Raw genomic sequence first — 70,319 nt, 5'->3', positions numbered from 1 at the left:
ACATAATAATGTTAACGCAAAAGAAGTAGGGATAATGCATTAAAAAAGACGTAAACATAAATATTTAACAAACAAAAAAAAAAACTGATGTAACAGTGACAGAGAATATGAACATTTGAGGTGTACTTATATGTGAACAAATAAAAAATGTAATTTTAACGATTCCGTTAAATATTAAGTAAGTAGTTAAAAATGAATGTGGGGTTTATAATATTTTTGGTTTGAGATGAGAATAAGGAAAAGCAAAATAAATATGAGTAAAAATGTTATATCGAGATGGTTGATTGAAGTTGGTGCGAGAGGTGATGGTGTTGTGGAAAGGGTGGGGTGAGGGGCTAAAAAGTCAAAGGGATTGAATTTGAATCACGTGAGATTCTTACAGGCTGGAGTGGGGCCTTCCTACGTGGAGGAAGTTGAAGTGTTTTATTTAATATTATTTTGGTTAAAAATATGAGAAGAAAGATTTTGGTTTTGCAGCAGCAGCTAACATCACTCATTGCTGCACACCACTTTCACTCATTTCTTCCTCTCTCAACATAATTGGTTGGTTATAGATAGAGTTGAGATTCATAGTATGGATCAATTTCCCTTTTACATTACAGCTGTATCTCATCTCTATGTCCCTCAGCCAAACAAAAACTAGTCAAAAAGCCTTTCAACCCCACTTGCTCTCTCTTTTTTAGTAATCTTTGTATTCTACTATACTACCATTTTTCTTACATTCAAATAAATCAAAACGTTTCTTGTGTGCTAAACAGCTCAACTTTTCCTGTCATCTCATGTTTTAAACGCACCCAACAAACTCCAATTAACAACCACTTCCACCCTTAAACCTAATATTCTATCATCCGTTTCCACACACACCCCTTCATTTTTCACTACGATAATCACTTTTCAATTCAACCCCAACCCCTCTTTTTTTCCTTTTATTTTCTACCTCACTCTGTGCCTAAAACCCTACTCCTCCCTGCACAAACCCACCACCCGTATCCCCTTTTTAAGGCACTCAAGTGAACAAAGACAGAAATACAAAATGTAACAGAAATATAATTTTTACTCGGTCTTGTAATAAGGTTGGAGTAGAAAGTGATTAATGATATAGAAAAGGAAGTAAAAGAAAATAAAATGAATGAAAAGTAAGTAGAAAAAAATATGCATGAATAATAGGAAATAAGTGGTTGTAATTAAAAGAATACAAAAAGTAAAAACATTTGAGTTGGTTAACACAGAAGAAGACACTTGTTTAGTTTTTCCTTTCTGGTTTTAGAAAGAAGGGTAAAGATGTGATCCCATTTATTTTTAATGATTTCCCTCCTCGTGTAAGAAAGGACGATGATTTTGTTATCTTTCTTTTCAGTTCGTATGATACTAAGGTGCTTAGGAGAATGAATGGAAGGAATTTAAAAATGAAGAAGAGTGTGTACAGCTGTTTGATAGGGTGGGGTTTTGCAATGGTATATATATATAGTGAGTATGTTTGGAGTGTTAATAGTAGCATAGACGTGTGAAATGGAATATAGAATATGTTTCTTATTCTAACCTGAGGATGCCTAAATAGAGGCAAACTGTTATGAATTAGAAAGTGGGAAGTTGACAGAATAGAATAATGAAAAGAGTGGGAAGCATAATATTATATGAGTGATTAGAGAAAGCAATAGGTGGGAATGTAATAAAGAAATGTAAAATGAAGGTGGTGAGGAAATTTCAAAGAGGAGAAAAGGGTAAAAAGGTGCCAGCGAGAAAGGTGGTTTTGAGGAGAAGATGGTATTAGTATTAGTATATGAGTATTAGTATAGATAGTGATATCAAAACAAATCGCATCTCAACTCAACTCAAGAGTCACAGTAGTTAGACCCCCACACCCACCAACTATACAAAACCCCACTTTCCTGGAAGTACCCTTGGCTCTCCCCGTTACCCGTTATAATTCACGCTGCATGCACCTTTTCACTTCTATCTCCGTATATAAACCCAACCAACTCAACAACAACACTCCCTCTCCTCCTTTCTCTCCTTTCTCCCATTACGCCATAATAACATATTTTCACTCAACTCAATGGAAGCTTTCAACAGAACCTCCTCCACCGCCTCTTCTTCCTCTGACTCTTCCTCTTCCGACTCCAACCACAACAACCCCCACAGAATCAAAGGCCCATGGAGCGCCGAGGAGGATCGGATCCTCACCCGCCTCGTCGACCGATACGGACCCCGGAACTGGTCCCTCATCAGCCGCTACATTAAGGGGAGGTCTGGCAAGTCCTGCCGCCTGCGCTGGTGCAACCAGCTCAGCCCCACCGTCCAGCACCGCCCCTTCTCTCCCCAAGAGGACGACACCATCATCGCCGCCCACGCCCAGTATGGTAACAGGTGGGCCACCATTGCCCGTTTGCTACCGGGCCGAACCGATAACGCCGTCAAGAACCACTGGAACTCCACGCTCAAGCGCAGGGCCAAGGCTCTTCTTGACATTAATGTTAATAATAATGCCAGCAGCGAAGGAGCCACTTCTTCTGCTCCTTCTCGCTCCTTCGAGGATGACCCGTTGACCGCGTTGACTCTCGCTCCCCCCGGTATCTCTAACGCTTCCGTGGCCGAGGACGCCGTGCTGGACCACCGGGCTTCGCCGGAGAATGCGCCGGCGGGGTTTTGGGATATGATGAGAGATGTGATCGCGAGAGAAGTGAGGGAATATGTGTCTTCCAGTTTTTCTGATAACTCGAACTTTCATTAAATGAATCATAATTGTTTTTTGTCTCTTTCTCTTTCCAGTATACTGCTGTTCAATTTGATTTTACGGATCAGGGAATTAAACTCTTCTGGCTTCACCACTTTTCTCTTCCGTTTCAAACTATTTTATTTTAGAAACCTCGCTGTTTATTATATTTGCGGGGAAATCTAACGTATATGTTTGTGAATTTGGCTTACTGGGTGGAATGTCTAAAGATTGTAGTGAGATGGTAGAAGGTGGCAACTGGGTCAGTTGCATTTGTTATGGGTAAGAATTAAGTACAAAGTCCCACACCTTGGACAAATAAAAAGAAGCAAAAGTACATACGATAATAGTTGAGGATTAAAAAAGTTTTTAACAAGATAGGTTTTGTGTTTGGTAATGGATATACATTTAGTCTTATTCAGAGTTTCCTATTGAGTCCACACTGCAACGCAATTGTTTTAAGGAATTCCAGGTCACGGGGAGGTAAGTCATAAATGAGGAATGAATGGGAAATGCATGTATTATCCCGAAATAAAATATGAAAGGAGCAGAATCTGATTTTGTCGTTATCAATACACGCTTTCTATTTTCATAACTTGTAATTCTCCTTGTTCCTATTCAAATTAATGAAAAGGCTTGTCTTTTATTAACATTCTGAACCCAAGCTACTCATGGCATTCTGCTGCTGTCATTTACGAGTTTCTTACACAGAATTATTAATACAAAATCCAGAGAATCAGATGACACAGTTTCTACAATTTCCCCAAACGAAATATCCTATTTCCTATTTCCTATTTATAGATACACACCTATAACTCAAAATCGCATATATAATTCATTGCATACAAAGTAAAATAAAAGTAGTTAAAATATACGCAGTACTAAGCTTGTTAAGAAATCAGTAAGCTTGTTAAATTCATCACACTAAGCTTGTTAAGAAATTAATTCAAGATTTAATAACCTAATCTCCATTGAACCATGGTAAAAAATCAATGTTATTTTTTAACCAATGACATGAAAAGTAGATAATATAAACTAACATTTAAACATAATATCGTTACTTAATAACACTGAATATTACAAATAAATTACTTTTTAACGTTCTAACCAACTTAATTTTAAAAAAATATATCTTGTGTTTAGATTTAATCAATACCCAACAATATTTATTAACAAGTATACAAGTAGAATACAAATTAAAACGGCATATTTGAAGATAATTTTTCTTAAGAAAAAAAATTCAAAATGACATTGCATTCAACTTTTTTTCACCCACGTGTTGTGAACTGAGCTTTTGCCCGTTTTGACGTTATTTTACTGATTTCCCAAATTTGACTTCTTTTCTAGTTGATGGACTATTTTTTATACAGACTTGTTTAGTTAAGTATGTGATACGTGATCTATTTTTAGGTATCATCACTTTGGTCAAAATTTTAAAATACTATTCAAAACAATTTCATATTTTTTTTTCTAGTTTTTGTCCAAGTTTTTCTATTCTAATTTTGATTTCGGTGAATAAGAGTGTCTATTGGTTCAATCTTTATTCCATATACATAAAAAAACAAGGGAACACACTTGATGCACTTAAATAACAATTTTTTATACGACTTACTTTATATTTAGTGAGCTGTTTTCATAATTTTGTAGTTTTTAATAGATTTTAGCTTATAATGAATAGTGAGTTGTTAGCATTTTTAAAAAAATTAAAGAAAAATTACTCAGATGAGTAAGCCTATGAATATTTTATTACCCGGTTTCACTTTATATTTGGACATGATTTAACATATTAAATTTGAAGTAAAAATAATTTAAACTTTTGGTCTTATTCAATTGTTGGTTATAACATCTCTTTGTTTTCGTTTACAGTAAAATATATTTTTTAAGTGAAATGCCGCAGATTTTGAAAAACGTTTCTTCTATATATATATATATATATATATATATATATATATATATATATATATATATACAGTATCCATGCACTGTACGAGATGTAAAAAATAAAATAAAATAACAATATTAACAAATTAAATAGATAAAACAACTCAATACCATTCTTACAAGAATATTTGCAACTAATAAAAAATAAAAGTAAAAATTAAACGTAATAATAATAAAACTAACTTTTTTAAAAGTATTAAACGGAGAAAAGAAATTCAACTTAATAAAAACACAGTAATTATGTTGTCTTGTTAATTCTTATATAAGCTTTTATCATTTTTTAACTTTTAAAATTGATGTCTACTTACAAAACACAATACACGAATATATTATAAAAAGTAATTGAATGAACATATAAAAAAATTTATTAATGTAACTATTAACACCAATAAATAAATAAAATAAATTTCTTTAACCTTTCTTTAAGGAAAATGCTAACTGGGTATTATGTAACTCCATACCATTTAAAGAGTGTTCATTATGATTTTAAGCTAGAAGTGAAGAGGTGGTCACCAAAGCGACAAAGAACTTGAGAATATGTTGTTTTCTCTTTTTTTATCTATGTAACACAGATATTGATACGAACATTGACACGACACGGACACATCAGGTATACGGAGATACGTATAATATCTAAAATGTAGAACATGAGGATACAAATCTACATATTATATAATTATATAAATTGACAATAAATATTTATGTGCACAAGTTAATGGGAAATTCAACACAATAAAAATAATAACTCAACAAGAACAATAAGCAGCGGATAATAATTTTTCTAACTTGCAAGAATCTGTGAGGAGCAATAACAAATTATTGTATTTATCCTTTTCAAAATTGTGTTAGAGCCATGCTAAAATTATCAGAAATCCAACAAATATTTTTTGAATTAAACATTTCCCCAATAAGTGTCTTACGAATGTCGACTTCCAGAAGACTCGGGTATTGAAATTAGCATCGTGAGATCTGCACCCTGTCATGCTACTCGTTGTGAATCCACACATCCATGCGCATAAACAAATCATCATCTCATATGACATGGTAGATTCATATGACCTGAAAGACCATATTATATTTGAAATCGTAACCCAAGTCATATGAACCTCCTTTGACTTTCATCAACTGAATAACTTCATCTATGTGATTTCATTATATCAATAGAGTTAGGATCGTCTCATTAACGGGACTTAACAAATCAATACACCCAAATAACAATCTTAACACAATATTTTGTTTCCTGAAAATACTATATTTTGATCACACTTTCACATCATTGCATACTTCATTTAACACATCAATACACCATTCAATCTTACTATATTTTAAACTTTCTAAACAATCTAAATATATCTCAAAATTCACTTAAACACATAACTAAGTTCCTTTATCCATAATTTTAAATAAAATTTATAATTTTCATTGAAAAAAATTAAACAATAATAAACCAGAGTTTCAAAAGCAAAAATATAAATTTTAAGTTTTTTGTTTTTATTTTTTACAGAGTCTAGCTTTAGTGAAAATCATATTGCTTGGCGCGAGAATAGGTCTTGCTCAAGCGAGATTGAATATGAGAGCACTTAAAATTTCATCTCAAGTCTCACCTGAGCGATATTCCTTCTCGCTTAGGTGAAAACGGATCCAATAACACCCCATCTTTTCATTTTATTCTCACTTGGATGAGAGTTATCTCATTTGAGTGAGATATGCAGAAAAATCTGCATAATTCTGCCTAGTTTCCTCATTCATAATCAAACAAAAACAATTTTAACAGCTCATTCACTTCTAAAGTAACTTACACAGTATCAACTATATAAATACACCAAATTTTTCGATTCAAACAAAAACATCTACCATAAATCATCCATATCAAAATCAACATATTCACATTATATTTCAAACAATACCATGCATTGTTCATAAACAATCAATCCTTCAAACAGAATTTGGAACTGGTAACCACGTCACCCCCACATCTAGATTTTCTAGCCTAGGGTTTTATTGGAAATTTAAAGCTACCTTCCCTTACCTGATTTTGAGCAAATGCTCATTAAGAGCTCCAAATCCTATAATTGTTCAAGTTTAACTTAACCTACATCATAGAGTCCTGATAAAAAATCTAACAAAATCACTAGGACCCTGAGTTAACATAAACTAATTCTAAAGATAAAAATATCACATGCAAGCTTAAACTAAAGACAAATATAATCATATCAAAACTAACTCAAAGGAAAAAGAGTCAAAATGAACTTACTTTATTTGAGATTTTGATCGAGCAATCTTATAGAGTTTACTACTAGGAGTTCAACGACAAATTTCGATCGTTGATCTGTTGAGCGAGGAAGTTAAAATCTTAGAGAAAAGACAAAGAAAAGGAAAATGGAGTTTTTAGAGAGATCATAGTTCTTTTGAAATGAAACTTGAATAAATGATTTTTTTTTATATATACTTTTCACTTTAATAATAGAATATTCAAATTTCATTTTAATTGTATTAGTTATACTCTAAAATTATTTTTTTCGGTCTTTATTATAGATCAAAAAATAGAAAAAAATTATATCTTAATATAAGTAATAATAAATTTTTTGAAACAGTTTTTGAAGGTAAAATATGTTTGACGTCTTAAAATTGCAGCCAAAATGTAATCTTAGTTTTCATATTTTAAAACGGCGTGTTTATCCATTTTAGGTATTGGATTTTCTTACAACCGCTATACCTTTCTTTCCCACCTTAACATTCTAAATTCTATAAAAACAAACAAATTTCACTAGTTATATATTAAAAACAATTTGAAAGCAAAAACCATGTCATTTTTAAAACATAATAAAAAATAAAGAAGTAATATTTAGTAAGAATGAAGAAACCTAAAACACACCTGACCTTGTTTTTTCTTGACTTGATTGTTTTAATTACACCCTTTAAAAATAGTATCGTTTTGATTAAAATAAGATGAATAATAAGAAAGATATTTGTATATTAGAAGATGATGAGAATGTGGGTACGCAACATCTGTGCAGCCAAAAGCTGAGGTATAATGTGGTATATTATTGATTTCTGAAGTAGTTGATTATGGATGATGAAGCCTATGATTCTACAAAAATAGACAAACTTGGTAAAGCATTTAAAAGGCAGCAGCAGAAGCAGAAGGAATAGAATATGTAGTGGAGGGGCCACTGGTTTAACTTGCATCCAAGATTTACTTATAGCTTCTTTTAGTGTCCAACTATAACTTTCTTTTTCTTTAAGCTTATATATAAGTTATAACCTTAATTCTACGAATTTATTTCAGTTAAAATAGGTTTGGAGTAAATAAAAGAAATAAATTCTGGAATCTAAAATGTGTGAATAAATCTTTAATACTTATCGCTTCTTTCAGTTAATCCATTTTTAATAAATTTTAGTCAATAATAATAAGTATGGTTAACATTTTTCTATTAAATGTTATTAATATTAATTCATTTTAAATATGAACGTGAAAACGTTAAACATCAGAAAAAGTGGAATAGGAAGAATATTGTTATTTGGGCCTATGACAGGCCGAGCCGAGAACAATGGGCCACAGTAAAGTGTGACGGGCTTTGAACGCATAACACATAATGCAGTTTAATTTTATTAAAAGAAGAGAAAGTGATGAAATTTGATTTGGTGGTGAAAAGTGGAATTGAGCTAAGAGGATGGAACAGCGGTGAACTTGGTGAGACCAGCAAGGCAGTCATAAGAGTTGCCTTCTGCAGAGGCAAAGTAATATGATTTCAACTCAGTCAGCGCAACCTTAAACCCCTCGTCACGTCCTTCGCTTGCGTTCCCCAACACCTTTGCTCCTCGGAATTCGCACGTTATGTAGCTCCACAAGTCGGGGAGCAAGTACACGCTCTGCGTAACCGTCGAATTTCCTGGTGGGGGATACTTGAACACTTCACCTCCCAAAAAAACCAACCCATCAATCAATACATAACATAACTATATTTACACAAATTGGATTTTCATTTATTGACTTACCCAATGTGTCGTTTATGTGGAAGGGGCTATTTTGAATGGCCCATTGCGTGTAGTTGGTGCCCGCACGCCAACCTTCGGAGTCTCCAACCAAAATGGTTCTGGGCTCTGTCCCCTCAGCCACGCTCGAAAGCACAAGGAGGACAAATACACCTTGTGCCAAAATTCTACTGCTACTGAAATCCATGTTCTTCGCTGTGTCTGATATGATTCGGTGGTACTAATACTATGGGTTTATATAACATCATTCGACAATAATCAACCAGTGTTGGCTTCCAAATTCTATTCAATTCTGGTAGTTACGCACTCGGCAAGTATGACTTCAAATAAAGACTTTGTTCCAGAGCATGTTCACCCAACTGAAAATGTTGGAATCTCGAGCATTTTCATACTTAGAATTCGAAGTCCATGTACCATAATTGACTCTGCTCACTTATTATTATTATTATTTTTATTGATTGTTAAAGTTTAAAAGATCTCAACTCTCGGAGGAGATACCTGAGAGTGTTTTATATTACTGGTGTTAGGTAAAAAATTGGAAAAAAAATGCAGTTAGAAGAAGAAAGTGATGTAGAAATAGAATTTGGTAGCGTGGATGGTTATGAGGTGAAAGGGTATCCAGAAGCAGTTTGGTAATATTGCAGAAACTACCAAAGCAGTCTTTTCAGTCTCTTTCTTGGACCTTTTGTTTTCTTTTGACACTTATATTCTAAGGGTTGGTAACCGTTGATCAGTTACAACCTCAAAGGTCAAGCAACATCTCTCAGCCTTGTGATTTTGTCTTACCAGGACATTTTCTCACTTTTTATTACTATTATTATTAACAACACATACGCTTAAATATGTGTTAACTTTTTTCTTTTGAAAATAATATTATTATTATTATAATTATTGAAATAAAAAAGTATTATTAAATTATAATTTTTTATTAAAATAATTATTATTTTTAATTGTATAGGTTTCTTTATTGAGAATAGTTATTTGAATTTAAAAAATAGTTATTTAAAGGGTAAAATTATAAAAAATTGTATGCATAAAAAATATATAATCTCTTTAAATATTGTTATATATTATTATTTTATAAATTGTGTTGTTTTATTTTTGTTCACACCTTTTATTATCATAGTTTTTCAAATCTTAGCATATTTTATCTACTTGTTAAATATGCAACAAAGTGTTAATGTGTATAAATCTACGTTGTTTTATCATTAGTTTTTTATAAATATGAATTTGTTATCAGTATAATAGTAAAATTTGTAACTTTTTAGAAAGTGATGGTAAATATGCATAAAAGAAGATTTGGATACTAAACTATAACCAAGAATAATTTGTTTGTAAAACTTGGATGGTTAACCTTTCGTCTTTTATATTGATAATCGTTAAACAAAAATATTTTTTCCAATTTTTTTTATCATCGTAATATAAGTAGAAACATGATTTTTTTCTAAATCACATTTTTTATGGAAAAGAATGTAACAAAAATTTCTCAAAAATATTTAATAGTTATATTCCAAGGACTTGAAGCAGAACAATTTATTAAATAGGAGTATGTAGCACTAATTGATCCACACATTGGGAGTATGATGATGAATTTAACTAGTTACTTATTCACCACACTCCACGTGAAATCAAATAGATCCGCTTAAGCCAGGATAATTTTTTCATTTTTAAAACTTTATGATATTTTTTTTCTAATAGAGATATGGTATCTATTAGAGATAAATTTATATATATATATATTATGTAAATATCACTTTATAAATTACTTTTGTGAGTGAAGTTAAACTCAAATTCACTCTCTAATAGAACATATAAAAAATAAAAAATAAGTTTGTTTTGAGAAGTTGAGTTGAACTTAAACCTTAATCTCTCAATCTAATACTTATAGTCTAATATGATATAGAGGATATGAATGTCCATTCTAGTAAGATTTTGAAACACCCATTAATATATATTTTTTCCACTTGTAATTACTATGTTGGCATAAGTTAGGATATGAAAACCTTCAAGACAATAGATGAACCTACTTATAACATAATACACCAATTAAATTTAATATAAAAAAATATTGTATATTAAGTTGAAAACTTGTGTCAATATATAATACATAATTATTTTTAAAAAAATATACTTTTAAAATAATATATAAATTAGATTGAGTTGGACCAACTTTATGAACAACTCGTATAATTCGAACCTATATGCAAAATGTAATAGCTATACTTTTTTAAATTCAAACTCATCAAATATTTCATAGACTTTTAATTTCTATTAATATTTACATGTTATTTTGAATACATGTGACTAAGAAGTAGAAAAACAAATAACGTAAGGCAAAAATAATGATATATTAGACTTTAAATCGTGTTACGCTAACTCGGCTGAACATTGGCCCGACCCACTCGACTCGACATAGGTTCGAGTCCGCTTGGTTTGTCATCGACCTAGGCCTGCTCGACTCAACATCGATCAGGATCCGTTGGGCTCGATATCAGCTAGGGCAACTCGGCTCAACGTCGGCCGAGGCCTGCTCAATTCATCATCGGCTCGAGCCCGCTTGGCACACCATCGGCCAGGACCCACTCGGCTCGACATAGGCCCGTTCTCGCTCGGTTTACCGTCAACCTGGACCCGCCAGGCTCGACATCGACCAAGGCCCCTCTCAACTTGATATTGGCTCGGGTTCGCTCAGTTGGCCATTGAGCTCGCTTGGCTCGACATTGGCTCGGTCCTGATCGGTTCGACATCGACTCGAGCCTGCTTGGCTCAACATTGACCTGGGCCCGCTCGGCTCGACATCAGCCCTTGCCCGATCGTCGCGATATCAAACTGGGTCTGCTTGACTCGATATCTGACCCAGAAGACTCAGCTCGACATGGGCCTAGACTGGCTCAACTCTACATTGACTCGAGCCAACTCGGATCGATATCGGCCCTGAGCCCTCTCGGTTCGATATTGTCCTGGGCCCACTTGGCTCTTCATCGGCTCAACATGGGCCTGGACTGACTCAACTCCACATCGGCTCGAGCTGATGTCGACCCACACCAACTCAGCCCATCCCACTCGATTTGACATCGTCCTGAGGCAACTCATATCGACATAGGCCTAGTCTATCGACTTGCATCGGCTCAGACCGACTTGGGCTCTAGCCCACTCAGCTCGAATTGGCCCAGGGTTGATTTGGCTCAACTTTGGGCCGAAACGACTTGGCTTGACTTTGGCCCATACTCACTCGATTCAACTTGGGCCGACTTCGCTCAACCTGGATCGGGTCAAGTCAAAATCCTACCCAAAATGCAATTTGGATAATCCAAAAATGTATCAAATCTATATCTAATCCATATCCAATTAAATGGATTGGATTTAAAATCCAAAAATATGGATTTAGATTTGAAATAAATCCATGTAAATGGATTAAAACTAATATGGATTTAAATAATTATGAATTGGATTTTGTAATTTGGATTATTTTTCCACCCTTACTTTCTATTATTAATTCCTTGCTAGGATCCTAGAGACATTGATTACTAAGATTAAAAGATTATTTTCAAAAGCTTGTTAAAATCTGATAAGCTAAAATAAATTAAACCAAGCATGACATATAGAGAGAGAGAACCCACCGAACTCGGGCTTACACAATGAGACAAAAAAGTAGGAGTTGATCCTACGTAGCTGACAATAACAAGGACACAAATTATATCTTGCTATGCACACTCATGCAGGCTGCCAGACAAGTGGCTCTGCAGTTACAGCAACACGGGTTACAACAGCTTCCAATTGTCCTCCTTAACTAAGCTCAAAGATCAAGCAAATGGAGGATATTCTAAAATACTTACAACACGAAAGCAGGCGCAGAATTATTTGCATATTCAGATGAAAGTTTTGACAAATCACCTTAATATCAAAAAGCTCTACCCAGGGGGCTTCGCCAACCTTGAAGTAACACTTCCAGAACTGGAGGCAGTCATCAAATTTCCATTAGCAGACATGTAGAAATAGTTGTAGTTGATTCTGGTCACCAAATCAGCCAGATGAGGGAAGTGCCCGACATTTAATTTGAATGACAAAACCTGAAAAATCCAGGGTACGAGTTATATTATAAGTACTAAACAACATCATTCACCTTTTCTTTTCCGGAAGAAGGGGGAGAAGAAAGGAAAGGTAAAGGTACGACCAGATTCTTCTGGTAGTGATCAAATCTCAACATTCCAAGCGGCCTTAATTGCAAATAAAATTTACTTGCACAATGCGATAGGTAAATGAGTAAAATCCTACCAAACAAATATTGAGATAATCATTCCTCAGCATTATATGATACCATCGTGTTCCATTTTGATTCTTAATGATGTACCTTTTATTTTTTTATATTTAAAAATCTATGGAATAATCACTTTCCATAACAAAGCATATCATTATTTTGTAATAAAATATGACTAATAGCATAAACATTAATCATTCCTCACCTCATAACTAATAATCACTTTCCAGAATGTATTTTTTGCATTTAGGATTTTTTTAATTCCAGATTTTCAAATCCATAATAGAAGGTAATTTTGGAAAATTTGAAAGATGATTGGGTGCAGGAAGAACTTGCTATCGACTTATCTAACTTGGGCTTCTATAGGCCCAAATTATTTTCCCTTGACTTGAAGACATCGTTATCGTCAATATAAGATAAATCTGCCTAACTGCCTGTTACAGAGCATATCATAGATTATAATATTATTGCCACTCTGTGACACTCAATAACAATTCATGTGATTGAGCATTTTGTTATGAAGCACCGATACAATTTACTTCTTGTATTTCTTGTATCTGATATCAATACTCTAAAATATTTCAATAATACGTATCCATAAAGTATTCAAACCTACAAAGTACAGATAATCTTATTTGTTTCACGTATCTGATACCATAGTTTTGAATACTTCACCAATTTGATGAAGTGTAAAATCTTTTAAAGCATTTCCGATAAGCATATCATAGATCTGTAAATTTCGTCAGTGCCTAAGTTCTCTTTATTATTTACATAAACACCAGATGAGTAAAATAATGCTGCGCATATATTTTAGTGATAGTATAAAGAACGAATTATTTTCAAGACCAAATAGAACAGACAGTCACACAATAGCGGCAGAGTTAAAATAAATTCTTTAGAAGAATACCCGAAGTAAGAAAGCAATGCAATCATCAAATTGTTTCTCTATCCGGTCCACTTCCATCTCACACCTTGCTTTGATGGCAGAAACAGCTCCACCACTACTTAATGTCTGCTGTATGTTATAAAAGTCTAAAGCTATGCCAAGGATGCTGTTGATGCGGCTGGCAATAAGAGCCCCCTGAATGCAATAAAGAATGCTAAGACTATTGAAGCTTGCTCCATAAAAATTCCTAAATACACTAGTCAAAACATAATGAAAGGAGAACACAAACGCCCAAATTAAGAGATATGATAAATCACCAGCTTATCAGGAACCACAAAGCATTGCCGTTGAATTGATAACATGTAAGCCTCATGGACTTCAATGACTTCATCCAGAGATTTTGCTACAGTCATACCTTCACATAGTTCACGCCATGCACTGTGATATACCTGCATAGAAATTGTGGTGACAGATAAAAATGCTCAGGTTCCCTTCACAAGATGCAGAACCATGCAAGCAAGAGTGTATACTGGATGAGAACATTACATTGGGTTATTATCACAAAAGGAATTAGAAACACTAAAAGCAATTACAACTAGTCATTTCAAGATCTGTTTGCTTTAATGGATGTACTGTTCACAGACAAAGAAGTGAGGGAATATCAACTATTTGGATCCATGATATTGTGGGGAAGAGAATGAAAGGATATACAAATATACTCCCCCTCAAAATGAAGAGAGGTAAAGGAAAAGTCACGTCAACATGTATCATTTCCGAATTTACCCTTATTTATTTTACTGTTATAATATTTTTAATTTTCCATTACTACAAGGTTTTTTAATATTAAAAATTAATATTTTTTATTTATTTATATAAGATGTGATTTATTTTCTAATTTTATAATATATGTTTAACATTTTAAGAAATTATTTGAATTTTTGTTTTTATTTAATTTGTTGTTGTGTTTATATTATAAATTTTTGTGTATAATTATTATGTTTATTAGTTATAATTTATTTAATTATAATTTTTTACGAAATTCTTTTCTATTGTTAATTACCTTTTTTTGTAGTATTTTTTATTTTTCATTATTACAGAGTTTTTAATATTAAAAAATAATATTTTTATTTATTTATATAGTACCTAATTCATTTTCTGATTTATTTTCGAATTTTATAATACATGTTTAATATTTTAAGAAATGACGTGAAATCCCTGTTTTAATTTAATTTGTTGAATACATATTTTTTTAATTATAATTTGTAAATTATACCTATTTACATTTACATTTAATACATATTTATTTTTTCTAATTATAATTTTTAAATTTATGAATATGTTTTAAACAAAAAAAAACTCATTTCATTATTAAATTTTTTAATAGGCAAGGGTAAAAGGGTAAATTTGTAATGTAACATTTTATACCTTCAAAAAATTCAAAATTGTCTCAACCATCACATCACTCAAACTCCCATAAACTTTCCTCACATCAACTCGGGCCCGCTCAACTCAACATCGACCCGGGACCGCACGGCTCGACATCAACCCGAGACCGCTCGACTCGACATCGACCCAAGATCGCTCGGCTCGACATCAATTCGAAACCGCTTGGCTCCACATCGACCCGAGACCGCTCGACTCGACATCGGCTCGAGCCTGCTTGGCTCAACATCAACCCGCCCCGGACGACTCGATATCGGCCTGGGCCCACTCGGCTCGAAATCGGCCCGGACCCGTTTAGCTCGTCATTGGCCTGGGCCCGAGCGACTATACATCAACTCGGGCCTGCTCAACTCGACATCGGCACGGGATCGCTCGGCTCGACATCGACTCGGGACCACACGACTCGACATCGACTCGAGACCGCTCGACTCAACATTGACCAGAGATCACTAGGCTCGACATCAACTCGGGACTGCTCGTCTCCACATGGGCTTGCTTGGCTCAACATCAACCCGCCCCGGACGGCTCGATATCGGCACGAGCCCGTTTAGCACGACATTGGACTTGGCCCAGGCGACTACACATTAGGCCGGGCCTAGACGACTCGACATCGCCCTGGGCACGCTTGGCTTGACATTGGCTTGGGCCTGCTCGACTTGACATCGACCCAGTCCCAATCAACTCGACATGGGCCCGAGACTGCTCGGCTTGACATCAACCTGGGCCCGCTTGACTCGACATCGGCCCAGGCTTGCTCAGCTCAAAATTGGCCCGGGCATGCTCGACTCAATATCGACCTTGGCCCATTCGGTTGGACATCAGCCTGGTGTGGTCGTCTGGATATCGGCCTAGGCTTGCTCAACTCGATATCGAACCCGAAAGACTCAGCTCGACATGGGGCTGGACCGACTCGACTAGACATTGGCCTGGGCCAACTCAGCTCGATATCGGCCCTGACCGACTCAGATCGACTCAATATCGGCCACTCAGCTCGACTTGGCCTAGGGTTGACTTGGCTCGACTTTGGCCCGGAACGACTTGGCTCGACTTTGGCCCATAGCGACTCGATTCGACTTGGGTTGGACGACTCGGCTCGACGTGGACTTGAGCCGACTTTGCTCAACCTTAGCCCGGATTGTCTTGGCTCAACCTCGATCGTGGCAAGTCAAAATCCAACCCAAAATGCAATTTGGATAATCCAAAAATGTATCCAATCTATATCTAATCCATATCCAATTAAATGGATTGGATTTAAAATCCAAAAATATGGATTTGAGATAAATTCATTTAAATGGATTAAAACTAATATGGATTTGGATAATTATGGATTGGATTTTGTAATTTGGATTTTTGCCTACCCTTAATCACGCCCCATGTATATACTACGTTTTGCCGGAAAATATTATCAGAGCAACTTTTTTAATAATTATCTTAATACAATGTGCTAACCCGATCCATCACATATTGGTGAAAAGCATCCACAAAATGAAGGAGTTTCTGCTCCACTAACAAATGATGCTTTCTGAAATTTGTAGCAGATCCCCTACCCTGCAGATGACGATTGAGGTTTCAAAAACCTTGCCGTAGATGTCTAGAATTTAACAAAATACATAACTAGATAGCTAAGTTTATTCCAAGAAAGATTTAGACGAGGGAGGACATGCTCCACTGAAGAGAAATGGGGAATAATTATAGAAGTACCTTCCACATACATCTCCGCACTTTATCCAATACAAATTTTGCCCGCTTGACCTTCAACAAGAAGGTCATCACCTACCATAAATATTTATTTAAATTAAAAGTAGTAAACATCAGTGCAAAAGACTAACAGATAATCTAAATGATGAAAATAATAAAAAGGCCAAAAGGAAAAATATAAAAAAATCTCAAAAGCAAACCAGAAACCTTGTTGTACTTCTTAATTGCCTCTGTATTTGCAATAAGTTCAAGAGGCCAAGGGACCTGCAAATTCCAAATTTACAATATACCTTTTATTTTTTGTAAGGAAGCTCATATTCTTAAATAGTTATGAATTCAGTTAGAAAGGAAAAAAAAAACTAAGAAGGACCTTATACGTGAACTTGAGCATATCAAGGCCATTAATTCCAAAGCTATTGGCCTGACTTTGTCGAAGAGTGCTCAAAACAGCACTAGCTGTGCTAGCTTCCTCATCACTGTGAGCACGATTTTTGGTTATCGTCACTACCAATGAATCTGGAGCACTTAACAGCATACAATCAGAAGAATTTCTGATCGATTCCTGTAGTTGATATGAATAGATAGATTATGAACAAAAAATATTATAAAAAGACATAAAAAGATTCCTAAATTTATCAAATAAGTCACTTATCAAGCATTTAAATGAAAACCCATTCCATAAGTTCAAAGCATAAATTAATGTAATAAATTAGAATTTAACCAATATCTAGTCTAACTTTAAGAATAAATTGCAGCGACGGACTCTATAGTGTAGAACCAAAAAAAAGTATACCAGAGGAAACAGCAGAGTAACAATTTAACAAAATAAAGTAAATTTACCTGCAATATTGTGTTTAATTCAAAATCATCATCCCATGCTTCACCCTTATCTAACTTATTGAAAATTACAGTCAAAAAGTGTTGCAGCAAATCACCTGCACAAGAAACAAATCAATACAGGAAACAGAGAAACCTAGGGTGACTCCATTCCTATCCTGCTTAAAGTGATAAAATACAAATTCGAGCACAATATGATAGCAATTTAAATACTAATCAAATACCTGAACCTAGCAAGTAAATAGCTCTCAATACTGCAAGCTCCTCCATCAATCTCCATTCATTCATTAACTTTAACAGTATATTCACTCCTATATAATCCACCTGTCCAATTAAAAATATAGCAATTATATATTGTTATACTCTTAAATCTTGAATGATAGATAGATTTAATTTAATCCACCTGTTTCTGAATGTAGAAGGTTAGACAGTACTGCATAATAACTAGAGGAAGTGGAGTAGTTCTTAAGTCAACATTTTGCATCCATCGAAGAACTCTTGAAATAAGACTACTGTTTCTCTGGAAAGGTAAGAGTTCCGACACAGGAACATCATCCTGTTTTCAAATCAAATATCTGTTCAATATACCAAAGTACTGCATCCTAGATCTAAAGTTGTTCAGACTACCAAGTAGAAATACCTGAAATGAAGGTAAAATAGTGGGAAAAGGAAATAACATTTCTAAAAGCTTTCTGTCATCCTGTGAGCGAAGGTATTCAGATTCGTCAAAGTGAAAGCCAAATGTATAGTTTGTTCCTTCACTATCAGAACATCCAGGACTTTCTGCACCAAATATAGCTCTTCTTAAACTCTCATCATTTAATGAAGGCAGGCTGAACTTTTGAGATAAATTCAATGCTTTCAAGGCATTCCCATTCTTTCCAAGGTTTGCTTGACATACTGTAATAACTGGATTTTCCACGTATGACCTCCAGAGAAGCACTTCATCTTCAATAACATTAGCCCCTCTCAGCTCTAACGTGTCATTATTTATGTGTTCATATGTTAGCTTTAAGTCAGCTGATCTTTTTTGAAATAATGTATCAATCAAAAACTTATACCAAGTCTTCTCTGAATAAGGTGGAGCAATTAATTTTTCATTATTGTCATTATCTATTTTTTCCTCATTTACACAAGATGCATAGGAAGAAACAGTTACAATATCATACCAGTTCTCTTGCCAAAAGTACTTACAGACATGGTCACCGTGACCAATAAGTCCAACTAGTGATACAGAAAAAACTTCTGGCAAGGTTAGCCCAGCCATTCTCTGAGTAGGATATAAACCATAGTTAAAACATTTGGTACTTCCAACCTCATAATTACTTTCTTTGCTACAATTCACTGAGGAGTTAGGTACATAGCGCATAAGTTGCAAAGATTTTCCAGCAGAAACTATTGATTTAGCTAAATCGTTAATAAAAAGGGGACAAGCTGGACGGTCTCCAATGCTTGGTTCTTTTCCTTTAGTTGTACCAGACAAAGAAATGGAATCCCTCCTGTCCATTTCCTTGTCATTTGATGCTGGGACAGAATCATTGCCATAATCTGTGGAAGAAAAGTCTGAACCTAACTTGCTATGCTGTAGTATTCTTAATAAATAACTCTTCTCCCAGAACTCAGCCTCGTCAACTGAAACTTCTTTATTAGTGAAAAAGAACATCTGCAAAGGGAGATGGCATAATCAATGCAACATTTTAATCCATGTTTAGATTAACTTATTTTATATTTGGAAAAGCTTGCAATCAAAGTGAAAGGAGGACAGGAAGACATTCATTTGCAATTCTTGCACCAACGGAAAACTCATCGTATTAATTCTAAGTTAAAGTTAAACAACATAACATGAGTTATTTCCATAACACTCTTTAGCACAACATAGGAAAGAACTTCTTTCTCCTAGAGGAATTGAGAATTTCAATAACCATTACCTCACCAAAAGGATCATCAAGAATTCCTTCAAAAAGCCAGGAATCAAGGCCCTCAATATACGGCAACAAGCTTCCAACGTACATATAAAGAACCATCTGGTTAGCTTCCTCCTGTGATTAGGATAGATTCTAAAGTTTATCATCCTGAACCAAAAGCAATGTTCAGAAAATACATATTGTACAGCACAAAAAATTAGTCACGACCTCACCACCTTGTACCAGACATATTTCATCAAGCTTCTTATGAAGGTAGTCAAGCACGTGAACAGTGAGTTCTGCTGCTGGTACAGACACACCAAACTCAAAGTATACAGCAGGAATGGCCTCATGCACTACTTGAAATAGAAATTCAGCCCCTGAGCAAAGACTGAATCCAGCAAAGGACCATCAGATACTATCACAAACTCACAATGACCAAAACAAACTACATTTCAAGAAGAACAATGTGAGACAATTACAAATGTAAAAACTGACTTTCCTAAAATCAAATTCTAGCAAGTCAAAACATAAAAAACATAATCTTCTGTAAGTTTAAAATTTAAAGAAAGCAAAAACCTTGATAAAGAATTGGTCAATCCTAACAAGGTTGGAGTGGTTATTCCATCTGCATTACTCAATGACGTTTCCTCCTTCAAGGCAAGATTCCGTAACCGCTAAGGGAAACAAGCAAATCTGATTTAAAAATCAGAGCAGAGAAAATTCTAGAGAGAATAGCGTGTGCAAAGTTGGATCATAAGGAAACCTTAAGGCACGCTGAAGCAGAGGACGCAAACGCGTTCAAAGTAGGGGGAGACTTTGGCACTGCAGATTCAACTTTATCGAGTGTAATCGCCACGAATTGGAGACACGTAGCTGCGTGGATAAACTGATTGAGAAGAGAGTGGAGACTTTTCTGTGAGAGATGACTAACGTAAACTCCGCTCTTTGCACGGAAACTTTTTGCACTTTTATCCCAAGAGAACAGGGGACCAGAAAACCCTTGCAGCATTCGTAGAACACCTCGAACCTTTCATCAATTTGACAATTAGATGCAGAAACACACAGTTGAATTGCCGCATTCATTAAATGACAATGCAAATTGAATTCAAGAATCGAGGATGAATAAAAGAGAGGGAGAGAGAGAAGCATACAAGTTCGAGTTCATTTGTTCTGGAGGAAGAGAGTGGTGGTGCAAAATGAAATTCGTTAGCCAAGGGAGCGTAGATTCTGTGGATTAAGCTTCGTGGAATTTGTGACTCTGCTCCCATTTTTATCTGCTGAATCAGTAGCAACACTCACGGGCACTCACTATGCTCCGATTGGTGGGCAGAGAGAAAAAGAAGAATTAAACAAGAAAATGAAAGAAAGACAGAAAGGAAAGTGAAGAGTGTTTCAAATGATAATGACGGACATGACTAATGCGTGGGAGAACACGGGGTATTAGTTGGGTTACGAATGGGCCAATCTACACCAAATCTTCAGTCCATATGAATCTTTCCTATTCATAAAAACCGTAAATAAATAGTGTATTAACTATTCTTGGAAATATCTTTAATTAAATATTTTTTAAAGAAAATCGAATTTGAGAATTTAAAATTAAAGAGTTTTTCAAGAACTTTAGCACTTTAGCTTTAAATAGGTAAGAATAATTTTAAAATAAATTTATTGTTTTTAACTAATTTTTTTAAAGGATTTTAAATTGGTTAAAAAGATATTATCTTCGTCTTATTAGTAAATTACAGTTATATTTGTGATATTTTTTGAAATCATGCTTATACTTTTTATCATCATAACTCTAATATGTTATTTATATAAATTTTATTGTTTTTCTTTGTTGATGAGACTTTTCATAATTTAATAATGTATTAACTACTCTTGGAGATATCTTTGGTTTTAATTTCTCAAATTCGATTTATCTAAATTAATTATAATAATTAAATAAGATTTATTTTCATAAAAAAATACATAAAAAACTTTTAAAAGCAAAAAAGTAATGGTATGAGAAGTTATTCCTAAAATATTATATAATAAATTAAATTTACATGTGAATTACATCCGTGTGAATTAGTTCAACTAACCTAACCTTGTCCTTATATATATAATAGAAATTTTATTGTTTTTTTCTTTCGATGAGACTTTTCATAATTGAATAATGTATAACTTTGATTTTAAATTCTCAAATTCAATTTATCCAAATTAATTATAGTAATTAAATAAAGTTTTATTTTCATAAAAAAAAAATACATTAAAAAAAACTTTTAAAAGCAAAACAGTAATGGTCTGAGAAATTATTCCTAAAATATTATATAATAAATTAAATTTACATGTGAATTACATTAGTGCGAATTAGTTCAACTAAACTAACCTTGTTCTTATGTATATAATAGAAATTTTATTGTTTTTCTTTCTTGATGAGACTTTTCATAATTGAATAATGTATTAACTATATGCGTACGTTCAACTAAATTAACTATATGCCTACGTTCAACTAAACTAACCTTGTCCTTATGTATATAATAGAAATTTGATTGTTTTTCTTTCTTGATGAGACTTTTCATAATTGAATAATGTATTAACTATTCTTGGAAATATCTTTGGTTTTAAATTCTCAAATTCAATTTATCCAAATTAATTATAGTAATTAAATAAAGTTTTATTTTCATAAAAGAAAAAACTTTTAAAAGCAAAACAGTAATGGTCTGAGAAGTTATTCCTAAAATATTATATAATAAATTAAATTTACATGTGAATTACATGAGTGCAAATTAGTTCAACTAAACTAACCTTGTCCTTATGTACATAATAGCAATTTCAAAGGAATATGAACTTCCCATTGGTTTTACCACACCAGCTTCATATTTTTTCAACATCATTGAGGACTCCTAGCTGCCAAATCCCTGCTATATATATATATATGATAGTTATCATTCTAACTTTTAATCAAATCTTAGCTGTGACAGGCTTCAAATGTGCCTGATGATTCTCATAACGGTGGTGAGGGGTATGTTGCTGGAATTGGCCATGTAATTGAGGGCACCAGATTTCAAAGGAGATTGAGGACTGTTTATTTCTGTCATCGAGCATGCAGACTTACGAGAAGAAGTAACATGATTAGATTCCTCGCTGTCATATTTTTTCGAAGTGTCACTGTCAAATACAAAAACAACAAAGAGAATTATGCAATGAGGTAGCAGGAGCATATTGCCAAATTTAACATTTACAATATTGTCAAATACCAAGAGCAAATAATGACGAAAACATACCCTATTAAATTATGAATTTTGTGCAAAAACCTTGCGCCAATGGAGGCTGGCACTACACTACGGTTATTATTTCTTGAACTGTGACCGGGACTATGTCTACTTGAATCATCCTACAGAGAAAAAACAGTTGGGCAAGTTATAAGCAAATCATGTTTTAGATTGGAAAAGTTATTATATGATACGAGATATAATGATCCCAGTTTGGTCAATCTCTCTGACAGTTTTGTTTTATCATTCTTTTAAATAATTGAAAAATCCAACAGCATCTTATGTAAAGATTGGCTAGAACCACTGTGATTCTAGATCGTAAAAAAATTCTTCTTCCATATAGACAGCTCAACCCCTATAAACTCAAACAAGAGGTTGTTTATAATTGATAATGATCAATCTCCTTGGACCTTGACATTGGTCCATTATTAAGGAGTTCAGATATAATTAGCACTTACTCCTGATCCAGGGTCTCCTCTGGGACAGCTTTGCCCTTGTGAATGAAGTAGAGCATCTTGATCGTGCAAATTTTGTACAAAGGCATGAGTAAGAAGCAGTGCTGCCGATGGTCGATCTGCAGGATTCCTTCTGAAGCACTGCTGAAGGAAATCATGTCCCTCTGACGACAAATTTTCTGGTATTTTTGGGGATTTGTGCAGTACCTTGAACATGGCTTGCGGCTAGTGGACAGAAAATAACCAGGTCATTAAATTTTCCAATTAACCAAACACAAGAATACCAATGTCATGAATAGGAATATCAGGGATGTAAGGATATTCAAATGTTTTGCTTAGCCATATATTAACGTTGAAACAACGGAAACAGTATTCCAGGTCTAAGTGATTTTTACATGCCCAAAATATCTCTAGAAGAGTTAGACAATAATTCATATGCCTACAACTTTTACATCCTCGTATCACGAATTTCTCCTCATCCATGGAAATATTTTAATGGGAAATGTGGTTAAAATAGTTCATGTGAATGTTAGTTTCCAGAGAATGTATTTTGAAAACATAATTTTAAACTAGAAAGAACTCTCCTGCAAAAAAGGAAAAAAAATATCCATGCAGAATGTAGTGCATGGCATTAGTATTTCTTTTGCTGATAATGAAAATGTTTGTTTTACATAATTGCCCTGCCACTAGCATAGGTAGAGAGGGATTGTTGATCTTGGTAAATTAAACCAACAAATTAAAATGTGGAATCCTCTAAAATGGGTTCACATAAGGTGCTCACCCCTTCATATTCCCCCCAAGGAGGTTTTCCTGTCAGCATTTCGATGATAGTGCATCCTAAGCTCCATATATCAATGGCCAACGCAACGTCAGGACTGGATTCTTTCTTTATGGCAGCCTTCATGAGCTTCAATCAACAAATTATAAAAAAAAGTGGCATGTCATTACTCATTACCCATCTAAATCTCCATAGATAATACAAATAATAAATTACCTCGGGAGCCATCCAGTAGGGACTACCCTTCAATGAAAGTTCATATGATTTCTCTGTCAGCTGAAAGGAGCAGATTGTTAAAATTACTAGACCAGCAGAAAAGAAAACAAATAAAACAAAAATAAATATTACTGCCATCAAAGATAACTGATAAACTATTTGTGTCAAGTTAACACTTGTTTTGTAAATGAGAAAATAATTAGAAATACACACGAATAGTCTATACCTAAATAAAAGTAATAGAAGATCAGAATTCAAAACTCACAATTTTTGACACCCCGAAATCCGCAAGTTTAACCATGCCTGATGCATCAACCAACAAGTTTGCACCTTTGATATCCCTACAGAATCATAAACAGCAATAGCAATCAGGACTTTTAGGTAAAAAAACAGAAACCGAGGGTGGGAAGCTTATCTAAACTTATGAAAACAGCTTATCTAAACTTATGAAAACCGTATAAATTTTTTTATCTTAGATTAATTTTTTGGGGTTAATTTATTAAATTTTTAGCTTATTCCAGTAAGTTTCATCAAATGTATGGTATAACACCTCATGTGAGAAGAAGTTTATTAAATAAGTACTTGATTAAGTTGATTATCAGAATCCAACCCAAAAGGAAAAAAGAAACTTTTACTAGATCAAGAACAAATTCCATAAGAACTTTTTTATTGTTTGAGATACAATTTTAGCTAGAAGAATAAACTAGTTCATCAGATGTTAGTATATAGTGCATATGAGATATAATATCTAGAGAAATAAAACGAGGTAAATTAATTCTTTTCATCAAAGTTGTTACCTGTGAATAGTCTTTGTACTATGCAAATATGCCAATCCAGAGAGAATATGTCTTGTGAAGTTGCGAATGACAGATTCTGTCATAGCTCCACAATGTTCATGCATAAACCTATCAAGTGATCCAGGATGAACATACTCCATATATATGTATAGTCGATCTCCATCCTGAAAACCAAGATATTGCACAAATTTAATGTTATTGGTAACAACAAAGTTAAAAGTTAAAACAAGAACCATAATTAACTCACTAATTCACTTCCATAATACTGCACAATGTTGGGATGGTGTAATTGACGGAGAATTCTAATTTCCTGAAACATGAAACTATTCAGAACAACAGGCTCAACACCAGCCATTTGGAAAAGGTATACAAACAATTATAGAGTACTTAAGAAAAAACTTCAGTTCAATGGAAAAATAAATAACAACCAATGGAAGAGAAAATGTAAACAGTAATTCAAAATTCTTTACAAATTATATCAGCTAGGCTTCTGTTTTAGTTAGAAACGAATTTTAGTACTAAGGCACTTGTCTTTAAAACCTCTCCTAGTTTGTACGTATAAACGTCTGTTTGTCTGAGAGTGACCTCTACTTAATCTTAGCCTTGTACTATTAAACAAATATAGTAACTTGTTCTAGTTATTAGAACAATGAAACCATGAACCTTAGACTATTTGTTCTAGTTACCAGAACAATGAACTTCAAAACACACTACAGTAACTGAACTGAACCTGTGACAGGATTGGAGAATGGACAGAAATTAAAGCTGGTGACAATATTTAGATCAAAAAAATATTCTTGTGTTCCAAAAAATAAAAATTCCAAACTATTCCTGAACAATTATAATTTCAGCTCATGTGTTTATTTCACGTTGGCATTTAACAGCTAATCAACAGTGACAATGGGCTAAATCCAACTCTTGTTTGGATGGCCGAGAAGCCGACAACACGTCGGCCTCTCGGCATAATTAACATAAATCACAAGAGGTCCTAAAACGTTATTAGACAGTAAGATGTCAAATTATCTACAAAGCATTATTAAGGCGTGATTGGCCCCCTTTTGGATCCTACGGGCGGGTCCATGACACCAAAGATCCAACCAGAAAGGATAAATAGGAGAGACATCCAAGAGACACAGATAATTTTTAACTCTCACACTTGCAAATCATATTCGGACTAACTTCAGCGTCGAAGTATTTTTGTAGGTATTTCCACCATTGGTAAAAGCAGAAAACTAGAAGCTGAATGAGAATAACTCATTCTTAGAGGAATCCGGACTTGTAATTAACAGGTAGGAATCAAATTATGCTATCGGCTTGACCATGTTATTTTGTATGCATATCATTTTTACTATAGCCATAATATTGCTTTCTCTATCAGAGATATTGTTTTTAAACATAATAAAATTAAAACACGTGGGGGAAGAACCTGTTCAAGTTGCTTTATGCAGTCGGCAGATTTAGGATCATCGGGGAACATTTCCACCTCTTTCATTGCACACGAGGCTCCAGTCTCTCTGACACAAACAGAAAGTTAAAGTGTAAAGCAGATAACAGTCAGGCTTTAAAATACAGTCCACAGTCATGCAAAAATCAAGGTTTTTGGGATTTCTGTGACCGCAGTTGCAGCCACTTCCATTGCATTTATCAGCAATTTTCAATAATATTACAAATGAAACCATGACTGTGACGTGACAACAATATAAAACCTCCCATGAAGGCAACGAAAGTATAGATGAAGGACATACAAGTTGGTTGCGTGATAAACAGATCCATATGATCCCCGCCCTATAAGTTTTCCTTTCTGCCATTGACCTTTCATTGAAGGTGAATTTTCTACGGTGAGGTGCAAGATACTTGGTTGATGCTGGGGAGATGACTGTGCTGGCGGTGGTGACGCTCTAGGAGGAAGGGGCAGTGGATGTGCATCAACATGATTATTTTCAGGCAACACTCTTGAGCTATGTTTATGAAGCTGACTCTGACATCCCTCTGGATTGAGGAGGCTCCCTGGGCTGCGCAGAGGAGTCCGATCTGGACTCTGAGCAGTTTTAGCCGGTGACACTCTCAAAATGTCATTAAAATCTTGAGGAAAAATGATAGAAGGATCATAGAAATCTACATTGCTGGATCTACGTGGACTAGTGACAGGGCTGGAGAATATGCTATTGGGGGCACTCTTGGCCGAAAAATGCAATCTCAAGTTGGAAACATTTTCGGAGTCATTATCTTGAGAGTGTTCTGTGTGATCTTTACATGAACTAGTATTACCTGTCTCGACAACAAAAAAACGAGAAGTGTAAAAACAAAAATATTCCAACATTTAATATTTAATCCCAGGTGACATTTAGAACCACAGTGTTTACAAAGTCCCGGTTCATCTTTACATAACACATACTAAAAAAACATGGACATATGTTGCTCCTAGATCGCTATGAGAATTTAAAATTTATTAGAAACTATATGAGACACACAAAATTGAACAACTATTTATAAACCTTTGTCGATAGTAGAAAAAATACTATATAAAAAGTGTATTAATAGATGAAATTATTATATAGTTCAAAATCAAATAGTTGGAATAAGTCAATAACTTTCATCAGAGATTGATTTCCTAGCAATTATTTTCCTCTTATCCATGAAGAGTGGAGAACTCACCTGCCAACACTCTTGCAGGTGGAATGTTCACTCTTAAATCGTGTTTGGCATTAGAAGCCCCCGGATCAAAAGAAGGTCTACCCAAATTGCTGGCACACCTTATACTTCTCACCGCTTCATGATCCACCGACCTTCTGAAACGTAAAAATCAATCGCAAACGATTCAGAATCCAACACAACACGTTTGACCGAGTGGAAGGAACAGCAGCGATGGTTTACCTGGGAAAAGCGAAGCCAGGATGTTCGAAAGGGGGAGATCCGAGGTGATGATGGTCGTATCGGCGGGTCAACGGGGAGTCTGGACGCGGAAGCGGTTGCGGAACCGCAGAGGAAGACCAATGATCGGAAGCGGACTTGAAGGAGGGAAGAGGAGAAGAGGGTAGAGAAGTGGTGGAATGCAGACCAGCGTCTTTGTCAGTGACGTATCGGAGTCTCCCCTGTCGAGTGAGCCTACGTTGTTTGATCGTAGGTGGAGGAGAAGAAGGGTTGTTAGAGTTAGCGGTGCTCATTGTTTGAGAAGAAGAGGAAGAAGAAGAAGAAGAAGAAGGTCGTCATGTGAGAGTGGTGCTTTTGCGTTTAGCGTCTTGGGAAGTTGGTGTGCAAAAAAGCAAACCCAGAAGAAGCGCCCGTGGAAGGAAACACCTACGCTCCTTCTTTGCTTGCAACATTTTCCAATTCAAATTGGCTCTTCAGTTGAATGGCGAATATTTTGGTCAACACTTCTGACTTTGGATTAAATTAATGGTTTTATCTGTCAAACAAAATTAAGGAAATTGAAGAGAGCAACGCCACTGAGTCTTGTCTTGCCTCTTGACTTGGGCTTCCACCTCTAAACTAACTCAAAAACCACACCCCCTTCAAAACTTATCTCCACTTGGTTCACGTTTTCTAATGTCAGATGCAAATATCAACCCTTTAAATGTTTTTTCTCTCACACCATATCAAATCACATTCATTTTTGTTTCTATTATTTAGCCCTTTTAATGTTGTATTATCCACGTGATTTAGTTGTATTTATGTTTTGATCATTTAATGGTCACAAACATTAATTCAAATGAGTATATCTTTTATGAAACGTATTTGACAATACTTTTCAACTTGTTGAAAGTTTAGTTTGTTACAATAACTTTGATTCTCTCATCTGATTTTTATTTTTTTTTGGTCTTTTAGTCTTATAATTTTATTTATTTTAGTTTCTTAAACTATTTTCATTATATTAAAGCTAGTGAAATATAGGGGCAATAAAAGCATGTGTTTGCATTTTTATTAAGTTTAATTTGATATTTTATAACAATTGTTTATTTTATATTGAAATATATTAGTTTATTGCAAACTTTTTTAAATGTACATTTATTTATACTTAAAAAATATCCGCCCTTTGTTTTATATGTCAATCTAATTCTATTTATTGGTGAAATCTTTTAATTGCTAACATTATTGTATTGGTTTACATCTTATTTGTTTTTCAATAAATATATTACTTGCTACAAAGTAAAAATAGAAAAAAAAGTGTTTTATTTATTTTTTATATAATACATTATAGTAGAATTCAAAAGTAATTGTGGGGTTATAGTTCGAATTCGATTATAAGATTCTAATATTAGAAATTGTGTATATTATAGGTCGAGTCTAATTATAATCCTTTAAAATCAAAGTCTAAGACTGGGACTTATGGTATTATAAGTTGGATTTGATCCGTTTAGGAACATTTTTTGATAAGATAGAAGTCAACCTCAAAAAAATATCTTATCAAATATTCAACACATAATAGAGAAATCTCGTTAATACTTCTTTCACATAAGATAATTTTAATGTAAAATTAAAATGTTATAAAAGTAAATTTGACAATTAATGAAAAAAAAAACTAAAAACATAACAATGTAGACGAGGTGAGAAATCAAACATAAAAAAAAAACATAATCAGAAAAGAATAAAATTGCTAAAAATCCTTGTAACTTTAACTAAACTGAATATTATTGAGATCATATTTTTTTTTTCTTAAAATATTAATATATATATATATATATTATTTGTTATTTCATAAGTCATTACGCTTTAATGTAATGGCTTTTAAATTAATAGTTTAGATGATTTATAGTTAAACTAAGTTAACTTTTGGTTATTTTATTTTGTTACGTCGACATGTAAACCATTAAATTTCATGAAAAATTATTATATATATAATTAGATGTGTATGCATTTAAAAAATGAGGGTAGAACAATGTTTACTACATAACTAACCAAATTTTCTCACTAGTGACGTCTCTTGATTTTAAAAATATAAAGTCTCTTTATTTAAAAAAGTAAAGGCCCTTATCAATTGATGGATAAAAAATTTCTTAGGTTAAAAAATTGAAATGCATCTTAGGTTAAAGTGTTGAGAGATATATGGATGACATCATAGTAAAAATCCACATAAACAAACCATCACACGGCATATTTAAAAGTACTCTTTGATAGCATCAACAAATATCAATTAAAGTTGAGCGTAAGTAAATAAATAAATAAATAAATATATATATATATATATTTAGAGTTAAAAACAAATTTATTTTGGGATTTGTGATAACAGAAAAGAAAGGATATAAAGATTAATCTCGATAAATACTTTGTAATAATAAGAATTCAAAAAACATAAAAGACGTTCAAGAAATGACTAATGTGATTTTCTTTTTTTAATTTATCCCCTTAAATATTCTAAATAAAATTATATATATAACATTCAAGTAAATTCCTTACCATTAACATTAACGATTAGAGCATAGAGTTAAGTAAGTATCTATGTAAAATTGCTTACAATTAGTTTGGTTGGTTGGTGGATTCTGTTAACTCCGTTCACAAAATTAATAAGCACAAATATGTTGGTTTATGTATATGTCAATAGTTAGGGTTAAAATTAGTCGATTTATAAATGAAAATAAAATAATAAACAGCATAAGTTATAATATTTTAAAAATAATTAAGATATGTTCTATGTTTTATTAATGAAATAAAAACCCATCACATCCATCTCCACGGATTCTGTCTTTCACATTATTGAATGTTGTGTAGAATGACTTGAATAGTTCAACACCAGAGTCTTCTAGGTGCCTTAGACTTGTTCCTAAGCACCACCAAAATGGGCTCAAACATTCTCTCCACAACATTATGTTTTATTTACTCACTTTTCTTCCTCCCCTCTTTAATTATTTTTATCCTCTTTAATTATTTTTATGTCGGTTTTATTAAATATGTACGAGCTTAGGTTTATTAATAAACTTTACAAAAATTTAATTGATAAAAAAAGAAAGTGAAAGACTTATTTATAGAATAAGATTTATTGAATAACTTTTTATAATAAATGTTAGTTTTCCTTTATAAAAGAATAGTTAATTCTTTATACCATCTAAAACTTCGTTCATATTTTGGTCCATGAAGTTAATATTTTATTACACAATTTCATTCAATTTATAACTTTTTTTCAAAAATAGAAATTAATATTAAAAAAATGGTTAGAATACAAAATTAATTTAGTTATTTGACAGGTTAAAAACTAGTATTTTTAAAAAAAAAATATATAATTTAGTTTATATCATATGAGGTTAATGTTTTATAAAAATACAGGAGACATTCCGTATAAAATTTTAGAAGTGTTACTGGGCTCCCCCTAGTTACTATCGAAATCTAGTATATCTAAGTGGGTAAGGTAAATAATAGTTGTTGAAGCTAATCAAGGAGCTATTCAAAACCCTAACACTCAGATAAAAAATGGTCACATGAGAGTAAAATTTTAGAATTTAAAACATACATGATGATTCTTATGAAGTTGTAAATTATGTTTTATTATTGATAGAATGATAAACTAGTATGACAGTGAAATCATTTGTTGTCCATAATAAATAAAAACGAACATTTAAAAAAAATAAAAATAAAGAGATGAAGTATTAAAGGCTAAATTAATTCCTCATCCTTTTTTTTAACACGATGATATCATGTTAGAAGTGAATAAGTAACCACTGCCAATACATGTATAGTGTATATTTACACTTAAATGCACGCTGACATGTTTTATTTAATTATCCATTTTACCTTGAGTCATTTTTAAGTATGAGCAATAAAATAAAAGTTGCAACAACATACAATTTGTATAAACACAAACACTACATGTGTATATGACATTGAAGCAATAATATTCTTTCAAGAAAATCCACGAAATACATTAACAAATTTTAGAAACTTCTCTCTCAATCACACCATTAACTTCATTAAAATTTTACTGTCCCAATAGAGCATGAATGTTGGGTTAATCACGTAACTACTTACACTAGTAGGTAACAACTAGGACTGTTGGCAGCAACAAATATAAAAGTTGATCCATTTGTACCTCTTTTTACTTTCTTTCAAAGTCAAACATTAACAATTTTAGATCATCCGACCATAAGTAAAAAAATAGAACAGATAAAGGGAGTGAATTTTTCTACCAATGTTGTCTGGTCTCTAATATCATCCAGCACGAGGATCGAGCACCTGGCCGATAAAGAGTACTGTTCCAGTTAAATCTTCTTTGATGAGGAACAAGAAAGGGTGGTCAGCTACAAAGTCTATTTTAGACGAAAACCGAGCACTCCTCAACATTATAGTTGCAGCAGTAGCCGCTGCAGCTTCAGTACCTTCTTCGTTTACTTCAATAAAAGACTTGTGAAATATATCAGAAACACATAGGTTTTGACCCACAGGAGACTCCACCATTTCTGTCAAACCTCCAACAGTGAAAGGTAAAACCACTCCAAGTTCCTTCAGCACATCAGAGGCTTCAAACCCAAACGAAATTTTGAATCTTGGGATCCTGAAATCCCCTACTTCAATTTCTTGATTAGGAAGCTCGCGTTCCAAGAACCCAGATTCAGAAGCCAACTTCTCAGCCAAAGCTGGCAGCCCATCTTTTGCATCTGGAAGGAAAAAGTACATGCTGAATTGGCGTTTATCTTCGCCTTGCTTGTAGCGAAGACCAAGGACTTTAAAACCATCAAAAGGCCTAATGAACTGCTTCTTCTTGCTAGTCATGAAGGGAACCTTGACTGAATTGCCACCAAGAAGATGGAAATCATGGTCTTTTGTAAGTGAAGCATCAAACTTCTCATTCCACGCTCCTTTGAAGTACAGCGCATTTGCAAAGATGAGTCTGGTTGTACTGTCAACAGATCCAGCAGGAAGAAGTTCTTTTACAAGGCCATTTGTCTCCTTTGCGGCCCAAGAATTAACTTCACTGGCCACTTCAACAGCCTTAAAAAGTAAAAAATATTATCAAATTTAACCAATTGTATGAATAGACAGTTGCTCTTTTTATCTCATGCACTTTAAAAAAAAGGATTTAAGTTTTTGCAAAGCTTTTTCCCCCCACATATTTATGCTACCAAATCAATTAGAATTTATAATACAGATCAAATATGGTGTACCAGGCCGCAATGAGGACAGCTACAAAATCAGACCATCAAGTCGATAAGGCAACAATTCAAATAGAAGTTGACACTCGTGTTGCTCTACAATCAGTTTGGTGTTACTCTACAATCAATTTGATGAAGGATCAAGAGATTTGTGTTCTATCTAGTACTAAATTACGGAGCAAAAAACTAGAGGCTCATTAAGTTATTGTCGGAGATCCCATAAGTAATTTTTGGAAAACTAATTTACATAATATAAGTGGAGACCATCCTCATTTTATTTTCAAGTGTATAAGTGGATACAATCATCGTTTTACCAAGATAGGTTTTATAGGATTTATAGGATTGAGTTAGGGATAAATTCAACTTTTTAATAGTTAATTTTAAATTGGCAATGAAAACAGAAATGGCAATTGGATGTTTTCCATATTTTATGGGCAGTGGCAAGGTTGTATGAACAGAATAAGAAGCATTGAAATTTGTACTTAATAACATTTTAGTTTGAAGGTGGCATTGATCATAGTCTAATGTCAATGTTTAGATAACGTCTTGTTTGAGAGGAAAATAAGAATAAAATAAAATAAAATAAGTTTCTCTCCCAACATAAAACTAGCTATATGCATAAACTAATTTCTGCTTTTGGAATACTTGAAATCATTTATCTTATCCAAAAATTGAAGCTAATTTCAGCTGGCACTTATTTCTACTTTCTTATTTTCTTCAAATAAAAGTGTTTGGGCTATTTTTTGAAGAATCTAATATGAGAAAACTTCTGCAAATTTGTTTTTATGCCCAAGATCTCGGAGGAACTTCTTCAATTTTGTTCTTATCATTTTTTAATCTCAAATGGTTATAGATAAGTTTATCCAAACTGACTCTTTATGGAAAACTTTATTCTGCTAAAATAAAATCAATTGATAATAGAAGGCTCTAGAAGATCCAAGTCATCAACCATTGGATGAAGGCACCCTAATGATCTTACTTTGATCACAGTTCTTCATTCTTTAGAACTGGAAAAAAAGTGTTTTCAGGTGTCTTACAAAAACCGTTTACAAATTATTGAATGCCTCCATAAAGGGTTAGCCTCTAAAGCAAAATTATGAAGGGGATGGAGGATTCGGTAGTGAAAAAGAGGGAAAGTTACCTTGGTCTGGAAATCAACTGAAGCCAAATTTGCCTTGTAATCAGAATTGACAACATGTTTGAAGGAAGGGAGAAGAGAAAGGGTTTGCTCAACCCAGACGCCGTCGGCGAAGGAGAGACGAGGGCCGCCGGCGGGAGAGGCATCGGAGAGTACGACGGTGACGAGCTGAGAGGCGAAGGAGTTGAGATAGTCGGTGGACTTGGATCGGAGGAAGGAGAGAAGCTGATCGAGTGTGGGACCCTTGGAGCCAGCAGCGATGATGCTGAGAACAACGTGCAACGACAGCGGCGAATACACGAAGTTCTTGTCCCGAGCTTCCTTTGACAACAACAGCTTTGTCATGCTCAGGGCAACATCGGTTTGGTTGCTGATCGATTCACGCAGGTCCATTGTTTTTTCGACTCTCCGATGAACTGAAGCTCGCAGTGACGCTAATTTTAGAATCCCAATTTTTGGATATTTCAACACTTTGAACACTAAATTAACGAACCTCATTTGTTTTTATGTTTTCTATGTATCGTCAGTTCAGGGCAACGTGTCGTGCTCCCACTTTGACATTTTGCTCCGCTCTCCACCTGGCTACGCGTATGCTTAGGGATTAAGTTTGGAATGTAAAAGTTTTATATACCAGTGTTATTTTTTAAAATTTAAATTTAGAATTTTGTTTTGACAAGTAATTAAAGTTTTTTCCACCTTTAAGTGGTAGAGTGATAGCATCCTTAGATTAATCATTATATCTAAAAAAATTAGTGTTTTGTCATAATTTTGTAGTCTTTAGATAAATTAGAAGATGAAAGAATATATAAACTATCTTTCAAATGTAAAACTATATTTACCAGGTTTTCAAATTATGTTGAGGTCGATGATAAGGTTGGAGGATTTCTGTATAAGTTGAAAAAGATAATAATACATAAAAAAGGGGTAATATTTGTACAAGAGAAAATGTTTAAGATTGTGAAGGGATTGAAAGGGGTGTGTGGAGAGGGAAGGGAAGGGGTGAGTAGAAAAAGGAATTTTATTACAAAAGAATAATAAGAGATTGTTTGTTGTTATTCTCACACATCATATAAAATATAAAAATATATATATATATTTTTTTTTGTCACCTTCATATTTCGAATTACATAATCTAGAATAATATTTTGGATTATATAATCAAAAAGTCATGATTTGATAGTAAATTTCAAATTATATAATTCGAACACACATTTAGAAAAAAGCTTATGCATTGCATAATCTGAAAATTAATATCATATTAGAAAAGAGTTTCAAATTATGTAATTTGAAAACTAATCATGCGTCTGAAAAAATACACCGGATTATGTAATCCGGAAGCTAATTACGAATTTTGAAAAATGATTTTCAAATTACTTAATCTAAAATATCAAAGGGACATTTTTGGAAATATAAAAATTTATGGAGGTGAGAGAAGAACATGTGGAAGTGCAAGAAGAAAGAGACAGAATTAAGGTGTGGAAAAATACTTGTACTTGTTGTCAATAATAAGATCAGGCCCATTGATGATATAATTCTGTGATTGCATAAGATTGGATGATAAAAAATGGCAGTTTCTTCTTGTACCCCTAAATTTTTCTTCCTGCACCACCACAATTTTATAAATCTTGAAACTGAACCTCATCTTTTATTTGAAATTGGAATTTGAGAGTATATTACGGATTCATCAATCCGGAAGTGGATCATATTGCTTTCTGGATGAGGGTGGGTTCTGAAAACAAAGTTTGCATAAATTGTTGATTTTTGGATTGTTGAATCTGGAAGTCTAATTTTTATTATGGATTGGTGGATCCAGAATAATTTTTTTCAATTATGGATTTTTGAATCCAAAATGCATACTTTTTAACAATGTCATTCATGTACTACCCGGAAACACCAATCCGAAAGGCTACCAAAAGCACCAATCCAAGAAGTTACCGGACATGCCAATCCAAAATTTTACCGGAAGCGCCAATTCAAAAATTTACCGAATTTCATAATTTGAAATGCAAAAAAATAAATGTACAGTTTTTATATAGGAAATTTTTGTCTTTGCACGTGGGGGTGCAGGAAGAAAGGAAGAAAAAAAATGAAGGAGTGCAGAAAGAAAATGCCATAAAAATTTGCCATGCACATCTATATTCTTTTTTCTACATTCCATATTTAAAAAAATACAAATTATATTTTGATATGTTTCATTGAATAATTTTTAATTTTGAAATATAAAATATAGAGACTTTTTAATTATAAATATAGTAGTTAAAATTTATGATATTTTGTATTTCGGGATTATACCCTCTATAATATAATATAATATAGATATATTAACAGTTCAAAATAAATTTTTTATTTTAGAATATATAATCGAGAATATAAATTTATATTTTGGATTCTAAAATTTGAAATGAATAATTTTAATATTTTTGAAAGTATGGGTGAAGAAAGAAATGATGGGGGTGGAGGAAGTGAGCTTGAGGGTTTCACAAACATGATAGTATGAGCTAATACAGTACATTGTTAGTTATTTGATGGTAGAGTCGTATAAGCTTATTTATCAAAGTGTGGAAAATGTAGTGGAGAGAAACATGATAGAGCTTTTTACTGATCAGTTACCTTTTAATAATATAAAAGACTTAAAGGTTAAAAGTTATACAGATGAAGAGAAAAAATTAAAAAAAAAAGTGATAAAATAGTTGTTTTTTATCTACTCTTTCAACATATTTTAAATTTTAAATTTATTTTATTTTTACTATTAATTTAGTAATTAAAAATATGGATATTAATAAATATTATCATCTGTATAATCTTAATATACATAAATAATATATAGGCCGAACTCACAAGTTTTTTTTTTTAATTCTTCTTTGTTTTGTATATTTATTTGTCTAGTAAATGTGATTGAATATTTTCATTATTTATTTCATCAACCATATTAATATATCTTTTAGGATTGTGTAGTGATCTTGGTTTTTTTTTATTGTACTTTAATATAAACAACTTTTTTTGCAGAAGTCATCTCAGACGTGATTTTTTTTTTTTTTTAATTTTCCATCTAGCCTATGTATATTACAAACCTTTATCACAAACCTTAATGTCACGGGAAAGAGCTTTCGTCACCTAAAAGTACATCACAATTTTAATCCATGTCTATTAATTTACTTGTAGAAGGCACAATCATACTAAACTTCAAAATAATTTTTCTTTTATTAGAACCTACCTCCACAAAAATATTTAAATACAAATTACAATAGTCTTCACCCATTCTATCACTGTCTAAATAAATAATACAAAGTAAATATAAACTCACGTTTTTACTATAAATAAGACATCCTTGTGAATTTTAAAAAATTAAAGAATCAGAAGTCATCATATATAGGATGACTTCTGTAAAAAAGAACTTTATACAAACAAAAATTAAAACTCGTAAATAAAGCATTATTTCTTCAAAAATTAAAGCTGTGTATTGATACATGATAACTTACTCGTATGGATCAAAATCTACCTATTTAAGTAATATCTTTATAAAATTGTACCAATTTCGACCTTTATAAAAAATATATCCACAGTAATGAGTTTTAAAAGTACATTCCGTATTGATGTACCCTTACACCATTCCAATCATGAAGGTACAATATATTTGGTAGAGCTTTTGATTTGGTGTTTATTCTAGTGATAGGAGATATTTGATTTGCACATTATCGGTAAAACAAAATAATGGAAAGGATGAAGAATCAATTCTAATTCACCTTAAAAATAGCTTTTATTTTCCATTCATACAAAAAAAAAAAAATATCTGAGTAACTAGGTCTATGTAATTAGGATGGATCTTTGATAAAAAAAAAAAAAACTAGGACGAGTAAAACGAACTAAATCTTCAAATCAAATATATAAGTATTCAAAAATACATATTACTTTGTTTTTAATAGATTTATTTAAAATTCAAATATATATTTTTAAATTTAAAGTCCAATTCAGTTAATTGAATGTGAATTGGTTATAGGTTCAATATTTTATTTTTTTTAGATTTTGGAAGTAAGTTTGAGTCAATTAAAATTATAAAAGATTAAGTCTAGTTGAATTCATATAAGGTAAGATAGAGTTGGGTTGGGACTAACTCATACAAGATTGAGTTGGATCGGACTCAAGTCATGTAAGGTTGAGTCAAATTGGTCTAAGTTGAATAGTCCACGCTAAAGTACAACTAGATTAAATCAAACCTAATTAAGATTAGGTGAGGTCAAGTTCAACCTCAAGTCGGTTCAGACGTAAGTCAAGTTGGGTTAGGTCAATCTTGACTAGGTCAAACCCAAGACAAGTTAGGTTGGGTTAGAACCATTTCAAGTTGGTTAGGTTGGGTCAAATTCATGTTAAATCGACCAGGTATAGGTTGAGCCAAATTAGGTTGTGGTCACGTCAAGCAAAGTCCAATCAATCCCATGTCGAGCCAAGTCAACAAGTTAGGCCGAATAATCTGGGGTCAATGTCGAGTTGAGTTATCCTAAATCCATTTAACGCCTAATCTACACAGACTCACTTTAGGTAGATTGCCCCGTACCTAACTTGAGCTGAGTCACTTTAGGTGCACATCAGGTTAAGTTGGGACAAGTCTACATCAGGTTGAATAGGAGCAGACCCATGTTAAGAAAGTCATGCCAAGATCAATTTGGATCAAGTTGTGTTAAGTCGACTCAACTAAGGTGTTGCTGAAATGAGTCAAGCCTAAGTTAGGTTGAGTCGAGTAAGGCCCATGTTAGGTTGACTCGTCGAGGAAGGCCCTGTGTTGGGTCAAGTCATCCTAGGTCTACATTAGGTTGATGGGGGTTGGGTTCATGTAAGACTAAGTTGGGTTGAACGTAGGTTAAGTTGAGTTAGCTCGAGTCCATATTAGGTTAAGTCTACTCATGCCCAAGTTTAGCCAAGTTGACCCAAGTCCATGTAGAAGGAGTCAAGCAGGAGCAAGTCTGCCTAAGTTAGGTAGGCCCAAGTTGGGTTATGTTGGGTGAGGTTGAGGTTAGGTCGAGGTGGAAAGGGTTGAGGTTGAGTCAAGTTAGAAGGGTCCTAAGTTGGAGGGTTCACATCTTGCAAAGTCATTAGGATTTACATTGAATTCATTCAAGTTAAACACAGGTTAAGTCGGGTCAGACCTAATTCACATCAAGCTAATTTGGTTGAGGTCCATGATAGACCAAGTTAGCTTGAGTCTAAGACAAGAATGGTTGGGTTGAACCAAAGTCATGCAAGATCGAGTTTGGCAGTCAAGCCCAAGTCAAGTTGGACTCAAGTAAATTAGATTGGGTTAGACCCATGTTAAGTGGAGACTCAGTTGGATCAAACCCAGATTAATCCACGTCAGATCAAGACAAGTTTGTGTTAAGTTCTGTTGGACCTAGCTAAAGTAAAATAAGTCAAATTATACCAAAACTCATGCCATCTTAATGAATCAAGTTGCACCCAAATTAAAATAAGTCTATTTGAACCTTGGCAAGACTAAATCTTATTAGACCAAGTTTATATCAAATTGGATTTAATATGATTGAATCTATGTTGGAATTAAACCAAGTGAATTCAATTATAAATTTACATTTATTTTAAAAATATTATGCGTATTAAATTTAATATGATTTAAACTATATCGAAACATACAATCTAATTAAAATATACATAAATTTTAAGTCTAACCTATTTGATATTAATTGAATTTAAAAAAATGAAACCCCAATATCCCTATGTGTAATATAATATGCCTTTCTTCGAACTTCAATTTAGTCTATTAAGATCACAGTTGCACGAGATAAACTAAAGATTGCCAACAAAAATAACGCAGTACACCTGGTATCGAAAGAATAAATGAAGGAAACGAAATTCTCAATCTGACAAAACTCAGATTTTTTAAAATCCAATTAAATTAAGCAAAATGAGAGTTGATTGAGGAATGATCTATTGTGATAGAGAACCAATTTTAATAAATAATTCTTTTGGGTACTTTAAGTTGTTTTAATTTGGCCCAGCATAAGCATATGCATATGCAAATCCCTTTGTCAAAATTACAAGAAGATAGGACAGTGACATAAACATTGAAGACTGTTGTAAGTCTGTTCATTCATAATTTGCTGGATAAGCTTATTTAAATAATAATAATAATAATAATAATTATTATTATTATTATTATTATCCACGTTATAATTGACGATATGCATAAATGAATCACCAACTTGTTATGATTACATTTGGTTGTACTATATTCCATAAGCAACCAACAATTATTTGTAATATAAGCTTAAGTTAATTTTGATTATAAATATTCATGAGGTCACATCCTTTTATCATTTTTTCCTACATAAGTTCTATATAAAAAGTTTTCTTGATGAAGAATTATAATTAATTTGTAATCTCTCTTTCACAAATTAACTTTACCATACGAATCGTTACTGAATGTCACAATCCAAAGTTTGACTATAGATCTCGTATCACTATGCTAATTGCTTATTAGAAAGTGTTAAAGTTAAATTGTCCCATCTTAATTAATAATGTTAAGAGTTAAGCAAATGTTTGTATTACACATCTTTTATTCTTACAATGTTTAGATAATTTTTGTATGACCACGTGTTTTTTTTTGTTGATTAATCTTCTTTTGAAAATTTTGTATCACATTGAGAGTTTTAATTTACTGTTTGTCTTAATTACTACAAAAAAAAGGCTTAAATTGGCTGGATTTGGAATATGTTGAGCTGTGATGCTGCTGATCCAATTGTCAACACATTTAATTCTATATTGCTATTCACATACCAAATGAGATACCTTTTTTTCAGCCACCACAATCATCATACCACGTCCTTATATTATAAATTATTTATTGACATGTGTAAATTAAAATGTACTAATATACATACATGATTTGTTGACTTTTATTTCATTTTTTAAGAAACACTATTGACGAAATTATAATTTTGCTGTTTTGGTTGAGATATTATCGTTTAAATACATATATACTAGTAAGTATAATTGAAATTTATTAAAATAATATATTAAAATACATATATAGTAGTAAGTATATATATGTTTATATATATTAACTCTGTGTTGCGATGAATTGGAGATCAGACAGAGCTAAAAGTGTTATATATATTAAGGAGTGTGTTTCTGGGGTAAACCTGTTTAAGGAATCATTTATTTCTGGAACATTATATACCCGCACAACAGTATGTATTTAGCTCTATATGGGGTCGTTTTCTTGTCTGACATGTAATTTACAAAGGAAGGTTACATAAGCAGCATCAAACAACACAAGAGACAAAACACACAATCCAAACAGGAAGAGAACAATAGGATATAATAAACATGATCTTGTACTCAAATTTTATTTATAAACTGTTTTTGTTATACAAAAAACGTCTACTAAATTTTCATCATAAAAGAAACTTTGTCAGAATGCAACTATGAAAGTTTCTCAAGGTCAATACAGGGATATACGCTTTGAGACATTAACATGCATGAACAAAGTAGTTCAAAGATGTCAATCAATTCTATAAACTAACGTGGTATTATTCAAAACCTATCAACACTTAATAATTAAAAAACGATAAAAAAAATGATTATGTCAACTAATAAGTTCAAAACACCCACATTATGGGGGTTGGAGAGGGGAACAGGAACGTAGCTTAAAAAATGTGGTAAAAATTAGTTTTCTAATGTCAAGTTGACATAGGATTTTTTAAAGCTTACTTCAACTGTAACATGGTTTCCATATAAATTTATGGCGAATGAAGTGCTAATTCCTAAAGAAGTGGCACATTCTGTACCAAAGAAGGGACTAACAATGGTAATCAACTCTTTCCTTCTTCCTGCAAGACATTTTGAATGTTCTTCCAACTGAACGATAATGAAGAGCGAATCAGTTTCTCAAACTCGTTTAACCTCAATCTCGTGCATTTTAGTGTCATTTCTCTTTATCTCTCGTTTGAACTTGCTTTGGTTATTGAATTTTGTTTTCATCACTCTCCAGGGAATCTGTAGATATATAGTTACGCAGCCAAGGCAACAAAGAAGGCTAGGAGGAAACAGAGCTGCACTTTTTGTATACGGTAACATCTTGAACCCTTTAATCTTTTCTGTGTAAACCAATATATCATTTAGTCTAGAACTAAAAACTAATTTCTTGATTCATTTGAAGAGTTTACATCTCCTATAATAAATGTTATTTCATAATCGAATTTCTTTCCAGATATTTAAAGAACACGACTGTTCTTCAACCACATCACAATTTATACCTTTTATGTGTGACGAATGTTTTTGTTGTGTTCTTCTAATAAATTCCACTGCATGCAGCTATGGAAGGGCTAGAGAGCATGGCTTTCGTTTCCAGTGCTGTGAGCCTAGTAACTTACTTCTTTGGGTACATGAACTTCAGCATAACAAAATCTGCCACAACCCTGACCAACTTTTTGGGAACTGCATTTTTACTAGCACTATTTGGTGGAATAATCAATGATGCCTATCTCTCTCGATTCAAGAGTTGTGTTCTATTTGCATGCATGGAATTTCTGGTAAGTTGAACCAATTTTTCTTACAAGTGCATTTCTCAGCAAAAAGACGAATAGAGAATTGTTTTCAGCATCATGACATGAAGTGGTTTTGAGTTTTTATTAGAACTATCATTTTGGAAGAATCATGTGAATGATAGTAAATAATACTAAAACAGAATGAATAAAAATCTCTTATTGAAAACTTTAGTCAACCATTATAACTGTAGTGTTGAATTATTGAAGCACTGGTTGTTTCTTGACTGGCATGATGACCAACCAACAATCAATAATATGGCGATGAGCACGTCTCAGAATCTTTTAAAAAAGAGTAGCTTAATTTACGTCAACATCGTACCTTGTCTTTACTTGGAAGACAATTTTGTGTTTTTACAATTTTTTATATAACTCTTTGAATAACAGAGGGACAGAAAGAAAAAAAATATACTTATAAAACATGACAAGGACATGTTTGATTGGAAAAAGTGACAGACTTTTTTCCATCTAACTCTTTGGTAGTCCATAATCCATCTAAAGAAGCATATCAAAGAATGAATCTGAATCTTAAGATCAGATACTATTTACAGGGATATGGTATCCTCGCAGTTCAAGCATGGTCCCACCAATTAAGACCCATCCCATGCCAAGATAGAGCAGTAGCCCAGATAAGTGAATGTAAGGCTGCCACAGGTGGCCAAGCTGCAATGCTTTATAGTGGCCTATACCTTGTTGCTTTAGGAAGTGGTGGTATTAAGGCTGCTTTACCTGCCTTGGGGGCTGACCAGTTTGATGAAAAAGATCCCAAAGAGGCAACTCAACTATCCAGCTTTTTCAACTGGTTCTTGTTCAGCCTTACCATAGGATCAATAATTGGTGTTACTTTCATTGTTTGGATTGGTGCCAACCAAGGATGGGATTGGAGCTTTGTTGTGTGCACCATAGCAATTCTATTCGCAATTCTGTTCATATGCATGGGAAACTCATTATACCGACACAATGTTCCAAAGGGAAGTCCTCTACTCCGAATCATACAGGTACTATCAATTCCTTTTTTCTACACTCTCTATAATATAGGAAATCACCAATTTCGTGCTTCAAGTACTACCTTCTCCCATAACTTCTCCCAAAGTTAATAAAAACTGGTTCAGTGTGTATTTCAAATCACCGTGAGTAATTTCTTAAATATTAACAAAAGTTATCTACGAACTTCTTTGAAATACATCAATTTAGAGATTAAAGGGGTGAGTATTCAATATTACAGAAATTACTGAAATGGTTATTTTTTTAGACTCTGGTTAGAAAAGAGAGTAATAATTCGTGATAACTTGGTGGTTTATGCTATTCAGTTTAACAGTTCTTGTACATTAAAACAACTTTTATGATGCATGTGGTAGTCATATATATTATTTTTTGTACATATTAGGTGTTCGTGGCAGCCTTCAGAAACAGAAAACTTCAGATTCCAGACAGTAACGACGAACTGCATGAGATTCATGAAGAGCAAAGAGGGGACAATATTGAAATTCTTAAAAGGACAGAACAGTTCAGGTAATGAAATTAAAAAAAGAAAAAGATTGAATGCAGTTAACTAGTATTCTTTGACTACAAAGTAGAAACACTGTTCATGAGTTCCTCATTTGGTTTTCTTGGAACGATAAACTCAGATTCTTAGACCGAGCAGCAATTGTTGCAAGCAGCACAGATAGGGAAACCTCCGGACACTGGAGATTGTGCACAGTAACACAAGTGGAAGAAACAAAAATCTTAATCCGCATGCTACCAATAATACTCAGCACCATATTTATGAACACTTGTTTGGCTCAACTTCAGACTTTCACTGTACAACAGAGCACCACCATGAACGCAAAAATAGGGGGGTTCAAAGTGCCAGGAGCCTCTCTCCCAGTCATCCCTTTGTTGTTCATGTTTGTCCTAATCCCCTTATACGACCGTGTTTTTGTCCCGGTTGCTCGAAGAATCACAGGGATTCCCACCGGAATTCGACAACTTCAGAGGATTGGAATTGGTTTGGTTCTGTCTGCTGCTTCCATGGCAGTGGCAGGTTTTGTGGAAACACGGCGCAAGTCTGTAGCCATCGAACACAACATGGTGGACAGCACAGAGCCTTTGCCGATGAGTGTGTTCTGGCTGGGGTACCAATATGGTATTTTTGGAGCAGCCGACATGTTTACACTGATAGGCCTTTTGGAGTTTTTCTATGCAGAAAGTTCAGCCGGAATGAAGTCACTTGGCACTGCAATCTCATGGTGTTCTGTGGCATTTGGATACTTTACAAGCACACTGGTGGTTGAGGTGGTTAACAAAGTGAGTGGAGGGTGGTTGGCTAGTAACAACTTGAACAGAGATAAGCTGAACTACTTCTACTGGATGTTGTCAGTCATAAGTGTTGTGAACTTCGGATTTTACTTGCTTTGTGCTTCTTGGTATACATACAAAACGGTGGAAGTTCAGCAAGATGATTCAAAAAATAATGTTGACATCACCAAGGTTTAGGCTCTATTATCTGTTATAAATAGTAGGTTTGCCAGCGAAGCCTCCATAAAAAGGGCACTGATTCATTCTTAAAACAGTGATCTCATATGTTGGCGCCTTAAAAAATAGTGTTCTTACTGATTGTGGGTTTGAAGTAAAATAGGAAGGGGAGCCAAAAAGGGTAGAAGGAAGCAAGTGTTTGCTTACAGTAATCTGTCTTCCCCACTCACTTAGAACTCTGTTCCATAGTTTGGCAACAATTTGTGATTCACAGTTATGGCCTTATTTACACACATTCGTCCACAGTGAAGTTTCACTGATTGGTCTATAACTTTTATTGGCAGTTTCCTTGAAAACCAATAACAATTATCAAAATGGAATTCAAAACTTTTGCACCACATCTATTTTGCAAGCATATATAATAGGAGGGGATTTAGAATGTTTTATAATTAATGATTTTTAATGTTTTATCTCTTTTATTTTAGTATTTTTATATTTATTAATTAAATTTTAGTTTTTATTATTTAAAAAAACTACTTTATAATTATTTTTTTATTGAATAATAATAATAATCAAAATTAAAACATTTTATAATTATCTTATTGTATAATTTTACCTTTTATTTTGATAAAAAAAAATACAGACATTCCTTTTATATAATTATAACATTATGAAATCAATTAAAAAAATACCTTTGTAATGTTTTTCATACACAATTTTTTTTAATTTCAATATAAATTTTAGAATATATTTTTAATTAAATTTATTATAATAATTATTTTTTTAACACGGATGTGTTTCATCAGTAATTCAAATAATAACATTAAAATAATAAAAATATAATCATGTCATTTAATTAATTAATTTCATTTTAAACCCAATTAAACAAGTTAAGAAGAAATTAATTTTCTTTCTAGCCCTTTTAACTCCATCAATCCAAATGGTAGAAAATTTTACTTTGAATTCCCTGTAATTTATTTACTTTATTTTCCATTTTTCACTTGCTATCCAAACGAAGTGCAAATAAAATATTCAACCACGTAGTGAGGTCGGCTACTGTATCTAAACTGTTCAATAGAATCCATTTCTGAATCCGATAACCTGGGCCGTACGTGTCTAGAGTTTTGTTGATCCAGGTGGATCAAGTTAATCGATCCTTTGAACTCCACAACTCTTACCGCACAAGATAAATTAAAAAGAAAATACATAAACAGTGGAAAGATTGCGAAATTGCATTGTTACTTCATTTTAAAATAGGCTACCATAATTGTGTCATTCAATATCATGTATGACTGAATGGCATTACAGATTCAAAATAGGAAGAGGCTTGATTATGGAACTAACAGGGAATCCCTTAGCTCCATGTCAAATCTTTCATCGGGATTCTAACATTCATATAGTATACATGCACGAAAGAATACAAAACAAAATCAATCATCATGTTCCATTTTATGGGGTAAAATCATACCATGCATTTGGAATTCTTTGTTTTTTCTTCCCTTACTTCAGCAAAGAGAAATACATCTGACTCGGATGGCACTAAAGAACGCATAATGGTATTATTAGGTCATTGACAAATTTGTATCAATGAATAAGATATTCATCCCAAACTGTATGCATTCTTAGAGAATCTTTGAGTTGACAGCTCAATCCCGGGCAAAAACGGGAGAAGCTATCAATTTAGAACAAATGAAAGTATCTGGAAGCCTTCATCACCCTCAGATAAGAAAGCAGTGGGAATCATTCATGTCAAGAAATTGCCACAGATTTGTTCTTAGGAGGCAGTTTACGAAGGGTGTCAGTGTCAGATACCTTGGATGGAGGCCAGTACCTAAACATGGATCTACCAACAATGTTCTCGATTGGGAGGGGTCCCCTGATAGACACAAAAACAGCAAATAAAAGTTAAGTCAGACATCATTAATCCGATATGTGCACAATCATATGTTTCAAAGTTCTGAGATCTGAAAGCAAATTTTTACATAAGCTGATTGTTTTGAGAATGACAGCATCAACATATGGGCCAAAATCTGTCGTCGACCTATGCTAAATTATCCTCCAGCATAAACAAGAGACAAATCAGTTAGAAAGAGGCTGAGAAATTACCAGTTGTGAGAATCAAGACTGTTATTCCGATTATCTCCCATCACAAACACATATCCTTCTGGCACAACCTGCGATCAAAACACAAAACCACTATTAATCATGCAGCCAAGCCCCACGATAATTCAATCAAACACTACTACAGCTTCAAAATGCAAACATTACCATTGGATCCATCTCATAAGCTAGAGGCTCTAATACAAATTCCTGTTCTTCAGCAACACCATTTACCAGTAGTTTCCCATCTCGAACCTACAATAAAAACCCAAGCATGCATAAGACTACAGCTTAAAAGAAACCAATAAACTCACTTAAATATAAAATCATACCTCAACACAATCCCCTGCCTTAGCCACAATCCTCTTTATAAATACATCAGACGAAGTAAAACCAAACTTCTACATAACAGCAGAAACCAATCAATAAACATGACAGTTCACAATTCATCACCACCTCAAAACATTCAACAACAAAAAGAAATGTCTTCGAAGCATACTTCCAAACAACGAGGCGCTGTAAAAATCACTATGTCCGAAACGTCAGGCTTTCTAAAGAAGAACGAAACCTGTCACAGACATTAACAACCTAATCAGTTCCAAAGAAGCAAAAAATAAAACACGCGACACAATCACACAAATAATTTAGTCAAAAAGAACAAATAACTAACCTTCTCGGTTAAAACACGGTCACCCACTTCAAGAGTAGGGTACATAGATAAGGAGGGAATGGATCTAGGTTCAGCCAAAGACGATTTAAACAGCAAACTAACGGTAATGGCAGTGAACGCGGCCCTCGCATCATCAGAAGACACGTTAAGAAGCCGCGAAAGCCAACTAGTCTTCGCAAAACTGGGTACATCGTTCTCAACGGCGCGTTTCGTGCCACCTTTATCGACCTCCCACGAAGTAGGGTTGGGAACGGACTCGTTGCAGGGAAGCCACTTCGAACCGGGCAAGAAGGGAATAATGGAACTTGTTTTGAAGGGCGAAATACCGAAAATACCCGCAGCCGCCGCGGATGACCCAGACACACCCGCCGTTGACTTCATAATCGAAATCAGGCCCAATATAATTGGGCTCTTGCAGCCGTCGCCGATAAACTCTTCGGCGAGGGTGGAGTAAGTGGACTGGGCCCAGCAGTTGGGCCTAGCGAAATTTCGGACTCCGCCGGCGGAAGAATCTAGTTCCGTTTTCTGGGTTGCGCCGAAGAGGCGCGTACGGATCCAGCATTCTTGGACGCATCGCGAATTGGCGACGCGGGCGCCGGCGGAGGAGACGAGATTTTGGGCTACGTAGCCCGAGAAGGAGAAGGTAACCCGGATAGCCATGACTACGAAGTTGATTAATCGAAGGAAGAAAAGGTACAGGGTGCTTTGGGAGAAGGGGATTTGAGAGTTGGAAAACCCTAGCAAGCGACGGGAAGCATCATCAAAGAGGGAATCAGAAAAGCGAAAGCGTGAGAATCGAATTGAGAGGTGGAGAGGGAAACAAGGTAGGGAATCGCCGCCGATGCGATCCCCTGAACACCGGAAGAAGGAGAAAGAGAAAGTGTTTGGTTGGGTGGGGAGAAGAACAAGTGTGAGAAGGAAGCTGTTCTTGGAAATGGATTTTAATATATACGGCGGCTCCCATACTTTTCGCCTCACAATTATCAGACTTGCTTTATTCTTTATTTACGATATTACCTACCCTTTACTTTACGCATCTAATTATTCGTCTTTGACTTCATTTCATTTTTATTTCTTATAACCTTTTCTCCTTTTCATATCTATTCTATGCTATAAAACAAATGCAGTTCACGCACCTTCCTCGTGAATTACTTTATTGATACAAAAAATTTCAACTTAATCAGTTAAATTTGATGGAGACATTTTACTATCCATACAACATATAATTACTCTAATAAAGTTTGTTTGCATACAACATTATGTATGTGTTGTCCTTTTTCATTTTCTGCAACGATTTAACTGTTGAAATCTTATGAAAAATCTCTTTCATATTTCCAATTATAAAATATTTTCTCTTCACATAATTCTGGATAACTTGCTATTTGATTTATCCATTAAATTATATATAAAAAATATTTGAATTGAAACTGCATGAGTTTGTTGTTCTTTTCAAATGTCCGCGTTCCTGTCTATAGAAATTAGTGTTGAAACCAAATTTCTCTGGTTGAATTATTTTTGTAAGTTTTAAGTTTTACTAAATTTTTATTTATTTGGTTGATGGTATGTCCTAAAATAAATTATGTTACAGAATTTAAAATTTATTTTGATCGATTAATTTTATTTTAAATACATTAGACAATAATATAACGATGCAAAATCGTTAGAAATAGCTTCTGCGTCATTGGTGACGTAAGTGCATGTGTCATTTAAAAATTTAATATAATCCGAGAGATAAAATGTTGAGGTGGTACAAGTCAAAGGGAATCATAAAGTAAAATAATCTTTATGTACCGAAAAATTAAAATAATTGTAATCACGAAGCTGACACGCCCCTTCCGCATCTGTAGAGAGTAATGTGGTGGGTTTTATGTTTGACTGAATACGGAAGTGAAATTGGAAAGAAGAAGGAACTGCGACCATTTCTTTTTCAGACAAAAAAAAGAATTTCATTATTTTAACACAGTTTCTTATCTGACTTTTTTATGGGCCATATTACTCTTTCAAGGCTGCTGTTTTTTCTTATTTTAATATTTCAAATTGTGAATTTCTGATCTACTTACTTACAACAAATTTATATTAAATTAGGATATTATATTATAATCCTGATATATTGAAACCTTCTTACCGGAAATATATATACATTTGACGCGAAAAACGTGATAATGACGTAACGAAATAAGATTGTGTGCGAATGAACACCACGAACTATATTACATCGGTTTTTAGTAACAATCGATGTAATATGATTTTTTTTACTCATAATAACACATATGACATCGGTTATTAGTAACAATTGATGTAATATATATTTTTACTCATAATAATACATATTACATTGATTAAACCATATAACCGATGTAATATATGATTTATATTCAGAAGACGTGGAAGGTTTTTTCGATTGACGATAGTGTTGGATCGGAGTGTTTCGTCTTCGATCCTCGTGTAGATTTGTTTCGACACTGACTAGTTTCGCGCCATCGCCCATGACAGCGACCGCACGCGGTCCTTGCTGTTAGCACTATAGTTGTTTCTGGTCCCATCGAGCGCAGCAACGACGATCTTGGTGAGGCACTGGAGGTTCTTGACGATGTCGAAGTTAAACGACGTTGGCAATCTAGGAGGAGCTTGTCGAGCAGCGGCATGACAATTCAACTTCTCACACCGTTGTCAAACCCTACGTTCTTCCTCTTTTTATCTTCTAAAGCCACATCACCATCATGACATTTACAACAATATCCTTGCCACATCATCCACCGCTTCCATGTTTGTAGCGTCAAGAATGTGTAACTTGATAGAAGGTGTTAACAAAACATTATTCTTTGGAAAAGAAAAAAAACATGTTTTTTCAATTCATTTCAATGTGTGAGGCGTTGATCCACCGAAAGTACAAGTAAACACTTTTAAATATATTTTTTAGTGTACCCCAAACATATAATTCAATAATCATATATATCTTATATCACTCGTAACTTCTTCTTAAACTTATTTTTTTTTGTTACATCAAACACTTTTAAAATCAATCTACTTCTAAAATCATTCTCATTTATTAACATAATTATGAACAAACACATAAATAGGTATGGATTTAATAAAAAAAATCAATATAAATTAATATATCACTACAAGAAAAACATGAAATAGAAATCAATTTTAGAGACACAAAATAATTAGTTGCTATAATAATCTAATTAGAGACTATTTTAGAAACTAAAAAAATGGTTTCTAAATTAGTTTCTATTATGGTTAAATGATTTCTAAATTGGTATATAATTAGCAACCAGAATTTTAACTACCAATTATTTAGTTTCTAAATTTGGTAGCAAAAACCTTGGTTGCTAAATAGATACCAATTTAGAAATCATTTAACAATAATAGAAACTAATTTAGAAACACAAATTTGTTAGTCTCTAAAATGGTTTCTAATTTAGTCACTGTAGCAACTGATTATTTTTTGTTTCTAAAAATTGGTTTTTATTTCATGATTTTTCGTGAAGTGTATCTATAATATACAATAATAATCTCTTCAAAAAAACAAAAACTTGTAATACTTATTCTATTAGTAATTCCATTATTTTTTTTATCAAAAAATAATTGAATTTCACTAATCTTATTTATACTCAAAATGAAAAATATTTCATAAAAATACTTATATATTTATGATTATTCAACCAATTATATATGATATTTTAAAACTGATTGGAATTTTTAAAACTGATTGGAATTTTTAAAACTGATTGGAATTTTTGTTTCAAGTGAATTTAATAAATTCAAATTTTAGGTGAAAAATCATAGAAAAATAGTTCTTAGTAGGTAAGAACTATTTTTCTTTAGTTTCCACCGATCTTCATTGCGTTTTTTTAACTATACACTAAAAACAATTAAATTTATCAACGAATTTTTACCTACATTCTTGAATTTGTAGGTAAATTAAGAAATTATGTAATGATTTGAATCTATAGGTAAATTTAGTATTATCTAAAGATATTATCCACATATCAGAATCCGTAGGTAAATTTAGTTTTACCTACAAATTATTATCCACATATTTTTATTCGTAGACCCTACTATATTATAAATGTTAATTTCAATTAATTAAATAAAAATTGTAAATTTTTTTTGCACTACTTTAATTTCTTTTAATATGCATTCAATATTTTTCAATGGACAAACATTAAATTTAAATAAATGTATAGTTAAAAGAAAATAAAAGAATGGACACATAGACCAATATAATTATTTAAAAAAGAAAAAGAATGGTACTAATTAATGAGATTTCAGAGCAAAGGTAAGATGGTGTTACTTAGTGATGGCATTTCATGTGTTCTTCTTGAATCAAAGTAGTGAAAAATGGGGCGGAAGCAATGGGTGAGTGAAACAAAGCCCTCCTAGGAGTTGTGATGGCTTTGAAGGTGCATGATGAGTAGGGATTAGAGAGGTTCGGCCAGCTCTATGAAGAAAGGTGAAGGGAGTGAAGTTTATAGCCTAGATTTCTAGGAGAAGTAAAGCTAGTGCACAAAATGGGCAGCATAACAATACTCAAATAAACTTGAAAATACAAGGTGTAGGCTCCTCCTTTTATAGGCTAAGGAGGACCATAATGCAACCCTAATGCTAGCCAAATGAAATGTAAATGTGAAGCACATGGGTGCACATGGGGAGGGGTGTGTCTAGTTTTTATGCTCACCCCCTCCATAGTCTTTCTAGAATGTTTCACACAAATATGCTTTCTACACTACTCTAATTACTAAGCACCCCTAATGGGCCTTTATGTAACAATTACAAAAGTCTTCTCTTCCCAAAAACCGTAGCTTTGACCCATGTGTATGTGAAGCTAGACGGTCTAGAAGGAATCCTCATCATGGCCTAGACGCTCCTTATGTAGCCGCTCCTCATCATGGCCTAGACGCTCCTCTTCATGGGCTAGACGCTCCTTTTTGAGTCTAGACGCTTCTCATTATAGGCTAGACCGTCTAGTCTTGGAGGCTTGGCTTTCATCGTGTGGTGAGCTTGGACCCTCTTCCATCACTTAGAGAAAGTCAAACCCCAATACATAACATGTAATGGAGGTTAAAATCACAAAAATTAATCAATTATTTTGTTTAGTGAGAGTAACAACATATATACATACTAACTTTCAAGTTGTGCTCACGGAAAACATCGAAGCTTCTCCTTTTTGTGCTTATAAATTTTTAAAATAAATACAAATTGAAAGTGTATTATTTTGTTTAAAATTAAAATTTCAAATTCTCACAGTATAAGATATAATTAATAAAAAAAACTATAAAGAAAATAAAAAATAAAAAATAAGAAAAAAATAATAATACGACAGTTTTAGTAGGTAATTCATATTGTAAATAATACGCTAAGAAGATATTATAATAAAAAAAAAACACATTTTACACACCACGTTGAACAACTACAAATACTAGTTATTTAATACAAAAATATACTTAAAAGAGAAAAAATTTATAAATGTTATGATGTTGGGAAGAGATAGAATTTTTTTAAATATATTAATGGGGCATTTAAAAACAATAGATATCTAGATATAATTGCTCTCGTAAAAATATTACTATGATTTGATCTATATTAACACCTCCTAGTTATATTGATCCTTGTTAATCATTTACTAATATAATTAAATTAAATATTATTTGATTTAATTAATTGTTAAAAATATTATAACTAATCTTGAAACCTGCAATTTAAAGCTACAACTAAAATACAATTACATTACTAATTTTTGTTATAAAGATAAAGGGGGAAAACAGAGAGATTATGAGATAATAAATACTATTCTGTCTCTTATTATGTTTTAGGATAACATAATGTTCAATTAGCTCATTCAGCTAAATTGAATACACAACATTTACATAGAAGAAAAGAAAAGAAAAAAAATCTGTTTGCGTTGATATAGATTACAATGCAAGTTTAAGTCTAGGAACTAGTATAAATGGTAGAAATATGTGCAACCCTTCTAGTAGCCGGCAATGATGGGTGGAGGGGGTGAAGCATAAGAAGAGCCGAAGTGAGGGGGAAGGAAGACGTCTTCCATAGGAGGAGGCGAAGCAGGTGGAGGAGGTTGCACCGGTGGCGGTGGAGAGTGCACTGGAGGTGGTGGAGAGTGAACAGGTGGCGGAGGAGAGTGAACCGGGGGAGGAGGAGAGTGAACTGGTGGTGGTGGAGAGTGAACTGGGGGAGGTGGGGAATGGACAGGAGGTGGTGGAGAGTGAACTGGGGGAGGAGGAGAGTGGACGGGTGGAGGAGGAGAGTGGACGGGTGGGGGAGGGGAATGGACGGGTGGAGGAGGAGAGTGGACGGGTGGGGGAGGAGAATGAACGGGTGGAGGTGGGGAGTGAACGGGTGGTGGTGGTGGTGAGTGAACCGGTGGTGGAGGTGAGTGAACAGGTGGAGGTGGAGAGTGAACAGGTGGTGGTGGAGAATGGACAGGAGGTGGTGGGGAGTGAACAGGTGGTGGTGGGGAGTGGACAGGAGGAGGAGGAGAGTGGACAGGCGGTGGTGGAGATCTTTCGTGGTGCTTGGGTGCTTCCTCGTGGGAATTGTCCTCTGGTGGTGGTGAGGGTTTGGGTTGTTGAGGGGTAGGGGTTTCTTGCTTTGGAGTTGGGGTATGTGTTGGAGGAGTTTTTGGAGAAGAAGATGGAGGGCTCCCATGGCCACACTTGTCTTTGCTACAATCCACAGGCTTGCTTATCACCTCATTGCAAGCGTTTGACTGTTTTTGCTTTGGCCTATCTGGTATGCAATTGTTCTCATCGTCCAATGCCGGCTCTTTCTTTTGAGGTGAGCAACCCTCTTCCTCTCCGTTGAAATAGTTATCGGAGAATGTGAAGTTCATCAAATGGGGCAAGCTGCAAACATTACGCGGGACAAAACCTGTAAATTTGTTATGTGAAATGGACAAGTGCTCAACATTCTTCAGCCCATTTAAGGTCTTGGGCAACACGCCAACGAAGTTGTTGTTGCTTATGTCAAACACTGAAACTTTTTCGAGATTTCCAATTTCTGTTGGCAAGCAACCCATGAGGTTGTTGTTGATCAAAATAAACTCGTTCAATGACTTCATGTCGCCAATGCTGGCAGGCACGCACCCTGAGAGATTGTTATTGGCCATAACCACAACCGTGGCTGGAGTTGATCCTAGGTTCTGAGGAATGGTGGACGTGAAGCGGTTGTTGTTCAAAAATATAGCATCGAAACTTTTTTCGAAAAGATCAGAAGGCAGTTCCCCTTCAAAGTCATTGAACCTGATGTCAAGGAATTTGAGGTCTGGAATTGAAAGCACGGTTTCAGGGAACTGCCCTACAAAGCGGTTGTTGCTGATGTCTAGCTCATAGAGAATCTTAAGATTGGAAAAGCTGTGTGGGATAATCCCACAAAACCTGTTGGAGTTTATATGCAAAAGTGCAAGGTCAACTAACAGACCAACTTCTGGGGGAATGTAACCTGCGATGTCTGCATTGTTAAGGTCAATCCCTGCCACAACTTCGATCTTTGGGTCATCTAGAGCCTTTTCACAGAAAACTCCATTGTAGGAGCAAACATCTTGGCCCGACCAATTTGATGTGAAATTGGAGGGGTCTGAGTAGATAGCTTTTTTCCAGGCCTCAAGTGCAATGTATGCACTTTTTAGTCTAGAGTTAGAGAATTTAAAGTTTGTTTTATAGTTACTTACGTAGTTGCTGGGCAAGTCCTCATTCTCATTCAAGTGCATCAATTGTCGACGAGCAATGAAAGAGGCTTCAACATCGGAAAGTGCATAGGAGGAAGATGACAATGATGAGAAGAGGAATAGGGAGAGCAATAGAAAGCAGCCCGAGGCCATGGTGATTGGGTGAGTGAGTGAGAGAGATGATGAATTAGGTTGGAAGGGAAAGGGTGCTTATAGAGAAGAAAATGTTAAGTTGAGAGGTAGAGATGAAGCCATACGAGAGGCTCTGCTGTGATTTCTCACCTCCTGTGAAATTTCCTTTTACTAACTTTGAATGCCACAAAAATAGACAATAAATTCTTAACCTCTTCTGCCTTCTGCTACTTTTAATTTTAGATGTATAGTTACCTAAATTTATGTTTCTTCTATGTTCCTTCTGCATTTACCAAAGTCAACAATTATATATGTATGGTTAATATCTGCAAGTTAAACAAACACATCATCCATCCACTGCCTTCACTTCTTTAACTCCCACCTTTCAATTTTTTTTCTTTCATGAAAAACAATAAACTTTTTATCTTTTCATAACTATTTCAAACTTCTATTTTTTCTTTAGTTTCCTCTCAAGTGAATTTTTATTTCATTTCATGAATTATATCATTCAAATATGGTCCATGAACTATTTTAAATTCAAATAAAGTATAACAGTCCATGAACCATTATAAGTTTTGTTTTCAGAATAATATTCCTCTTTTATTTTAAATTCTACTCCTGTATAATTATATATTTTTTCCTAGGATAGTAATTCTATTTCAACAGCCTACCCTACTTCATTAATATTTATCATTTTTTTTTATCTCTCTTTCAACGTATCATATTTATATTTCATTATCTTTTATTTCTTCCTAAGTATTTAGTGACGGGAGGTGTCCGTGCATATCTTTCTTTCATTCATATATTTACTATAAAATTTATGTTTTAAAGCTCATACAATAATATTCACTAACTATATGTTCAAATGATTCTGTTAGATTTACATAAAACTTCACATAATATAACCTTCTTTTAAATTCTTGAATTTAGAAACTCTAATATATAATGCTTTATGATAATAGTAATAATAATAATATATAATCAACTTCCTATCCATACCTATCATTTATACTTATCATTAGTACACAATTTTTTCTTAGAAAAATGTGTATTATCATTTTGTAATGTGTACAGGTATAAGATTTGAAGTATTACAGTATTAAATTGATGGTTTGGATGGTTTGGCTCGTTCTCTTCCTTCTCGAGTGAGATGGTAGTTTGCACAGATGTATAATATTTTTGGACTTTTAGGTATTCTTTTTAAGTTGGACTTCTGGCCAACTTAAATCCAAACAAAATCTTTAAATATTTATTTAATTAATGTTAAATAATTAGTTTATTTGTAAAGTAAAGCATAATTAAAGTGTAATTGGTTTCCTTTGGACTCAACGAGCAGATTCATGAGAACAAGGGTTCAAATTCTACATCATATTACAATTTTAAAAAAAAAAATTAATAAAATAATTTTAAAATTAACCAAATTAAAATTATAATATGGTGCCTTTCAATTTACATTATCAAAACAACCTATTTCAACTAGGCAACGCAGTCTAAGGTAGGAATGGTATGGCAATCACTATAATTTGTGTGTTGAGTGTAACTATAACTTCTATGATATGAAGATTCATCAATCTTTGTTTTATAAGAAACGCTTGAATACATATCAAGAGAATTATCATTAGTATCTTCCATTCCCATTAAAAAGTCATTATTTATAGAAGGAAGTAGAATGTGTATATTCATCTACTCACTCACTTGTGTAAGTTAATTAAGAAGAAATCAAATATAATTAACCTTTATTTTTAAAAAAATACTCGAATAAATGGGCATCAATAATATATTTGATTTTTTACTTTTTAAATTAAATTTGGATACTTTAAAAAATATCATTAATTAAAATAATTCTCTATACAATATAAAACATTTATTATAGAAATATATATATATTTAAAAGTATTTATTTATACAAAATAAATAAATAAAAGTATTTTTCAGTCTCTATATATGTTCCTACATGTTTTCTTTACATTTTATATTAGTGAATTTGATTATCAATTTTTTTTAAATGTGCATTTAGTTTTTCCAACCTTTAAAAAAGTGGTAACTTTCAGAGAAATAAATTGGTATTGAATTTTATAAAGTTGAAAAATGCTAATTTACGAAATTATATAAACTTGAAGCACATTTGATGGAAAATAAAAAACTAAAAAAAAGGAAATGTTTGGAAATAAACATTTATGTTGGTAGGAAATGAATTGAAAAGTGGTGAAGGGTAGAGTTGTGATCCACCATTCCATTTTTTAAAACAAAAAGCATCTAATCTACAGTAGTCATCCGTGGCCTATCAGCCAATCAGTCTGGGAGCTCCTTATCCAAATAAATACCCACTTTTAGATTCATTTGATCTTCGTAGTTCAAAACGATCCTTCCTATCCACAGGTGAAGTGAGTGATACGCGAGGCATTTGAAGGTTTGGTTGATAAAAAATATTTGGTGGGTAGAAGTGAGGATCAAATGGCCATGGCCACAGCTGTCGTGTGTCCTCAGAACATCTCCGGCGGAGCCATCGTGAGCTCGCCTGCGAAGACCAAGAAGACAATGAAGAAAGTGGTACACGTAAGAGGGCTTAATTCATTTGGGGGGCTCAAGGCTAGCAATGGTGTGGTCGCCTTGGGGCTTCCCTTGAGCACTGAGAAGTGCTTCGCTAAGATTGTGAGCTCGGTGAAAGCAACAGCATCCAATGGAAAAGGAAAGAGAGGAGGGGCGCTCTCATCCACGTGCAATGCTGCAGGTGAGATATTCACAATTGCTGCTATCATCAATGGCCTCGTTCTTGTCGGGGTTGCTGTTGGGTTTGTGCTCCTGCGAATTGAAGCATGGGTTGAGGAGTCTGAGGCAGAGTGAAAGTTGAATCAGATAACCAAGTAATTAATTAATATGTTCCTTCCTTCTATATTGATGCTGCGCCTGTTCTTCTTTCCATTATAAATTGTATATCTATTTCCGAACTTTCATCATTTTCTTGTTTCCTTCGTAATTGGATGATGATCTCTGCTCAATAGTTTATTGGCATCAACTGCTGCATTCCCAAACCTCTACTTCGGACCTGGGAAATTTCGGCCTCTGGGCTGCATACCAATTTTTTATTTATTTTAAAATTACTCTTAAATTGGGCACACTTTACGTACAATTAAGCATTTCCAATCATTTGTGTGCTTAACAATTTTTTTAAGAAAATGCAAATACGCCAATATTTTTAATTTTAAAATCGAATTCTTTTTTTTAAATGATTAAATCATCTTAAATTTTGTAATTTCATAGATTAATACGAATTTTAAAAATTAAAGTAACATTTGGTATTTTTAAAGATTTAATTTAACCGTACTCGTAATTCCTTTGAATCGTCTCACACCTCATTACAGATTACTTCTGAGTTTTACCCATCACAGTGCTAATGGCATGTAAATAAAGAACATAATATAACTTGTAGATGTTCTTAAATGGAACTTTTAGATTTTAAAACTGCGGAGAAATTTATATCTTAGTATTGCCACCTTCCGCTTCAGTTTCATTAACACACGAGGCTTGTGTTCCGATCAAAATACAACAGAAAATTGTTTGATGCTAAACCCTTTGTTTCAAATCGCATCTCAAATTAAAGATACAAAATCACAGGTATGTACAGAAATTTAGTGAGAACCGTTACAGCAAGCTGGCAAAACCACATATATGGTGAATGATACGTAGAAAATGTCCCATGTTACCAAAACCGGCGAAACATTTAGTCTTGACTCACTCGTTGGTGAATTTGTGCGATGAGGGTGAATGTGTAATGAGACAGCAACATAACCCCTGTTAATATGAAATTTAATAAGTTGTTTCACAATGATTTGCAGCCAGCATTCTAAAAAATGGAGTTTGCGACAGACAAGGCATGGGTGGGTTAATAATGGATAAAGTGGGTTAAAAATGGGAAATCCTACGGAGTTTCAAAGATAAATAAAGTATTTGCAACCTGTCATCCCAGACATATGGGGTAATTCATACTTCTATTCTTCTGATGACAAAAAAATCTAATGAATTGCTGCAGCCAACATTCTACCGCAAGAACATAAATAAGCGCGTTAAACTTAATCAAACTATTAAGAAATTACAATTGATAAATAAAACATTTATAAAACTAAAGCATTGCGGCTGCCAAAAGAAGCAGATGACCCTAGACCAAAACTCCAGCCAGAAAATAGTTAAGCAGGATTCTACATTGTGCAAAAAGCTTTCTCACACGGAAGGTCTCTGACACGCAGCAAACAGTTGCCAGCTTATAAAAGCCATCACCAGGGATGTGAACAGCTCAAAACCTACCACTTTAGGAAAGTGCCACCCCAATCCACGCCTCAGATAGCTGCAGAAGATATAGTTCGTCAAATACACAGTATATAGAACATGACATATAAGATGACAGAGTAATGGCTGACTAAATAATCACTACCATATACCCAAGTAAAATATCTAATACTTGCACAACACCATATGTTGGGCAATCTGATCCTAATGGACCATTTGCACAGCGAGACGAGGTAAGCTCAAGAAATATGTTATGCTTGGGTCTCAATTCAAAGACTTGTATTGCATAGGGAAAAATAGTAGAAAAAAATTAATTTAACATGAAATTACACATTTACATATCATTAAAGTAACTGTAATGAACCAGGAAAGACCTTGTGATAGATGGCATGGTTGCTACAATCATGGCACTCAAATAAATAATAGGGATGAGAGTCTTGGGTTTATTTTTTCGAAGCCACATCAAAGATCCAAGTGCAGCAAGGGATATGCTCAACACCTGTACAGAAGAAAGTGACGAAATATTTAAAATTACAGATAATAATACACAAACTACAAACTGCACATGAATTAAGTCGTGTTTTCACTTATAACACTTACCAACATAGACATACAATTCCATCATGCAAATGAATGTAGAATTAAAAGAAGTTCCAAATTCCAGGAGAATAATACTGATGAGGACTGTATTTCAGTCTTAGAAAGAAAAATAAAAGACTCTTAGAGAAAGGACATACCAAATTTGCATTAGCCTCAAGGCCCTGAAGAATGTAATCCCAAGTAAATTCTAATCCTCTGGCACCAACCCAAAGAGGAGCCAACCGATGCAGTACAGAGTCAGCAAACGCCCAGCCTGTCACAAGAAAAGTGCCACCAAGACCCAGATGAAGACAGAAGCAAAGTAACACAAGAAACATAAGGGGTTGACCCTAGAAGAAGAATATCACTTTAAGATATACATAAATATAAAAAAAAATGTACAAAATAGTATAGCTTGTCACACATACCAAGTCCAACTGCTTGAAATTTATGATTCTGAGAGATGTTCCTGTGAGTCAACTGGGTCAAGGCAAAATAAAGCCCAGCAACATCTATAAAACCTATTAATGCCTTCAGAAACTCCTGAAGAATAAAGGCCTTTGTTATCATTCGAGATAAAACCTTAATAACAATGACTCTAAATAGACATTGAGAATATATAGGGCTCCAAATTATAAAATTTATAAATTGACAGCCACCTATTGTTAAGTTGTTATGTGCCTTCATTTTGTTGTCTAATACAAACTTGGATTTTTCTAAGAAAATATGGAGATGAGCTCCTTACACCAGAAATGCTCCATAATTACTCAAAACATACAGACTCTTGATATAGAAGAGTATCTGTCATTGACATATACTTCATGGCTCTTCTATCTTAGAGGATATTTCATAAGCAAAATGGTTATTTTATTTCCACCTCTATTATGCATGAGTGTGGAGTCCTTAGTTTGGTAGGAAATGAAATGGTGATTTCTTTCTGGGCAGATTCAGACAAGAAGCCTATTCACTTCAGTCTAGGCTTGAAGGTATTAGGTGCTTGTTTTGTTACCTTGTTTGTATTTATTAGTTTCAATTGGGATTTGTGTTTCATTTTATGCTGATTCCATGCATATAGTATTAAATGCACAATGGAATGGAATAAAAATTATAAACACAATTGCAATTTGCAATCTTCAGCAAACCAAATACTAGAAAGGGGGAGTGTCATTCCTCTCCATTCAAGCTCTAATTCTGATAAAGCAGTCTAAATATTAAAAACACCAGCGCAACTTTAACCGGTACCCTCCATGTTCATGTAACTAATCCACACACTATATCTCAATGGAGAATACATACTAGTATTTTGGTGGAAGGAGAGTCCAACAAAAAATATCAAAGAACAGAAAACATATAATATGATAATTCTGAGCATTGATTTATTTATTTAATTTTTGTGAAAACACAGTTCACCTATAAAATTTGGCTGTTCTTCTACCAAGTAATGGGAAATTCCCAATGGCGTGTACAATATCAAACTTCACTGTCTCTACAGTCTACACCTTAAAATTTAAAATAAAACTATGAATTGAGCAAAACTTCACATAAATAATTCTTTTAGCAAGGAAACTCAGATACGACGTGAACATAGGGGCATAGCAAATGTTAAACTTCATAAGATATGACAGCTATAAATAAGCCATTAAATATATAAAATTAATCTGAAATTACCCGAAAAATAAAAATCTTAAATTACAAAATATAAATAATGATTTAAAAGAGAACATGTCATTGTAGATGCTCAGATTTATCTAATTATTATGGAATTTCAATTTACATTGGTAGAAAAGTTAAAAAAGGAAATCACAAAAATACAACTACAAAGTATTATAACTTCTAAATGTCAATGCAGTGTTCGACATAACATAACTACTGTAAGAGTCTGTGCTTCTTAGACTGCTAATAATTTGTAATAGCTCTCAGGTATAGTATAAAAACATAAATGTTTGGTCTTCATTTAAGGATTAAAACTTGTTATTTAGCATCCCTGCATGAGCAGCAGTATACATAAATCAATTCAATCATATTCATAAGGAGCAATTCACATACATACCTGATACGGATCAAAGCTATCACTCTCCGATACCTTAAGAAAAGTAGCTAGACAAATAAGCTGCCAGCCAGATTGTCAGACAAAAAATTGAGTCAGATTGTCACCTTCCTTTGTGCAACGACACGACAATAGTTAAAAAATCAATATATTCACCAACCTTCACTAACGCCGTCGCAAGATAAACAACAGCGGCTTTGATAGAGGTTCCAAGTGTATCATACTCAGATCTGAAATTTGAAACTAATTACTTAACTAACACATCAAACCAACGTACAAGACCTAGTTTTAACATCGCAGTAAAATGGGGGGAAATTACAAATTCAACACAACCACAAGATTTATAGTTCATCGAAATTGAAAAGGGTTCCTGATAGGTTATTGATTACATCTATGCATTGAAAGAACATTAGACAAACAAGTTATCGGCAATAGTATGGAAATAAAGTTTGGTACAATAATTGAAGCAGGCGAAATTGTGAGAGCATAAATTTGATAAGTTAAGGGCTAATTGTTTAAGCATTTGAAGCTTAAACGAATGTTAGAAACGTACATAGATCTGATGCGCGAGTTGTGAATAAAAGAGAAATAGAGAGAAGAGAGAGTTACAAGGGCGTGGCGGAATAGTAGACGGCGTGAGGCCCGAAGGTGAGAATCGCGCAGTTAAAGAAGTGAAAGACAGTCATCGCTCTTCTCTCTGCAGATCCAAATGAGAAGAAAACACTGAAACACGCTCACTTCTTCGACTTCACCTTCTTCCCTTGTTCTCTCCTCTATCCACTCTAAATTAGTACTAATGACGTAATATTTGGGGCTACATCCCAATTAATCTAAAATTTTGTTTTGGGTTTGAAGAAACCTGTTTTTTTTTTATAATGTAGGATTTAAGCCTATTTACCGCAGAGTAAATGTTTATTTCTGTATAATTCAAACTTATACAAGAAATATACAAGTTATACTTTTGAATTTTATACTATATAAAAGGATATCTTATTTAACTGTTTTTTTGGTATATTCAAATTTGTTTATATTTTATTCTTATTAATATTTTATTTTATTAATTTATTTTAGTTATTTTATTAATTTATTTTAGTTTTTATTTTTATTTTTTTAAATTCTATTATCTAAAAATCAAATGTAATTTTTTCAAAACTTTATGTTCCCCTTCTTAATTTTTTTATTTTTCTCTACTCTTCTAATCAAAATAAATCATTCCGAATATATTGTTGCATTCATTTTTATTATATTATTAGGTATTTGTACACCTTGGAACCTATGTATCCATTTTTTTTAATTACCATTCACTTCATTTAAAAAAAAATTGAAATAGAATTAAAAAAATGATAAAAATAAATTATATATTATGTATTATAGTTCTTTTTAATAAACAGAAATACACATATGGTAGTGATAAAAATAAAAAATACAGATATACAATAATGATAAAAATAAAAAAAATATGAATACACATGTTAATGTTTAAAAAAATACAAATACACATAAGTTTACGATAAATTAAAATATTACAATATTAATTTACAGTTCATTTTAATAAATACAAATATTCATATACTAATGATAAAACTAAAAAATGCAGATACATAGTTTGATATTTACAAAATACAGAAACACATAAGTTTATGATGAATTAGAAGGGATTTTGACCATGATGGGGTTATTTTTTTTGTTTTTTACCAAAATGGATCCGTTTAAAAAAGATTATAAATTTAGGCAAGTCGTGCCAATTTGGAACGACTTCATATGCACAAATCATCCCAAATAGACACGACTTCTGCCATGTCATACTGAAGTCGTACCAACTTGACACGACTTCTGCCATGTCATTTTTAAAAAAAATTATTGTTTATATATTGGGTAGTAAGTTATGTAATGTTAAAAATTAATTTGATACATAATTTTCTAAGAGTGTTAGTTTTAAGGAACAAAAAATTGGATAATCGTGTATGGATCATGTTTGGATAATCAACTTATTCAAACTTTGAGCCATTAACTCCTGAGGACATTGCCGCCGGACATGGTTTCCCACTAGCCAAAAAGTATATTTTGATATTTAATGTCTCATGTATGCAAATATTTTGATATTTAATGTAGCCAAGTTGACATGACTTCAGTATGACATGACAGAGTCGTGTCAAATTGGAGCGATTTGTGCTTATGAAGTCATACCAAATTGACACGACTTGCCTAAATTTGTAATTTTTTTAAAATGGACCCCATTTTAGTAAAAAACAAAAAAAAATAACCCCACCATAGTCAAAAACCCGAATTAAAATGTTTGAGTATGAAACAGAAAATATAAGAGATTGGTTAATTGCTACATACCATTCCATGTATTTTTGCGTGTAAAACAATAATTATTGCATGCATGTTTGTTGCTTTACACATTGAATCACTTGACATATTGTGTGACTCAATTCTCATCATCGTCCTCTCATGTCAATTTTATGGAATTTGTCCATATTATTTGGTGTGGAAAAGACTTCTTTGAATAATTTGAACTATAACTTGACTCAATTGTGTTGGTGTGATGCAAAACAAATTAATGTTGATTTATTATATATTATACCTAATCATTTTTAATATGGTTTGTCCTTGTTTTTTACCAAACCAACTTATTGCGAGACACATTCAAAAAAATTAGTATTCTATCCTGTTTCCTTTGTACACTAGTGGATAACTTGGTTAAAAGTTGGAAATAAGTGTGATGTATGACGTGCGATATCATATTCATGATTGTAATAGTGACACACACTCATCCATTGTCTTTTCCCTCATTCATGGTCATAACAACTCTTTATACAAAATAACTAATACATGCGTAACTTAAATGTAGTGTCAAGTCATGTAAACATTAGTTAAAAATATTAAGTACTTGAGGTGTACTTTGTTGGCTATTATTTTAAGCATTAACACATCTCCAATTAAACTTTAGATATATGTTGTACAAATAGGTATGAAGTTGTTCTTTAGACGATTCTTCTAGCACAACATGTTTTCTCTTAGCAATTCTAACTTGACCGCAAAGCAACTAATGATTTGATAAATATGATACCAAAATATGAATACATTTGTTCTCCGATGAACATCATGAGACTAATGATTAAGGGTCTATCAACTCTTAGCTAAACTATATTACACAATTTTCAAGTGTTTTGGTGCATTTCTAGTGGGCAGGTGGAATATGAGAGTCTTAGGTCTCCACCTCTCCAACAAATCAGTTATCAAATTATGATCCTCCTTTAACTTTAGATGCTTGAGTTTTATTATTTCAGTAAATTTATCGTATTTAGTATGAGAAGTATTAGAAAGTGTGTGTTGTTTATATATTTAATGAGAGTAGAATAAGACAATATTTTTGTTAGGTTTTGCAACCGTTTACAAACTAGACAAGCATGATATTGTGATGTTGAAAAAATGTTTAAGCATTGTTGTAATGAAGACAAACTTATATTCATATTGCTTAACAAAATTGAAAAGATTAGTTTAAAGAATTGAGATAACTACAAAGATTTTGATTTATTAAAAAATATTTGACAAAGTTAAACAAATAAATACGCACAAAGGATATGAACAATGCATTGTTATATGTTTATTAAATCTAATGTGTTGATAAGACTATATTTAATCCAAGTTATTGCTTTTAGGTGATACATTGATCAAGGGTGCAGATCAAGGTTCATAAATCTAATGGTGAAGAGTGTCTCGTTGATCATAAATTGGAGATGACACATTTATAAGATTAAATATGATTTAGATTTTTGCTTTTGTGTAGTACATCTCTCATGTCTACACCTTATAACAAGTATCTAAGATATATAAAGTACTATTTGAAGAACTAACACACATACTATTGATCAACTTACATGGAACAAATTTTGTATCCAAACCCATAAATAAAATAATTTTAAAGTGTGATTCCAAGTTAATCTTGAGAAAAAGAAAACAAAATGTATATTAAAAAACAACAAAGTCATCCTAAAAAATATTTCTAATTTTCACATATATGATCACATTTGAAAATATTTCAACATTAATTAGACATCAACCTCACATTACTTCACATAATTAATGTGTGTTATTTTAAACTATTTTTTTCCATGTAACATCTTCCAATAATAAAATCTTAATTTATTATATTGATGTGATTTACTGTATAATATTATTTTAATTTTATTAAGGTTGTGTTTGGATTGAGAAAAGTACGTGTAAGGATTTGAAAGATTAAATATGTGAGGATTTAAGAGAAAAATTTGAAGAAAATTAGTGTGTTTAGATTGAGATATGTTAAAGTGAATTTGTGATAAAAATATAAAAATTTACTCAAATTTGTAAGTAAATGATGTGATGATTGTGAGATTTTTTTTTAATTTTTTTAAAAATATAAATTTATAAATTTATCATTGTGTAAAAATATTTAAATAATAAAATATGAATTTTTTTTAATGTAAATTTGAATTAAATAAAATGTTATAAATTATTTTCAATACTGTTGCCTAATTTATTTCAGTACATTACCCTTAAAATATTTATAACTTTTTTAATCTTCCAATTAGTTAGAATGTTTCTTTCATAAACCTCAAATTCTAACCATATTCTCCATCTAACGATTCAAAATCACCAAAAGTAAAATCTCGTCCCTAAATTTATTTCATAAGAGTAAAATCTCGTTCCTAAATTTATTTCATGCAAAGCAAACACTACAAGAAAATCATGAAATTGAAACCAATTTTTAGAAACTAAAATAATTAGTTGCTCTAATAACTAAATTAGAGACCATTTTAGAAACTTAAAAAAATATTGGTTTCTAAATTAGTTTATATTATTGTTAAATAGTTTCTAAATTGGTATCTAATTAGTAACCAAGGTTTTAGAGACCAAATTTAGAAATTAAATAATTGGTAGTTAAAACTTTGGTTGCTAATTAGATACTAATTTAGAAATTATTTAACAATAATAGAAACTAATTTAGAAACTAACTTTCTCTAATTTAGTTACTATTGCAACTAATTATTTTGATTTCTATAAATTAGTTTCTATTTCATAATTTTCTTGTAGTGTAAGGATAAAATGAAAAAAATACAATCATCCTAAATAACTTTGACTTTCCCCTCCTTTTTCCTCCTTTTTCATGATAGGGAAGAGAAAAATCACTTTTTCACTCGATTCATTTTCTCCCCTGCATATTCCATGATTCAAACTACATATATCTTCTGACATCCTTAGTTTTCAAGAGTGGAACCTCAAGCATATAGTGTAAAAGATTTTGTAAGTAATATGGGCAATTTGTCTCCCTTTATTGATGAGGAGTTGAGGAGAAGAGATAAGATGCAGAATGGAGGGAGAGAGTAGCAGAGGGATGATGAGGTATTGCTTAAAACCGATTTGCAGTGGACAGTGGCGTATGCCCAACAAAACTGATTACATGCACATGATTTTTCTGCACCAGAGTGGACCCCTGCCATGACACAACTAGCCAGATATGCAGTGCTCCTGCATCCACTCCATAGTTCCAGCTACCTCATCACTTAGCTATAGCTTCTTCAACCACTTATCTCTCTTTATACCCACAATTTAAACATCTTCCACCTGCCAAAGATTCCCACCACAATACAATCTCTCTACCAACTTCCTTTTTTTTTGTTCACTTCCACTTGTTAGAGACACAGCCAAAATCAAATCAAATCTTGAACATGATTTCAAAGTTAATAACTTAATTCAATGTAAATTCATTATGGAAATGAAAGAAAAAGCAGAGTGCCGAACGCAAAAACAACAAGGCACAATCCATTATTAATCATGCTGTTCATAAAAAAAAAACATTGACAGTGTCTTTTATTTTACATTTGTGTGTTTAGAAAGATAATCACTTAGCTTTTTGAAAATTTCTTCTCCATTTCTTCACTCTTTCCTTTCATTTTTCAGATAATTAATTGTTCGTACATACCAAATAGAAAGTAAGAAGATTAGTCCAAACAGACATAAATTATTAAGGATAATTCTATTCCCACATGTACTACTGCATAATCACTTGCCGGTAAGTAGACTATGAGTATACGTACTAGCATTTATTATCATCTATAGTTTCATTTCAGAGTCTATGGTCCTTGCTGAAACATGATTTTCAGTTTATTATTTATTCCATATTTTGGCTGTTGTTATATTAAAACTATAATTACTCCAAAAAATAATATCTATCAGGAGTCCATTTTATAAAAATATCTTCATTTTCTTTCTTGATTTCGACAGATAGAGTATATAATAATATTTATTAGAAGACAAACTTACAGAAGAGATATTAAATTGTACGTGTAAATTTAGGTTTACGTATGCTCTGATTTCATTCTCCCTTTGTTTAATACTGTATTTGACCTTGTCCTTTTTGAGTCTTGGAATCGCTCTTAGCCTCTTAGGTGAATAGGTGTTACTGATAATCTGTGATACGTGTGAAAGAAAAAGAAGGTATTGTATTGATGAGTTAGCTTAGCTATAGAGGTTGAATCGAGTTTGAAAATGAAGGAAGCTTTTGACCTTGTTCGCTCATCACTGCATTATTATGGCACCAACGACTAATTTTGAATGACAGTGTGCAATTTGCGTACCTGTCTGCTTGCCTAAAAGCTGCCATGCTTGACAAAAAGGCTAAAGCTTTTGGATGAAGCAGCAAAACAACTGGTCGTACTGAACGCAATATATGACTATATGCTGGTATTCTTCTTCAGTAGCAGATTATTGGCATTAACGTTAACTTATCCTTATCTTCTCAATAATCACCTATGTTTTTGCTGCCAACCTACTGCGGTCCTCACCAACTTAGCTGGTACAACAATGAAGGCATCAATATCTGCCAAACCAATCGAGCTTCTCAGCAATATTTCTACAACAGAAAAAAAAAATTAAATAAATTAATTCTTTTCAGTATATGTTAACTAAATTAAGTTTTTAAAAATTAATGAATTTTTTTTATAAAATTTTAGCACATAAATTAATTTCCAATGCCTGATTTTAGATTTTCAGTCGAAGAAAACAGTGGTGGTTTATGCATTACTTGGTTTCTACAGATATTGTAATACAGACTTTGTTCAAGAGTAAAAGTTTATTCATGGAAAGGTTAAAATGTTTGTAGTCCATCTACTTTTTTATAGGTAAAATTGATATTTTTTTTACTTTAGAAAATTCTAGAAAAGATCATAGTAAGCAGACAACATTAGTGTGTTTGAGAAAATCATTTTATATTTTAAACGTAATTTAACTTCAGGGGTTTAAGTGAGATTTACACTTTTAAATATTATAAAATGTCTTAATTTTTAATGGAGGTAGGATATCCGACAGATTTATATAGAGTTTTATCGTGAACTCTATTTTTTACTTTCACAATTTGTCTATGTCAACCGC

At 33.1% G+C, this 70,319-nt stretch overlaps 10 protein-coding genes across 13 annotated transcripts; 3 read left to right on the top strand and 7 right to left on the bottom strand.

Moving 5' to 3' along the window:
• Window positions 1-1,771: 1,771 nt before the first annotated feature.
• On the top strand, window positions 1,772-2,828 carry LOC137822547 (transcription factor MYB77-like). Its single transcript, XM_068627446.1, has one exon. The coding sequence runs from the start codon at window positions 2,057-2,059 to the stop codon at window positions 2,729-2,731; it is 675 nt and encodes a 224-aa protein (XP_068483547.1). The 5' UTR covers window positions 1,772-2,056; the 3' UTR covers window positions 2,732-2,828.
• Window positions 2,829-8,320: 5,492 nt separating this feature from the next.
• Window positions 8,321-8,837, bottom strand: LOC137822216 (uncharacterized). The gene is made up of 2 exons (XM_068627114.1): window positions 8,654-8,837; window positions 8,321-8,568 (listed from the first exon to the last, which is right to left on the bottom strand). Exons 1-2 carry the CDS (start codon window positions 8,835-8,837, stop codon window positions 8,321-8,323), a joined length of 432 nt encoding a protein of 143 aa, XP_068483215.1.
• Window positions 8,838-12,229: 3,392 nt separating this feature from the next.
• LOC137820948 (uncharacterized) lies at window positions 12,230-21,159 on the bottom strand. 3 transcript variants are annotated; one of them, XM_068625298.1, is made up of 16 exons: window positions 20,831-21,159; window positions 20,443-20,706; window positions 20,256-20,353; window positions 19,905-20,067; window positions 19,701-19,811; window positions 18,413-19,435; window positions 18,176-18,328; window positions 17,997-18,096; window positions 17,776-17,870; window positions 17,306-17,497; window positions 17,143-17,199; window positions 16,939-17,010; window positions 16,687-16,785; window positions 14,112-14,243; window positions 13,816-13,989; window positions 12,230-12,720 (listed from the first exon to the last, which is right to left on the bottom strand). In XM_068625298.1, the coding sequence occupies exons 1-16, from the start codon at window positions 20,945-20,947 to the stop codon at window positions 12,562-12,564; spliced, it is 3,009 nt and encodes a 1,002-aa protein (XP_068481399.1). In that variant the 5' UTR covers window positions 20,948-21,159; the 3' UTR covers window positions 12,230-12,561. The 3 variants fall into 3 exon arrangements, with proteins under 3 accessions (XP_068481399.1, XP_068481401.1, XP_068481400.1); XM_068625300.1 differs by having other exon boundaries at window positions 19,913-20,067; window positions 20,831-21,092; XM_068625299.1 differs by lacking the exon at window positions 16,687-16,785 and having other exon boundaries at window positions 20,831-21,087.
• Window positions 21,160-22,374: 1,215 nt separating this feature from the next.
• On the bottom strand, window positions 22,375-28,721 carry LOC137820774 (mitogen-activated protein kinase kinase kinase 5-like). 2 transcript variants are annotated; one of them, XM_068625014.1, is made up of 12 exons: window positions 28,051-28,721; window positions 27,832-27,965; window positions 26,922-27,444; window positions 26,603-26,690; window positions 25,424-25,486; window positions 25,177-25,340; window positions 24,645-24,720; window positions 24,380-24,439; window positions 24,167-24,292; window positions 23,389-23,610; window positions 22,943-23,052; window positions 22,375-22,826 (listed from the first exon to the last, which is right to left on the bottom strand). In XM_068625014.1, exons 1-12 carry the CDS (start codon window positions 28,338-28,340, stop codon window positions 22,643-22,645), a joined length of 2,040 nt encoding a protein of 679 aa, XP_068481115.1. In that variant the 5' UTR covers window positions 28,341-28,721; the 3' UTR covers window positions 22,375-22,642. The 2 variants fall into 2 exon arrangements, with proteins under 2 accessions (XP_068481115.1, XP_068481116.1); XM_068625015.1 differs by having other exon boundaries at window positions 27,832-27,962; window positions 28,051-28,537.
• Window positions 28,722-32,037: 3,316 nt separating this feature from the next.
• LOC137820494 (serpin-ZX) lies at window positions 32,038-34,992 on the bottom strand. Its single transcript, XM_068624615.1, has 2 exons — window positions 34,396-34,992; window positions 32,038-33,093 (listed from the first exon to the last, which is right to left on the bottom strand). Exons 1-2 carry the CDS (start codon window positions 34,888-34,890, stop codon window positions 32,314-32,316), a joined length of 1,275 nt encoding a protein of 424 aa, XP_068480716.1. The 5' UTR covers window positions 34,891-34,992; the 3' UTR covers window positions 32,038-32,313.
• Window positions 34,993-42,138: 7,146 nt separating this feature from the next.
• LOC137822841 (protein NRT1/ PTR FAMILY 4.5-like) lies at window positions 42,139-45,788 on the top strand. Its single transcript, XM_068627844.1, has 6 exons — window positions 42,139-42,208; window positions 42,392-42,470; window positions 42,715-42,932; window positions 43,496-43,942; window positions 44,332-44,456; window positions 44,573-45,788. The coding sequence occupies exons 1-6, from the start codon at window positions 42,143-42,145 to the stop codon at window positions 45,420-45,422; spliced, it is 1,785 nt and encodes a 594-aa protein (XP_068483945.1). The 5' UTR covers window positions 42,139-42,142; the 3' UTR covers window positions 45,423-45,788.
• An 835-nt stretch (window positions 45,789-46,623) lies between these two features.
• On the bottom strand, window positions 46,624-49,146 carry LOC137822591 (probable thylakoidal processing peptidase 2, chloroplastic). Its single transcript, XM_068627501.1, has 6 exons — window positions 48,172-49,146; window positions 48,001-48,069; window positions 47,834-47,902; window positions 47,670-47,756; window positions 47,508-47,575; window positions 46,624-47,277 (listed from the first exon to the last, which is right to left on the bottom strand). The coding sequence occupies exons 1-6, from the start codon at window positions 48,829-48,831 to the stop codon at window positions 47,151-47,153; spliced, it is 1,080 nt and encodes a 359-aa protein (XP_068483602.1). The 5' UTR covers window positions 48,832-49,146; the 3' UTR covers window positions 46,624-47,150.
• Window positions 49,147-53,946: 4,800 nt separating this feature from the next.
• LOC137821375 (pollen-specific leucine-rich repeat extensin-like protein 3) lies at window positions 53,947-56,191 on the bottom strand. Its single transcript, XM_068625935.1, has one exon. The coding sequence runs from the start codon at window positions 56,015-56,017 to the stop codon at window positions 54,152-54,154; it is 1,866 nt and encodes a 621-aa protein (XP_068482036.1). The 5' UTR covers window positions 56,018-56,191; the 3' UTR covers window positions 53,947-54,151.
• Window positions 56,192-58,456: 2,265 nt separating this feature from the next.
• On the top strand, window positions 58,457-58,840 carry LOC137822214 (uncharacterized). The gene has a single exon (XM_068627113.1). It carries the CDS (start codon window positions 58,457-58,459, stop codon window positions 58,838-58,840), a length of 384 nt encoding a protein of 127 aa, XP_068483214.1.
• A 1,059-nt stretch (window positions 58,841-59,899) lies between these two features.
• Window positions 59,900-63,764, bottom strand: LOC137822044 (uncharacterized). The gene is made up of 7 exons (XM_068626935.1): window positions 63,516-63,764; window positions 63,067-63,136; window positions 62,910-62,969; window positions 61,288-61,402; window positions 61,018-61,133; window positions 60,655-60,779; window positions 59,900-60,338 (listed from the first exon to the last, which is right to left on the bottom strand). Exons 1-7 carry the CDS (start codon window positions 63,590-63,592, stop codon window positions 60,215-60,217), a joined length of 687 nt encoding a protein of 228 aa, XP_068483036.1. The 5' UTR covers window positions 63,593-63,764; the 3' UTR covers window positions 59,900-60,214.
• Window positions 63,765-70,319: the final 6,555 nt, after the last annotated feature.

This window comes from Phaseolus vulgaris, chromosome 9, assembly GCF_000499845.2.
Source record: "Phaseolus vulgaris cultivar G19833 chromosome 9, P. vulgaris v2.0, whole genome shotgun sequence".
NCBI classification, from domain to species: domain Eukaryota; kingdom Viridiplantae; phylum Streptophyta; class Magnoliopsida; order Fabales; family Fabaceae; genus Phaseolus; species Phaseolus vulgaris.
Note: the sequence above shows the minus strand (reverse complement) of the source record. Positions and strands in the feature narration are given on the sequence as shown.

Excerpts from the sequence above, each read along its gene's own strand:
- LOC137822547 (XM_068627446.1), top strand. The coding sequence starts at position 2,057 with ATGGAAGCTTTCAACAGAACCTCCTCCACCGCCTCTTCTTCCTCTGAC.
- LOC137820494 (XM_068624615.1), bottom strand. The coding sequence starts at position 34,890 with ATGAGGTTCGTTAATTTAGTGTTCAAAGTGTTGAAATATCCAAAAATT. Across the intron at positions 33,094-34,395 it reads CAGTTGATTTCCAGACCAAG|GCTGTTGAAGTGGCCAGTGA; the intron begins GTAACTTTCCCT and ends TTACTTTTTAAG.
- LOC137822591 (XM_068627501.1), bottom strand. The coding sequence starts at position 48,831 with ATGGCTATCCGGGTTACCTTCTCCTTCTCGGGCTACGTAGCCCAAAAT. Across the intron at positions 47,903-48,000 it reads CAGCGCCTCGTTGTTTGGAA|AAGTTTGGTTTTACTTCGTC; the intron begins GTATGCTTCGAA and ends GCTGTTATGTAG. Across the intron at positions 47,278-47,507 it reads AGTCTTGATTCTCACAACTG|GGGACCCCTCCCAATCGAGA; the intron begins GTAATTTCTCAG and ends TGTGTCTATCAG.
- LOC137821375 (XM_068625935.1), bottom strand. The coding sequence starts at position 56,017 with ATGGCCTCGGGCTGCTTTCTATTGCTCTCCCTATTCCTCTTCTCATCA.
- LOC137822216 (XM_068627114.1), bottom strand. The coding sequence starts at position 8,837 with ATGGATTTCAGTAGCAGTAGAATTTTGGCACAAGGTGTATTTGTCCTC. Across the intron at positions 8,569-8,653 it reads CCACATAAACGACACATTGG|TGTTCAAGTATCCCCCACCA; the intron begins GTAAGTCAATAA and ends TGGGAGGTGAAG.
- LOC137822214 (XM_068627113.1), top strand. The coding sequence starts at position 58,457 with ATGGCCACAGCTGTCGTGTGTCCTCAGAACATCTCCGGCGGAGCCATC.
- LOC137820774 (XM_068625014.1), bottom strand. The coding sequence starts at position 28,340 with ATGAGCACCGCTAACTCTAACAACCCTTCTTCTCCTCCACCTACGATC. Across the intron at positions 26,691-26,921 it reads GTTTATCACGCAACCAACTT|AGAGACTGGAGCCTCGTGTG; the intron begins GTATGTCCTTCA and ends TGTTTGTGTCAG. Across the intron at positions 25,487-26,602 it reads GCATAAAGCAACTTGAACAG|GAAATTAGAATTCTCCGTCA; the intron begins GTTCTTCCCCCA and ends TTCATGTTTCAG.
- LOC137820948 (XM_068625298.1), bottom strand. The coding sequence starts at position 20,947 with ATGGGAGCAGAGTCACAAATTCCACGAAGCTTAATCCACAGAATCTAC. Across the intron at positions 18,329-18,412 it reads CTATTTTACCTTCATTTCAG|GATGATGTTCCTGTGTCGGA; the intron begins GTATTTCTACTT and ends ATTTGAAAACAG. Across the intron at positions 17,011-17,142 it reads CAATTAAGAAGTACAACAAG|GTGATGACCTTCTTGTTGAA; the intron begins GTTTCTGGTTTG and ends TATTTATGGTAG.
- LOC137822044 (XM_068626935.1), bottom strand. The coding sequence starts at position 63,592 with ATGACTGTCTTTCACTTCTTTAACTGCGCGATTCTCACCTTCGGGCCT. Across the intron at positions 62,970-63,066 it reads TTGCGACGGCGTTAGTGAAG|CTTATTTGTCTAGCTACTTT; the intron begins GTTGGTGAATAT and ends TCTGGCTGGCAG. Across the intron at positions 60,780-61,017 it reads TTGAGGCTAATGCAAATTTG|GTGTTGAGCATATCCCTTGC; the intron begins GTATGTCCTTTC and ends TCTTCTGTACAG.
- LOC137822841 (XM_068627844.1), top strand. The coding sequence starts at position 42,143 with ATGGCGAATGAAGTGCTAATTCCTAAAGAAGTGGCACATTCTGTACCA. Across the intron at positions 42,471-42,714 it reads AGCTGCACTTTTTGTATACG|CTATGGAAGGGCTAGAGAGC; the intron begins GTAACATCTTGA and ends CACTGCATGCAG. Across the intron at positions 43,943-44,331 it reads CTCTACTCCGAATCATACAG|GTGTTCGTGGCAGCCTTCAG; the intron begins GTACTATCAATT and ends TGTACATATTAG.